This window comes from Macaca fascicularis, chromosome 19 (genome assembly GCF_037993035.2).
Source record: "Macaca fascicularis isolate 582-1 chromosome 19, T2T-MFA8v1.1".
Taxonomy (NCBI): Eukaryota; Metazoa; Chordata; class Mammalia; order Primates; family Cercopithecidae; genus Macaca; species Macaca fascicularis.
Window position 1 is genome coordinate 44369288 of NC_088393.1, and position 51613 is coordinate 44420900.

The window sequence follows — 51613 nt, forward strand, 5'->3', positions numbered from 1 at the left end:
AGGGTTTCACCATATTGACCAGGCTGCTCTCGAACTCCTGACCTCATGATCCTCCCGCCTTGGCTTCCCAAAGTGCTAGGATTACAGGCATGAGCCACTGCGCCTGGCCATTAGTGGTGTTTTAAAAAATTATGTCTAGGTATATATAATCAGGCTGTATGTATTGGATTGCTGTGAAGAGTCAATGAATTAATAAATGTAAAGTACCTCAAACTGTTATCACATAATATAGGTTTAGTAAAAGTTTTCCATTATTATCAGTGATATATTCATTATCATAAGTATCTTCATTAGGATTTATGGAAAGGATTTTAACCATGTTGTTTACCTTTGGGAAATTTATAATTCATGGTGGAAAAAGAGAAACACTTGTAATGAGTATAACGAAGACTTTCCCCATCATTATTATTTAGCATGGAATTTTAAAAGGAAGAGAAAAAGTATGTGTGCATAGTCTTTTCTCAGACTTCATCTTTACCTAAAGAATACCAGTCTGAGGCCGGGCATGGTGGCTCACACCTGTAATCCTAGCACTTTGGGAGGCCAAGGTGGGTGGATCACTTGAGGTCAGGAGTTCGAGACCAGCCTGGCCAACATGGTGAAACCCCGTCTCTACTAGAAATACAAAAAAAAAAAAATTAGCCAGGCATGGTGTTGCACACCTGTAATCCTAGCTACTCAGCAGGCTGAGGTGGGAGGATTGCTCGAACCTGGTAGTTAGAGGTTACAGTGAGCTGAGATTGCGCCACTGCACACTCCAGACTAGGTGACCGAGCGAGACTGTGTCTCAAAATACATAAATAAAAGCATACCAGTCTGAAACCCTGTAAATATGATGAGTAGTAGAAAGCACAGCTGTCAAAAAAAGCAGGAAGAGATTATAACATTTTTTCTAATATTTCCCCCCAAAACGCAGAAAACATACTGGCCACATTATTTGACCAGAAGAAGCAGTACAATAGGATAGCCATCAAATATCTGATTATTAATTCAATATTCCCTCTTAATTAACATGGATTAAGGAATAAATCCCCTAAAATATACATTATTTAAATGTACACGAAAATGAAAACAATTGAAAAACCCGCGAGTGGCAGTAAAAGTTGTATTGGAAGTTTTATAACCTAATGTTCATGCATATATTGTATTCTAGGAAGAATAAATAAAATACAGAACCCAAGAAACTAAAACAAGCTGAAATGAATTGTGGGAGGAAGGAGGTAGTATTATTTTAAAAGGCAGAAATAATTGAAAGAAAAAAACTGGATCTCAATCCAAAATTTGATATTTGATGGAAGAGAAAAAAAAGGAGACAAACTTTAATGATTCCAGAGGTGAAATAAGGATGACAAACAATATTGTATATAAGAAATTGAAATGACTATATATTTAAACTTAAAAGAGCTGTATCATTTGGGGTAATGAAAATGTGGAATGGGTAAAGATTGTACAATTTTGTTTATATACTACAGGTCACTCAACTATACACTTTAAAAGGGTGAATATTATGCTGTGTGAATTTGATCTCAATTTAAAAACTTAAGGCTGGGTGCAGTGGCTCATGCCTGTAATTCCACCACTTTGGGAGGCTGAGGTAGGAGAATGGCTGGAGGCCAGGAGTTCAAGACCAGTCTAGGTAACATAGTGAGACCCCCCCTCCCCGCATCTCTACCAAAAAAAAAAAAAAATTTAAAAACAAACTTAAAAGTTAGTATTATAGACATTTTTATAATATATCTGAAAATCTGGAAAATGTCTGTGATTTTTAGTAAGTTGATGACATCAGAATTAACTGGAGGTATAAAATCTTAATAGACTTCTCTCCAGAATAAACTTATTTAAAAAATAAGACCGGCCAGGCACGGTGGCTCACACATGTAATCCCAGCATTTTGTGAGGCCTAGGCGGGCGGATCACCTGAGGTCGGGGATTTGAGACCAGCCTGACCAACATGGAGAAACCTCATCTCCACAAAAATACAAAAAATTAGCCGGGTGTGGTGGCTCATGCCTGTAATCCCAGCTACTCGGGAGGCTGAGGCAGGAGAAAGGCTTGAACCCGGGAGGCAGAGATTGTGGTGAGCAGGCATCGCGCCACTGCACTCCAGCCTGGGCAACAAGAGTGAAACTCTGTCTCAAAAATAAATAAAATAAAAATTTTCTTAAAATATATTTTAAATGTCAAATTGCTGCACTAAAAAAGACACCAAGGTAGTGATTTTTATAAGTGAAATCTATGAAATGTCTTGGGAAACTCTTCCAGGACATAGACTGAGATAGCAAATTATCTATTTTTATAAATTTGTCATAATCCTGATGTTAAAACCTATAGAAGAACCCAAAACAATTTGTCCAGAAACAGTTATGAAAATACAACATTATAAATTAGCAAATCAAATCTAGTAACCCATTGAAAATAAGTATTTGTCACATGAATTTAGGAAAAACCAATTCTGATAAACTTTCTACTTTCTGAAACTTAAAAATCAAATTGATTTAGATAACAGTATTTCTTAGTATCTAAACTCAGGAACCAAATAGATGTGGATAGCATGGGATTTTTGGAATACAATACAATATAATTCACATGAGATTGCTAAAGTTCAAATAACTGAAGTTCTGTCAATGAAAATGTATGATCTAACCTCAACATCTTCTAGATGAACCCTTCTTTTTTTTAGCAGTATTTGACAATGGGATATATTTTATAAATAAACTTGGACTATTATCCTATCTGCTGTAGTATCACTGTTCATTCATTTATACCCTTTACTTCCTAGTTGAAGGGTCTTTAAAATATAGCCAACATGTCCAATCATTGCTGTGCATTTTGGATGAGGGTGGATTGCGGGGCTGCATTCAAAGCCATCCTGGGCCACGTGCAGCCTATGGGGCGTGGGTTGGATAAGTTTGATGTACCACGTTTTCTTTATCCAGTCTACCATTGACGGGCACCTGGGTTGATTCCATATCATTGCTATTGTGAAGAGTGCTGCGATAAACATACAAGTGCATTTGTCTTTTTGGTAGAATGATTTATTTTCTTTTGGGTAGATCACAGTAATGGGATTGCTGGGTCAAATGGTAGCTCTGTTTTAAGTTCTTTGAGAAATCTCCAGGCTGCTTTTCACACTGGCTGGACTATTTTACGCTCTCATCAACAGTGTATAAGCATTCTCTTTTCTCCACAGCCTCACCAGCATCACTTGTTTTTGACTTTTTGTTTGAGATGGAGTCTCACTGTGTCACCCAGGCTGGAATACAGTGGCATGATCTCGGCTAACTGCAAAGTCTGCCTGTTGGGCTCAAATGATTCTCCCACTTCAGCGTCCCAAGTAGCTGGGATTACAGGTGCATGCCACCACACCCAGCTAATTTTTGTGTTTTTTGTACAGATGGGGTTTCACTATGTTGCCTAGGCTGGTCTCAAACTCCTGGGTTCAAGCAATCCCCTGCCTTGGCCTCCCAAAGTGCTAGGATTATAGGAGTGACTCACTGCACCCAGCCTATATTTGTGTATATGTTAAATTGTGTATGTTATTTTATGTACATGTATATATTAAGTTGTATATTCACATATATAATTATATATACACATATATTACATTACATACACATATATTTGTTTACTCGTGCAATTTGTCCCAGCAGAAGTAAAAACTCATGTAAGTAAAATAATATTTACAGGCCAGGCGTGGTGGTTGACGTCTGTAATTCCAGCACTTTGGGATGCTGAGGTGGGTGGATCTCTTGAGGTCAGGAGTTTGAGACCAGCCTGGCCAACATGGTGAAACCCCGTCTCTACTAAAAATACAAAAATTAGCGGGGCGTGGTGGCACACACTTGTAAGCCCAGCTACTTGGGAGGCTAAGGCAAGAGAATTGCTTGAACCGGGGAGGCGGAGTTTGCAGTGAGCCAAGATCATACCATTGGACTCCAGCCTGGGGTATAAGAGTGAAACTCCATCTCAAAAAAAAAAAAAAAAAAAAAAAAAAAAAAATTAGCATTATTTTTGGTGCAAAAGTACTTTAACATCTTAAATACTCATATAATGGAAGATACTGGAAGATACTTTTAACTCTTAGAAAGAATGAGTTAACTCCTTATCTTCTATAAAGGTATCCTAATATCTTTGTACCCGAAGTGGTATCTGAGGCAAATTGTTACATTAAAAAAGGAAAATGCTTTATAATAAAAAAGGAAACGTTACATAGTAGCCCTCGCTTACCTGCAGGAGATGTGTTCTAAGACCCGCAGTGGATGTCTGAAAGTGTGGATAGTATTGACCCAATTGCTGTCAATCAGAACACACTTCTGCTTGTTTTCCAAGCACAAATTTAATTTTTTTTTTAATCTTAACTAAGCACTTACCACACATGTGGCTGTACCTTGAGCTTGGTGTTCAACGAACAAGACTAGCAGAAATTTATTTTTCCTCCTTACACTGTCACACCTAGAAGATTTGTTCTTACCATAGATCTTACCAACCTCAGCACACGACTTATTTTCCTTATTCAGTCAAGAATTTTCACATTTTGACTTAAAGAAAACACTTTAGGGCTCCTGTTCTGTATATCTAAATTGGCAGCATCACTACTCTTGCATTTTAGGGCCATCATTAGGTAAAAATCAGAGTCACTTAAACACAAGCACTGTGATACTGCGGCAGTCATTCTGATAACCAAGTTGGCTACTCACCGACTATGGGTAGCGCATACAGCATGCATCTGCTGAACAAAGGGATTGTTCATATCCCAGGCAGAACAAAGCAGGACGGTGAGATATCTCATCACGCTACTCAGAACAGCCCACAATTTAAAGCTTATGAACTGTTTCTTTCGGGAATCTTGCATTTAATATTTTCAGACCACAATTTACTGTGGGTAACTGAAACTGTGGCAAGTAGAACCATGGATAAAGGGGGACTACTGTATATGCTTCTGTGTGTGTGCAAATACATGAATCGTGGAGAATACCATGGGAAGATGCTCATCATCTTGTTAACTCGTTATTTCAAGAGTGGAACTGGAGGGGGAATAATGCCTTTCCTTTATTTTTATTTGTAATATTTCATTTTCATTATGAACATGTGTTATTTTATTATTTTTTAATAATAAAGACAGGCAAAAAACATATATGTAATTTTAATTCAAGCCGAAATCTTCAAGGCAATCATATATAATTAAATAGATAAAGCAAAGAGAACATTTTAAATTCCTGAAGGGAAAGAGGAAAAGAAAGCACAATGTACAAACCAAGTGAGTCTAAAAGCAGCAATGTATCATAATGCCTAAATTCGTGGGACCAATTCCAATCCAGTCCAAGAAAGCAGACACTGGCGACCAACATTCCCTTTCAGGCCCCTGCAGGGTCAAGAGAGTGCTCCTGGAATAGATTGAGAAACTCGAGCAGGCTAAGTGAGGTGCCAGGAATAAAGACACAGCCTGACACATTCTCCACTCTCCCTTCACCCGCTCCTCTCCCCACCGCGCTTCCATCAGTCTCCAACTCTGCCCTCTTCCCAAGAGCCTCAGATTGAAACCTTGCAAGGAAGACACCGATTCTCAGTCACAGGCTTGGTAATCTGAGCGGCAAAGGTACATGATCTCGTGCTTCCCCTACTCCCCGCTACTCCCCTTGCCACTGCTGCCTAGCACCTGCCCCCTCCTCCATAATTTGAACTGTCCTCCCAGGACTTGGAGGCGGGTCGGCCCAAGCGCTTCTTAATGCCCAATATGGAGCAAACCTCCCCTATCTTGCACGTCCATTGGCTAAAAGATCTGTCTACTTAAGTGTGACTGCCACTTTCCCTTCTTTCTGTGTTGCCTGGATACAGACTGTCTGCCTATTAACAACTGGTCGCGTTTCCCATTGGTCACCGTTTTCGGAAGCCCGCCCCCAAGTATCCAGGAGCCCAGCGCACGCTGGGTCTGCAGGCGCCATCCAGGCGCACAGCGGGAATCGTGGCTCAGCAACTTTGGGGTGTGCGGCCGAGCGTCTGCCAAACATGGGACGCTGGAGGGTCAGCGTCGGGGAGTCGTGGCCTTCAGTCGGCCATCGCCACGGCAGAAACTGGGGCCCAGGCTGCGTCCAGGCCCTTCCCTGGCCGTCCACAGGTCTCATGGGCGCCCGGACTGGGGCTGATGTAGTTTCACGACCTCTGACCCATAGGATCTAGAGATTAAAGGTATAAAAACGGGGACTTTTCAGCCCACTCAGGTAAAACATCCTTTTATTTTTCAGCAGGTGTTTTGTTGCAGAATGCCCCGAGGGGAGGGAGTGACTGCCGGGTTTAGGTTTATTAAATAAAATAAACTCCTGGTTTAGATTATGTTTATAATATGGCTCCCCGACCTTTAAAATTTCCCACTTTTTGCCAGTTGTATTATTTAGTAGGATGTGTTCGATAAGGACAGCCAGTTAAAATGGCTTTTTGTTGTTGTTGTTGTTACTAAATAAACCAATTTTTAGTTTTGATTGTCCTAACAACAGCAACTTCTCAGGCTTAATAAAACACTTATTTTGAGACGTTTCTGTTTCTGTGAAAGGCATAGCAAGTTACTTTGGAATTGTTTTAAAGGAATTAAATTCCTGGTTTTGGTACCTTAGTAGCAGTTTCTCCCCCAATTTCTTTAAAATCTTATTTTTGGGGCACGTATAATATATAGAGTAACTTTTGTGAAAGAAACAGCCAGCTAAGGAGGTATTGGGATTTCCTTTATGAAATATAATCCTAGTTTTGATTTTTTTTTTTTTTTTTTTTTTTTTTTTTTTTTTTTGAGACGGAGTCTGGCTCTGTTGCCAGTCTGGAGTGCAGTGGCATGATCTCGGCTCACTGCAACCTCTACCTCCCGGATTCACGTGATTCTCCTACCTCAGCCTCCTGAGTAGGTGGGATTATAGGCGCGTGCCACCACACCCAGCTAACTTTTGTATTTTTAGTAGAGATGGGGTTTCACCATGTTGGCCAGGATGATCTTGATCTCGTGACCTCGTGGTTCGCCCGCCTCAGCATCCCAAAGTGGGTTTTGATTTTTTTTATAACGGTAATGATTCTGTCTTCTTAACTCCTTTAAAATCTTGGTGGGTTGAGCGCGGTGGCTCACACCTGTAATCCTAGCACTTTGGGAGGCCTAGGCGGGTGGATCACTTGAGGTCAGGTGTTCAAGACTAGCCTGGCCAACTTGGTGAAACCCTGTCTCTACTGAAAATACAAAAATCAGCCGGGCGTGGTGGCGGGCGCCTGTAATCCTAGCTACTTAAGAGGCTGAGGCAGGAGAATTGCTTGAACCTGGGAGGCGGAGGTTGCAGTGAGCCGAGCTGAGATTGTGCCACTGCACTCCAGCCTGGGCATAGAGCGAGATTCAGTCTAAAAAATATATATATATACACACACACACACACACACAGACACACATATATACATATATATACATATATATATACACGTACGTATATACGTATTTTTTTACAAATCCTTGTAAACCAGATTTTTGACTCACTTTTCAGGCTTTGCCAAATGGCCTTTTTACCCTCATATATATTGCATTTTCTTTGGATATTCTGATGAATTCTCAAGGGGATTGTATTCCTGTATTTTACCATTCATGGGTTTAGAAGTGTGTTTACTTTCCTGAGTTTTCATTTTCTTTTTCTTCTGTCGTATGTAATTTACAGAGCAAATACCCACCAGAATGGATAACTTGGATGTGGAATGTGAGTTTCTTTGCGCTTATCAAATGAGGGTGATTTTTAGTCAATGAGCGTTCGGTATATGCCTGGGAAACCAACAGCCGCTGTTTAGGTTCAGAGCCAGCCTTTATCAGCTTTCTGATGCCAAACCCATCAGTGAACTTCTCTGTATATTTAATTCATCGTGAGAAAAATGGTGACACCAAGGGAGACTGATTTCCAAGTTTACATCGGTTGCCCCAGGGGAAGTGCCTGGCCCCCATCTGGTCCTTGCTGCTCTAACTGCCCTGTTAATTGAAGGAATGTGCTATAAACACTTCCGGGACTGTTGCTGTCATTTACTGTCCTCATGCTTTATAGAGAAGCCCATATTGTCAGCCTCTTCCTCTGCTTTCTGTCATTTCTAAACCACCTCACCCGATCTGGTGTAAATTTCATTGTGCGTGAGTTTGCACAGATGTAATTTGGCCTACACGTCTCCTCAAAGCCTAATGTCCGCCTCCCACCTCCACTAGGATCTGGAGTCTCAGGACGCACTACCTCTGCCACCCACTGCAAGCTTGAACATTTCATGGTGGACACCCCTCCCTGACTTTGTATTAAAGTGGGTTCTCTTGGGTCTTTTTCTCTGTGTGTCTGTACTGGGCTATAGTGTGTGGAGCCAGTGGGATTTGCCCTGTGATCCTGAAGGAGGGTCACAAGGAGTTGTTGAGCAAAGAGGGGCTGATGGTTCTTAAGGGGGTCCCACAGAAGGGAGAGGCCAAACATACTCAGGCAAATCTTGTTTTTTTATTCTTGTAGGTCCAGATTTTGGATGAATCTCTCTAGAGGTTGAACAGGTAAGACTCACCTTTCAGTAGTTACACCAAGAAAGGCCTAGCTGATGACTTAGGCTATGGTTTTGGGCTGCACGAGAGTGGTCAGGTGGACAGTGGGGAAGTCTACACATAACCCAAAGGGAAAAGAGAAAAGGCCCCTGAGAAATCAGGGCAAAGTCCCACAGTGTCTCTTTCCACTGGCACGTGGGTTACCTTCCCACTATGTCCCCCAAAGGCCATGAGGCCACAGACTGCAGTGCCCGTGAACAGAGGAGCTATGGGGATGCAACTTTGATACCTCCATTCAAACACACACCCTGGTGCATGTGCGCCTCTTCTGATGCAGCGCCCCAATGGGTAAGCTCTGGGCTTTTCCACACAGTGGATTAGGAGTGGAAACATTCTGTCTGTTTCATGCTTGATGGTTTGGTTGTGACCTGATGTCGTGGTGGTAATAGAGGCAATGATCCCAGCAGCTTAGAACCGTTCAGCTTGGCCGGGCCCGGTGGCTCACGCCTGTAATCCCAGCACTTTGGGAGGCTGAGGTGGGTGTATAACCTGAGGTCAGGAGTTTGAGACTAGGCTGGCCAATATGGCAAAACCCCATCTCTACTAAAAATACAAAAATTAGCCAGGTGTGGTGGCGCATACCTGTAATCCCAGCTACTTGGGAGGCTGAGGCAGGAGAATCGCTTGAACCCAGGAGGTAGCGATTTCAGTGAGCTGAGATCTTGCCGTTGCACTCCAGCGCGGGCAACGTAGCAAGATTCTGTCTCAAAAAAAAAAAAATCGTTCAGCTTGTGGGTAGGTATTTGGGAAACAGATATGTATTACCTAGTCTTAGTTATCTGCAGTGGTTTTGTTATCTTTTGCATAAACTGCTGAGAATGTTTAATAATTGTAGATGATAGATCACTAGTCACTCTAAAATCTTCCCATTTCTTGGTCTAGAGCTGGGGCTGGATCCCTCAGCAACAAGGAGACCTGAAAACCAGAAGAAAAAAAGCAGGTACTCCCTGTAAACCACTCATCTGTGCTCTCTTCCAATTTATTCTCCTTTTGTTTATATCATTTGAAGGGGCCATAATCATCTTGTTTAGACTTCAGGATATAAAATGACCCACCTGTAGACCTCCAGCCGTATCCCAAGGTTATCTGTTTTTTTTTTTTTGTTTTGTTTTGTTTTTTTAATTACTGCCAGGTTTCAATTGTAGATAACCCCTGAGGAAATATTCCAGATTCCCTGAGTAGTTTCCAGGCTAAAGTCCTATAGGCTTCTTCTGTTTTTAGGAGGCGTTCCCATCAGAGACAGACCTGAATTTGGATTTTTAGCTTTAATGCTTGCGAAAAGCTATAAAAATAATTTTCTACCCCTAGCTTTAAAGTACTGTTAGTGATAAATTAAAATTCCTTCAGGAGGATTAAACTGCCATTTCAGTTACCCTAATTCCAAACATTTTGGTTGTTAGAATTTTCTTTAATGTTTGTAAAGAAGTATTTTATATTTTCCATCAAGATTCATTCTCTTTAGCAGGCCATTTTGAACTTTACTTTCTTAAATACCCAAATTTGGTTTTTCCTCAGTCTTCTCTCTGCTACGGATTTCTAACTTAACAAGAAAGGCAACTTTTCATCAAAAAGGGCAAAGAATAGAGGGGACAGTAGAGGGCACCTTCAAACCCAGCATGACAATGAGGTTCCTGCTTCAAAATGAAGCATCACAGCAATCTTGGGTTTTTGATTTGGGCCCTCATTTCTCTTATAATTTGAACTTGTATTGGAGAGAAAAGGCTTGTTTCTTAAGCCAGCCAGTTTTCATACTGGATATTTATATATCATTTCATTTGTTCCTAAGTGTATTTCTCATTTCTGTTACGATTTGTTCTGTGGGTTGTCAGTGACTTAGCGGTATGTTTTTCACATGTTTATAAAGCTGAATAGTTCTGTATGTCAGCTCAGCACCCCTAGTGTCAGCCATGCTCCTCTCCTGCTGTGCATAGATGGGGCCTGTCCACACCCGAATCTCCTGGGTTCCCGCTGTCAGCACCTGAAGGTACCCACCAGATGTGTCTGTCACTTCCCTCCATCCACCTCTCTTGTGGTTCTCGTATTTCTGCCTCCCCAGAGACCATTTCTATCTAGAGCAGTGGTTTCCAGTAGAAATACAATGCCAGACACATACGTCATTTTAGATTTTCTAGTAGTCACTGTAGAAAAGTTAAAAAGAGGCTGGGTGTGGTGGCTCACGCCTGTAATCCCAGCACTTTGGGAGGCCGAGCTGATCCACCTGCCTTGGCCTCCCAAAGTGCTGGGATTACAGGTGTGAGCCACCGTGCCCAGACCTTTTTTTTTTTTTTTTAAGATAGGGTGATAGGGTCTCACTCTGTTGCCCCGGCTGGAGTGCAGTGAGTGGTATGATCTCGTCTCACTGCAACCTCCGCCTCCCAGGTTCCAGTGATTCTCCCACCTCAGCTTCCCTAGTAGCTGGGACTACAGGTGCTCACCACCATACTCGGCTAATTTTTGTATTTTTTGTATAGATAGGGTTTCACCATGTTGTCCAGGCTGGTCTCGAACTCCTGACGTCAAGTGATCCATCTGGCTTGGCCTCCCAAAGTGCTGGGATGATAGGTATGAGGCACCGCTCCTGGCCTTAGCAGTCTTTCAAGTGCTCAGCAGCCGCATGTGTCAAGTGGCTGCCTTATTGGACAGCACAGCTCTGGAGGGTGATTTTACGTACATCCCCACTGCTCTCTCTTCCTCCTTTATTCCCATCTACTTTCACATCCCCAGTGTCTATTGGAGGGAGTCTGTTGGGAGTGTGGAGCCTTTCCTGTCCCTAGCATGGATGTCATCAGCAGGTGATGATGAAAGTGATAAATAGCATTTTCATCACAAAAAAAAGGTCAAGTATTTGAGGTAATGGGTAGGTTAATTTGATTTCATCATTCCACACTGTAATGAAAAATCATACCATCATTTTGTACCCCATAAATACATACAATTTAGAAGATAGATAAAAATCAGCCAAAAAAAATTCTTTGAAATATTTTTGAACAAACATATACAATTTATGGGGTACAATATAATTTGTCAGTATATATATATTTTCTTAATGGGGAGTCAGTTAATACAGGAAACAGCCCTTTGAAAGGGAGATACCCCCACACCCCTGGAGGGAGACTATTGCCTCCCTCTCTCCTCTTTCTGTCTCATATTCCTTTAATTTGGAGAATCATTTCCAATTCCTTAACATCCTGCCCTGACTTTTTTCTGTCTTACATTCAAGGCTCACAGTTTTCCTCTCACCCTCATTTCCATCTTTTCCCATAAGATGTGACGTGCCTTTTTGTCTTGGTTGGGCATTTATTTGCAATACAAGAATGATTGTTTTCTTTGATACATTAATGACTTACTTTTCCTATTAAAATATATCTTTCTTAACAGAATTCCAAATTAATTCTAGAATTAAACTAGACAGCATTTTTTTTTTTTTTTTTTTTTTTTTTTTTTTTTTTTTTTTTTGAGACGGAGTCTCGCTCTGTCGCCCAGGCTGGAGTGCAGTGGCGCGATCTCGGCTCACTGCAAGCTCCGCCTCCCGGGTTCACGCCATTCTCCTGCCTCAGCCTCCTCAGTAGCTGGGACTACAGGCGCCCACAACCGCGCCCGGCTAATTTTTTGTATTTTTAGTAGAGACGGGGTTTCACCGTGGTCTCGATCTCCTGACCTTGTGATCCGCCCGCCTCGGCCTCCCAAAGTGCTGGGATTATAGGCGTGAGCCACCGCGCCCGGCTAGACAGCATATTTTTAAAGGTGTGTATAGAGTTCCTTGTGTTTCTTCCTCGATTTTTAAAATAACATATTTAGGTCTATATATTTTAGGATATAAGATCTCACTATATGTGTTGCTTTGATTCATGGAACATTTTTGGTGATTATTTTTATTTTCTGTGTATTTTAGGGTTTCCATTAAACTATATTCTCATGTCAAAAATGAAAATTTATTTTTGCAAATTTCTATCTGAGTGATGGAATTATTTTAGTGTAGGAAAGGTTCATAAGAAATGGGTGTAGTGTTCTTTGTGTAATGTGTAATGCAGGAATGTAAAGTGTAATGTAGGAAAGTGTTCTTTCCTATGCTCAGATGGAAAATAATGAAGGGACACGATGTTAGAGCTGCAGGGAGAAGGGGTGGAAAAGAGGAATTCCGGAGTGCCAGGCACACAGATTTTCTGGAAGGTTTCCATGAGGACTGCTGTGGTTTGAGTGTGTTCCCCGAAGTTCATGCGTGGGAAACTCAACCCCTAATGCAGCAGCGATGACCAGTGCAGCCTTTAAGAGGTGATTAGGGCCGGGCGTGGTGGCTCAAGCCTGTAATCCCAGCACTTTGGGAGTTCGAGACGGGCGGATCACGAGGTCAGGAGATCGAGACCATCCTGGCTAACCCGGTGAAACCCCGTTTCTACTAAAAAAATACAAAAAAAACCCTAGCTGGGTGTGGTGGCCGGCGCCTCTCTAGCTTCGAAACTACAATCCCCAGAGGCCTCTGCGGTCACTTCCGCCCCCTCCCTATCCTCCTTCAGTGTGTAGCGTTGACGTCAGAAGCCCGTCCGGTCGGTGGGCCCGGCGCGTTAGGCTTTTTGGGATCCGGGAAGGCCTCCCGCTTCAGGTCTCTCCCACCCATCTGCACCTTGTTACCTGACTTTCGGCTTCAGGATCTGCAGAGTGCACCCGCGTTCCGTGAGTGCCCTATAGGCAGGCAGCATGCCCCTCTGCGTGTCCCTGTGTTACTCATGGGGACGCAGGCTGGGAGCCACAGAGCTGGCTCAGAACTCGGACGCTCTCCTGTGGGCACCTCCAGGCCATTTTCTTTTCATTGGAGTCCACAGGGTTAGAGACAAACCCTCACTCTGTTGTTTGGGGACAAGGGCTTCACTCCCTGGCCCGAGCTTGCGGCTGAGCTTGAGGGTGTTGGGTCATCCTGGGCCCCCTCTGGATGGGAATTGGCTGCCCCGGTGATTTCTGTGACATCCCCGACCCCAACTATGGGGCTCTGGAGCGGTCTGCGCTTCATCTCATGGGGAGGCAGTTTCCACCTAGGCCACTCTTTTATTTCTCTTCACATCCCCAGATCTGTCTTCTGAGACTTTGCCCTTCTCCAGGAAGAGCACGCAGGAGACCAGGAAAATGGCCACAGGGCTCCTGAGAGCCAAAAAAGAGGTGAGAATTACCTGTAATTCCATCTTGGCTGTCAACAGAATGGGTTCCATTACCTTTTGTCCTGGAGGCTGCTTTGTTGGTATTGGGCAAAGTCATTCCTAGTCCTAGTCATTACTAGTCTGTAGAACAAGGAGGAGTTTGATATAGTCTTGTAGAGCATCCGATTCTGTCGCTGTCCGGGGCGCCACTTTTAACCTACACGGACCTGGTGGACAGAACAAAGGGAATAAAAAACAAGAGACAAAAGAGTATATTTGGAAGAAGCGGTCAGGGGGCACTTTGTCTCTAGTGGTCAAGGGCCCTGAGCTTTACACAACTCTCCCGTATTTATTGGTAAAAGAGATAATGAGAAAAGGGGTCAGGTAATTGTCAGTTGGCCATTTGGTTCTCAATTGGGAGACTGCATCCTTCCAACAATGGGCGCTAGATTTCCTGGTAGATAACTTCAAGGAGCCCAGCGCCAGGCAGTGATGGCCCACAGCAAACCTTTTGGTGTCAGGCGCAGTGTGAGTTTGCTCACATCCTGCATTCATGGTAAACAGTTTGCTGTTTGATTATATAACCTCCAGTGAAATGCTGAGTTGGGCATGATCCCTTTGGTCTTTTCGACTCCTAACATAGTCTGACCTGAATTTTACCTTTGAGATCATTCCTAGTCCTGGAAGAGTGGCTCATTCTGACAGGAGTCTTCCCTCAGCATTCCTTTCTGTTCCATCCATACCACAGTCACTCATGAAATAGTTAATTGTGAACAACACATATGGAACAGTTTAAATAAAAGTAAAGAGACATACATGCATAATTGTTTGGTGATGTGGATGAAGGGCAGGGACAGCACAGATGCCTGTGATTTCAAATGCTTGGGGAGGACTCCTAGAAGTAGGGCTGTCTCAGTTGCCCCTGACTGGTTTGGTAAGTTGGAGACTGGGGGAAGGCATTCCAGTGGGAGGTGGCAAGGAAGCATAGTTAGTTTCAGAGGCTGGACTGTCGCTACAGTGTATAAGGATTATGGTGGCCAGCGGACTTGCTGAAGGTTTTTTGTTTTTGTTTCTGTTTTTGTTTTGAGAGGGAGTCTCACTCTGTCACTCAGGCTGGAGTGCAGTGGCACCATCTTGGCTCACTGCAAGCACCACCTCCCAGGTGCACGCCATTCTCCTGCCTCAGTCTCCCTAGTAGCTGGGACTACAGGCGCTCGGCAGCACGCCCGGCTAATTTTTTGTATTTTTAGTAGAGACGAGATTTCACCATGTCAGCCAGGATGGTATCAATCTCCTGACCTCATGATCCGCCCACCTCGGCCTCCCAAAGTGCTGGGATTACCATACCCGGCCCCATATGCATATTTAAAAATCAACCTTGGCCAGGTATGGTGGCTCAAGCACCAACACAGTTGCCAGGCTGGTTAACAGTCATTTTTGATATGGGTTAACTTGGTTATTTCAGATTTGCCTTCGCTATTCTTATCAAGAAATCTGAGTGGAATTTAGACAGGAAAAGAGATTTCTTAATTGTGGACTCCTGTGGTGGGGATTATGCATTCCTGGATGTTATCAGAGCAACACTGAGACTTCTGTTTCTCATTTCTAAAATATTTAATTCATTTGAAAGTATTAATACTAGGAATACATAAGAAATCCAATTCAGGACATTTCCCAAGGTAACACTGAATATTTTTTGTGTGTACTTTCTTTTTTTCTGAGATGGAGTCTTGCTCTGTCGCCCAGGCTGGAGTGCAGTGGCACGATCTTGGCTTACTGCAACCTCCGCCTCTTGGGTTCAAGCGATTCTCCTGCCTCAGCCTCCCGGAGTACCTGGGATTACAGGCGCGTGCCACCACGCCCGGCTAATTTTTGTATTTTTAGTAGAGATGGGGTTTCACCATGTTGGCCAGGCTGGTTTCAAACTCCTGACCTCAGGTGATCTGCCCACCTCAGCTTCCCAAAGTGCTAGGATTACAGGCGTGAGCCACCGCACCCAGCCTTTTTGTGTGTACTTTCTTCACCTCTCCCAGTGTTATCAGGGAAACATTCTTTCTGATTGGCTGGGAAAAGTCAGAAGTTTGTGGTAGCTGACTTTTCCTTTGCCACCTTCTTCGTTCTCAGTAGGTCCACCCGGAACTGCATCCTGTACAGAAACAGAAACGACATGTTCTTCAATGTAGCTTTTTAACAGAATATTTACTTAGGAAAAATTAAAGGGCATGAGCATTTAAATAGTTGTTTAAGATGAAACCTCTGTGCCTCTCATGTCTGGCACACATGAAATGTTTGGTGCGTGAAGGAATCACAACCTTAAATAAATGATTTGAAGGAACTAAGTAACAAAGGAGTTTCCATTGTTTGCTTTGGTGTGTTATTATAGGCATGTGATTAATCACATATTTCAGGGGCGTTGGGTCGAATATCCAGGTACTCTTGATATGCATGACATCTGAATTATACAAAATAATCAAAGCAAGACTATCTTAGGACATTAGGTGTTACTGCCAAGGACCTTTGCCTAAGAAGATAAATTAAAATTTGTGTTAAATTTGTAACAATGAGATGAACTAGCAGGCACATTATGTTATTTTTTTCCTTAGCATTTTTCCTTTTCCTTGATGCCATACAACAAACTTGAGTGTCTGCTATGTGCAGAACACTCAGTAGATAACAGTTAATGATGGGTAAAACACAGCCTGCACACTCAGGAGTCTTCCATTTTTGTTTTAGGATTCCTTTCTCACTGGGATTTAATTTAATTTTATATGCACACACACCCCTACAAACACATATTTTGACAGGCCCTAATGGTAAAATCATAATGTAGTAAAGTTACTGGCAGTGTATGTACCCAGCCCTATTTTTAAAGGTGTAGGAACAGCCAGTACTTATCCCACTGAAAATAATTTCCATAGTAATCCATTGAATGGATGAACTCATCCATTGTTTCCCAATTTGTGGACTCCTGTTTCCAATATTTAACTGTTGCAAATAATACTTCTATAATCAGCATTGTACAGGAAATTCTTATATAGGTTTTTATTCTCAAAACAAAATATGACAAGGTGAATAGAAATGACTGTTTTGAAGCACTGGGCAACCACACCAGTTGGAGATTTGAACCCTGCCAGTTCTTTTTTGTTGTTTTTTGTTTTTTGTTTTTTGTTTTTTTCAGACGGAGTCTCGCTCTGCCGCCCAGGCTGGAGTGCAGTGGCCGGATCTCAGCTCACTGCAAGCTCCGCCTCCCGGGTTCACGCCATTCTCCTGCCTCAGCCTCCCGAGTAGCTGGGACTACAGGCGCCCGCCACCGCGCCCGGCTAGTTTTTTGTATTTTTTAGTAGAGACGGGGTTTCACCGTGTTAGCCAGGATGGTCTCGATCTCCTGACCTCGTGATCCGCCCATCTTGGCCTCCCAAAGTGCTGGGATTACAGGCTTGAGCCACCGCGCCCGGCCATGTTTTTTGTTTTTGAGACAGTCTCACTCTGTCGCCCAGGCTGGAGTGCAGTGGGGTGCGATCTCGGCTCACTGCAAGCTCCGCCTCCTGGGTTCATGCCATTCTCCTGCCTCAGTCTCCCGAATACCTGGGACTACAGGCGCCCGCCACCTCACCCGGCTAATTTTTTGTATTTTTAGTAGAGACAGGGTTTCACCGTGTTATCCAGGATCTCGATCTCCTGACCTCGTGATCTGCCCGCCTGGGCCTCCCAAAGTGCTGGGATTACAGGTGTGAGCCACTGTGCCCAGCTGTTTTATTTTTTATTTATTTACTTATTTTTTTGAGACAGAGTCTCGCTGTCTCACTCTGTCCCACTGCATCAGGCTGGGATCAATCTAAGCTCACTGCAACCTCTGCCTCACAGGTTTGAGCGATTCTCTTGCCTCAGCCCCTTGAGTAGCTGGGATTACAGGCGCCCACTACCACACCTGGCCAATTATTGTATTTTTAGTAGAGACAGGGTTTCACCATATTGGCCAGGCTGGTCTCAAACTCCTGACCTCAAGTGATCCACCCACCTTGGCCTCCCAAGGTGCTGGAATTACAGGCATGAGCACTGCGGCCAGCCGTGAACCCTGCCAGTTCTAAAGAATTTGAACTTCCAATTATTTCTTTCTTTTCTGAGACTCCCTTCTTCACCATGTGTTGCTTTATACTGTGCAATTTTTATTTTTATTTATTTATTTATTTATTTTTTTTTTTTGAGACGGAGTCTCACGCTGTTGCCCAGGCTGGAGTGCAGTGGCGCGATCTCGGCTCACTGCAAGCTCCGCCTCCCGGGTTCCCGCCATTCTCCTGCCTCAGCCTCCTGAGTAGCTGGGACTACAGGCGCCCGCCACCGCGCCCAGCTAATTTTTTGTATTTTTAGTAGAGACGGGGTTTCACTGTGGTCTTGATCTCCTGACCTTGTGATCCGCCCGCCTCGGCCTCCCAAAGTGCTGGGATTACAGGCTTGAGCCACCGCGCCCGGCCGCAATTTTTATTTTATTTTATTCTATTCATTTATTATTATTTTTTTTGAGATGGAGTTTCTTTTCTTTTTTTTTTTTTTTTTTTTTGAGACAGAGTCCCCAGTCTGGAGTGCAGTGGCCGGTTCTCGGCTCTCTGCAAGCTCCGTCTCCCGGGTTCACACCATTCTCCTGCCTCAGTCTCCTGAGTAGCTGGGACTACAGGTGCCCGCCACCACGCCCGGCTAGTTTTTTGTATTTTTTTTTTTTTTGAGACGGAGTCTCGCTCTGTCGCCCGGGCTGGAGTGCAGTGGCCGGATCTCAGCTCACTGCAAGCTCTGCCTCCCGGGTTTACGCCATTCTCCTGCCTCAGCCTCCCGAATAGCTGGGACTACAGGCGCCCGCCACCTCGCCTGGCTAGTTTTTTGTATTTTTTTTAGTAGAGACGGGGTTTCACCGTGTTAGCCAGGATGGTCTCGATCTCCTGACCTCGTGATCCGCCCGCCTCGGCCTCCCAGAGTGCTGGGATTACAGGCTTGAGCCACCGCGCCCGGCCAGTTTTTTGTATTTTTTAGTAGAGACAGGGTTTCACCGTGTTAACCAGGATGGTCTTGATCTCCTGACCTCGTGATCTGCCCGTCTCGGCCTCCCAAAGTGCTGGGATTACAGGTTTGAGCCACCGTGCCTGGCCTGAGTTTCATTCTTGTTGCCCAGGCTGGAGTGCAATGGCATGATCTCAGCTCTCTGCAACCTCTGCCTCCCAGGTTCGAGTGATTCTCCTGCCTTAGCCTCCCAAGTAGCTGGAATTAAAGGCATGCACCACCATGCCTGGTTCATTTGTATTTTTAGTAGAGATGGGGTTTCACCATGTTGGTCAGATTGGTCTTGAACTCCTAACCTCAGGTGATCCACTCACCTTGGCCTCCCAAAGTGCTGGGATTACAGGTGTGAGCAACCACGCCCAGCCCTACTATGCAACTTTTATTTGTCTTTATTTTAATTATTACACTGTACAGATTTTGATTACCAGGGTAGACCTGTCAACTCAGATTTCTTTCTTCTCTCATGTGAAAGCTCACATAGTGTCCTGATTTGTTTCCAAATGTTGACTTGGTTCTTTGCCACCCACTACATGTTTCTGTAATCCTCATTTTCCCCAACATTGCAGTAACATCACTTTTCAGAAACCTTTAGTGCCTCATTTCAGTATCCTAGATATTTAGAACAGTCCTCATTTCAAATGTTTTATCCGGTTGTCTGACGTCATGTTCTGATTGTTCATTCTGAAAATGTGTTTATTGTTATCACAGGGGAGTCATCTTATGTATACTTTTAACTTAGATACATTTACTTTTTATCCACTCAGCTGAAAAAAGAGGAGAAAAATAAAAGTAGGTCAGGTCAATCTGTTGTTCGCTTTCCCATTTAATGAATTCATGCCCAGGAGTCTTCCCAGGAAGAAGACTGAATCTGCTGCTCTCCAAGACTAGCTTAGGAGTTTCTGACATCATGGGCATCCCAGCAAGCCAACGGTCATGTTAGTCACCAAGTATTTTTCATATAACGTGATCGCTCTATCAGTGTATCAGCCTTTGCTGTATAATAAACAATCCTAAGACCGGGCGCGGTGGCTCAAGCCTGTAATCCCAGCACTTTGGGAGGCCGAGGTGAGTGGATCACCTGAGGTTAGGAGTTCAAGACCAATCTGACCAACATGGTGAAACCCCATCTCTACTAAAAATACAAATGAACCAGGCATGGTGGTGCATGCCTGTAATTCCAGCTACTTGGGAGGCTAAGGCAGGAGAATCACTCGAACCTGGGAGGCAGAGGTTGCAGAGAGCTGAGATCATGCCATTGCACTCCAGCCTGGGCAACAAGAATGAAACTCAGGCCAGGCACGGTGGCTCAAACCTGTAATCCCAGCACTTTGGGAGGCCGAGACGGGCAGATCACGAGGTCAGGAGATCAAGACCATCCTGGTTAACACGGTGAAACCCAGTCTCTACTAAAAAATACAAAAAACTGGCCGGGCGCGGTGGCTCAAGCCTGTAATCCCAGCACTCTGGGAGGCCGAGGCGGGCGGATCACAAGGTCAGGAGATCGAGACCATCCTGGCTAACACGGTGAAACCCCGTCTCTACTAAAAAAAATACAAAAAACTAGCCAGGCGAGGTGGCGGGCGCCTGTAGTCCCAGCTACTCAGGAGGCTGAGGCAGGAGAATGGCGTAAACCCGGGAGGCAGAGCTTGCAGTGAGCTGAGATCCGGCCACTGCACTCCAGCCTGGGCGACAGAGCGAGACTCCGTCTCAAAAAAAAAAAAAACAATCCTAAACATCAATGGCGTAAAACAAAATCACTTATTAGCACATAATTGGGTAGGTTCATATTTTGGGCTGGGCGCAGGTAGGTTTTGCAGGTTTCACCTGGTCTTGTCATTTTGCTGCAGTCAGCTGACATTTTGACCAGGGCTGGAGGACTATCCATGCGTGACAGGAGGCTGGTTGGCTGGGGTGCCTAGTTTCTTCTTGGTTCTCTTCCATGTGGGCTTGGGCTTGGTCAAACGGTCTTGGGTTTCTCTACACAGGAAGAGAGGACAGCCTGTGTCCTCTCTTCCTGTACTTGTTAAGTGTACTTGTTAAAAGTACTTGTTAAAACAAGTACTTTTAACGTTTTGGCTTTTGTCATGTTCACTGATGTCCTTTTGGCCAAAGGAAGTCACATGGCCAAGTCCAGAGTCATCATAGGAGGGGATAACATAAGGGAGTAGATACAGGGAGACATGATTTATTGGTCCCAATGATTCATACCCTTACCGTGTGCAAGATAAACTCACCCCCCTCCCAAGATCCCCAAAAGTTTCATCTTCAAATTCTAAAGTCCAGTAGCTTTTGTGTGACAGTCTGGATGTGGCTAAAGCTTCTTCAGTGGATCCTTTTTAAGTCAGATACCTGTATACTAAAAAGGCAAGTCATTTGTTTCCCTCCATCCCAAACACTCCCTACCTAACATACAGCGGTGAGAGACACTACAGTAGATGCTCGCATTCAGAAAGGACAGGAATTAGGCATGGAGGAGGCCTTTTCATTTTTAACTGTTTCAGATCCTTCGGACTTCCTTGAAAGCTCTATGGGTTTCCCATGTACCAGATTTGGGACTGCTCTATTAAGCAAAAGCTGAAATCACAGTCAAATAGGCCTCTCATCTTTGGCAAGATGTCGGTGCTATGGGACAATGCCCATACGAATCTCAGAAGTCTTTTTGTCTAGCTTGGAGACTCCACTAGGCATCCCCTTAACACTTCAGAGGTCCTAAAGTTTGGGTCTTTTAGGCAAACTCTTGATTCGATCTTTAATCTGAGTTTATCTTTTTATTTTGAGACATGTGCCAGCTGGAGAGACTGAAGATGTAAAACAATTTTATTTCCAAGCTAGCAAGTCCTGACTTGTCTATATTTCCTCTAAATTATGCTTGCAAGCTGTATAATTACTTCTTCAGCTCTTCTGTTTCTGGATATTATTGTATGTTGCTAGAAACATCCAACTGAATTTTTTTTTTTTTTTTTGAGACAGAGTTTCCCTCTTGTTGCCCAGGCTGGAGTGCAATGGTATAGTATCGGCTCACTGCAACCTCCGCCTCCCAGGTTCAAGCAATTCTCCTGCCTCAGCCTCCCAAGTAGCTGGGATTACAGGCATGCACCACTACACCTGGGTAATTTTGTATTTTTAGTAGAGACGGGGTTTGTCCATGTTGGTCAGGCTGGTCTCAAACTCCTGACCTCAGGTGATCCGCCCGCCTTGATCTCCCAAAGTATTGGGATTAAAAATGTAAGCCACCACGCCCAGCCCAACTGAAGCTTTTAACAGGCTTTCTGGAGATCTCTTTAGCTAGATCCAAAAGTTCATCAGGTATATTTTCTGTTTTCCAAGTTCATGCAGGCAATAGCTTTGGTAATATATAATACGAGTTGCCTTGTTCAAGCTGCCATATCAGTTTCCTCACTCCTTTTCCAGTTCCCACTAGCAGTTTGTTTACTGCTTTTCCAGCCTGTGTTAATAGTTTTCCTGGATGCTTTCCAAGCCTCTGCCCGTGTCCTGCTCCCAGAGCTAATACCACATGTTTTAGGCATTTTGTTATGGCAGCACTTCACTTCTGTGTACCTACTTAGTGGCCTAAAGAACATAGTGGCTTAGGCCAGATGCAGTGGCCTTTGCCTGTAATCCCAGCACTTTGGAAGGCCGAGGCGGGCAGATCACAAGGTCAGGAGTTCGAGACCAGTCTGACCAACATAGTGAAACCCCATCTCTACTAAAAATATAAAAATTAGCCGGATGTGGTGGCACACGCCTGTAGTCCCAGCTACTTGGGAGGCTGAGGTGGGAGCAGGAGAATAACTTGAACCCAGGAGACGGAGGTTGCAGTGAGCTGAGACCACGCCACTGCATTCCAGCCTGGGTGACAGAGTGAGACTCCGTCTCAAAAAAAAAAAAAAAGAACTTAGCGGCTTAAAATGTAATCATTTTTTCAAAATCCTGTGGGTCAGCAAGTAGGCCCGGCATGGCTGGGCTGATCCTCTTGGCATCCACATGTGGCTGTAGGCTGCTCAGCTAGAGCCGGATGGTCTCAACCTGTCTGGTGGTTGACAGCCTGGTTGGCTGGGATGCTTCGATTCCTGGTTCTTCTCCATGTGGCCTCTTCAGCAGGTAAGCTCAGATTATTCATATGGTGGTCTCAAGGTTTCTTGCACAGAGAGAAGGCCAGCCCTGAACTCAAATGCCTCTCAAACATCTGCTTGCATCATGTTTGCTGATGTCCCACTGGATAAAGCAAGTCCCATAGCCAAGCCCAGGGTTAGTTTAGGAGGAGATTGCATGAAGGGTAGAAACAGGGAGGCATGATTCACTGGGGCCATCACTGTACCCACCCACTGGTTAGATACAATGCTTTTGGCCACAGGCAACAGTAAACCTAATTTAGGTTGTTCTAAACAATAAGTAACTTAGCCCATATAAAAGGAAGTTCAGAGAGAGGGTGCACTTTGGGGTTGGTCCTTCAGCTCCATAAGCTTACCAAGGACTGGGGTTCTTTCGTCTCCGCAGTCTAACCTGTTCTCTACAGTGTCAGCCTCATCCAGGCTGGTTCCCCTCAAAGCCATAGGATGTTTCCCAATAGTAACTTTGTTTAGTTCTCACAATGGCCCTATAAGGGCCATTATAATATCGATTTTATAGGAAATTGAGACACAGATACTAAGATATCTAAGTAGATAAGATAACTAAGAGAGGGGACTGTAATTTGAATAGTTTGTCTCCAAAGTTTGTGCTTTTAGCCATTGAATAGTTGTTAAACTTTACTGTGCATCAGAATTACTTGGAAGCCTTGTTCAAACAGGTTGCTGGGCTCCCCCCCGCAGTTTCTGATTCAGTAGCCCTAGGATGGGGACTGAGAATTTTTATTTCTAACAAGTTCCCAGGGGATGCTAGTGCTGCAGGTTCAGGGACCACACATTCAGCCAGTGCACTAAGCCCTGCTGCCTCTTGGGTAATCTGCGCCCATGTTTCTGAGCATCAGGAAAAGTGCTGACTTCCTGTGACTCCATCTTACAAATCAGAAGTCTTTTGCTAGAATCCTGCAGTAAGACTTCTTGTGGCCTGTTGGTTACCATTCATTTTTCATATATTTACTTTTCGGCTGGCAAGTGGATGAATTAACTCCCCCAAGCTTCTAACTGTGTTTCTACTCCGTGGGAGAGATTTGGAGTGGATCATGAGGGTCAGCCATACAGTGTTTACAATGCCCCCTACATACATGGTTCACAGACAAACCATGAGTTGTTCCAGGGCTGGAGGAATAACCGGTTGTATTAAATGTGAGTAAAGTAACATTAGTTGCTCTGTAATGTAGCTCCTTCACTGGAGATTTTCAAGGGGTGTATGTGTGTATGTTCTGAGAAGGGATTGTAAAAGCAAATCACAACAGCGACTAGGCAGGTACCTGAATAGTCTTTTTCTCTCCAGTGTTTAATAATAAACAGTTTCAGACATATGGAAAAAACCAGGAAGCCTTATACATTGAACACTCACTTACGACCACCTAGATTCAACAGTGAGTACCTCCTTCTCATGAACTTTTCCTGATCCTCAATCCTACATGACCTCTCCCTCTTGAAATTTCTCTGACCTAGTGATTCACAACTATCACTCTACTTTTAGGAGCCTTTAGAAGTACAAAAGCCCCATCCCCTGTTTTTTTATTTTATTATTATTATTATCTTTTGAGACAGAGTCTAACTCTGTCGCCCAGGCTGGAGTGCAGTGGCGCCATCTTGGCTCACTGCAGCTCCGCCTCCTGGGTTCACGCCATTCTCCTGCCTCAGCCTCCCAAGTAGCTGGGACTATAAGCACCCGCCACCACGCCCGGCTAGTTTTTTGTATTTTTAGTAGAGATGGGGTTTCACCGTGTTAGCCAGGATGGTCTTGATCTCATGGCCTCCTGATCTGCCCGCCTCAGCTTCCCAAAGAGCCACCGCCCCCAGGCCTCCTGGTTTTATTGATTTGTGGTGGGACTCAAGAATCCATAATTTAAAATACCACCCAGGTAGCTCTGAAGTATAGCCAGAGAGAGATGAGGTGTGAGAACCAAAGCTGTCACTCATCTGTGCCCTCCTCTTGTGATTCAGTGCATTGGGAGTGGCTGGGTTTGGAGACAGCTATCAGTATAACTGGGTATGGGTAGAGTCTTAAGGCCATTTCATAGGCCAGCCAGTGTAGAATAATGGAGCTGGTAGGGGACAGGAAATGTAGGGAGGATTCCCTGGGAAGGGTACAGTGTGGAATTAGTTTTAGAGACACAATGTCGTACCCTCAAGGAGTGATGGAGGCATTCTGAGAAGGGGATGCAAAATCAAATCAAAGAGACAAGGCATATGCCTAAATGAATGACACTGGTGAGGCAGTCTCCAATAGTGTGTTGCGGCTGATAGACCCCCAGCATGAGTCACCGTCAGCCAACTGTGGTCCTATAGCAGTGCAGTGCCCAGGGTGGTCAGATTTATGGACTTTTAACAGAACCCACAGATTGAGATTTTCATATGAAATCTTCCAACATTTAATTGATATAAACACAAGTTTTAAAGCAGTATATGGTCAAATTAAACCCCTCTATTGACTATAGATTGTACCCAAAGAGAGTAAGTGTTGGGCAGGGAAGAATCCCAGTGCTAGATTTCCAGACTCATTTGGAAATCTCACCGAACTTCCATGCCAAGGACGGTTATATATTCCCATCCTCCAAAGTACAGCTTTCTAGGTAGCGGAGGTTCGTTTGAAACTTTGTTGCTTGTCTAATAATAATAAATCATTTTCGGCTATTTAAAAATATCTGACGGCTAAGTATTTGCAGATTCTGTTGTAGACACCAGGGCAATCACAGTGATCCAGCCATGCACATGGAACTGATGTCTAGTGGGAAGCCAGAAAGTAGAAATGAATATCATGTATTATCTTAGAGTTAAGGGAACACAGTAAAGCAGGCGAGGGGAATGAAACCCGCGTGAGGGTGTGGAATTTTACATAGAACAACCAGGGACCGCACCAGGCATTTTGTCTGAGCCCTTCACAGTAATCCTAATCCTAACCACAACCCTTTGAGATAAGCACTGTTATTTTTAGTTCACAGGAGAAACTGACGTGCTGAGCAGCTAATTCAGTGCCTGAGGTTACACTAGTTGGGGACAGAGATGGGTTCCAAATCCAGATAGTGTGGTTTGAGTCCACACTCTTCATCACCACCCAGTTTCCCTCCTTAGGCCTGAGCAGGCATGTGGCAGCATTTGGTAGAGGAAGGAGTGAGTCCTGCTGTAGGAACTATATATATTGGTGAGTTATTTGCCCCCAAACCCCAGAGGCGCCACTGCTTCAAGTAGAACAAATACTGAGACCAAGTAGTCTCAGAAAATTTTCAAACTCAGCAAGATGATTCTTTACTATTTAGTTGTGCTTGTGTGGTGTCTTCTTCTCCCTGCCTAATTTTAAAACTCTCTCTAGCTTGTAAGGGCTTTGGTTTTGTTTGCTTTTATCCTCCATAGCAGCTAGCCTGGGATATTGACAGTAAGTAATAGGTGCATAAATGATGCTGGCTCGGCAGAGATAGAAGAACAATGGTCTTTCACCCCTTGGTGCCAAGGTCACAATCCAAAGTAGGGTGTAGAAATCTTTTCTGCTTCCCTTAGGGAAGCCTTTCGACCTCTCATTCTTCTTTCTTTTCTTTCCTTTCTTTCCTCTTTCTTTCCTTTCTTTCCTCTTTCTTTCTCTCTCTCTCTCCTTCCTTCCTTCCTCTCTTCCTTCCTTCCTTTCTTTCCTTTCCTTCCTTTCTTTCCTTTCTTTTCTTTCTTCCTTTCTTTCCTTTCTTTTCTTTTTGTCTTTCTGTCTTTCTTTTAGATGGAGTTTTGCTCTTGTTGCCCAGGCTGGAGTGCAGTGGCACAATCTCAGCTCACCACGACCTCCGCCTCCCAGGTTCAAGCGATTCTCCTGCCTCAGCCTCCCAAGTAACTGGGATTACAGTCATGTGCCACCACGCCTGGCTAATTTTGTATTTTTAGTAGAGATGGGGTTTCTCCATGTTGGTAGGGCTGGTCTCGAACTCTCGACCTCAGGTGATCCACCCACCTCAGCCTCCCAAAGTACTGGGATTACAGGCATGAGCCATGGGGCCTGGCCTTGACCTCTCATTCTAAACTGGAAGGGAAAGACAGGCTCCTGGATGAGCAGAGGTGTGTTTTGTGTTAAAGGCATCCGTGGCATTCAGGGATGTGGCTGTGGACTTCACCCAGGAGGAGTGGAGATTGTTGAGTCCTGCTCAGAGGACCCTGCACAGGGAGGTGATGCTGGAGACTTATAACCACCTGGTCTCACTGGGTAAGAACGGCCTCCTTTGGCACTTAAACTCTGCCTTACAGAGTATTTTCCACTCATCGTGAGGAAGGGCTACCTGCAGAGCACCTTTCCCTTAGAGTTGAGCTTAAAAACAATTTACCTTTTTCCTCTGGGTAAATCTGGATTTAGTAGAATTGCAAGCAGATAGATTGATTTATTCATGTTATGGATGACACTCCATTTCCAGACCTGTTTCCCAAGGCTTGCGCTCTGTCTTTATTTTGCTCCAAACCCAGGAAATTTTTCATCCACCAAGTGTTCATAATATGCTGTCTTTCTGATTGGAGTCACCTTTCCTTAGTCAACCCTTCTACTTCAGAGACAGAACTATTCATAGGTCTTTTGTATCCTCTGGGTTGCCTCACCCATTTCAGCTCTGAGTTCTAGAATGCCCTCTTGAGCCCATAACCAACAATGTCCTCATTTTCTTCCCTATGAATAGAAATTCCGTCTTCCAAACCAAAGCTCATTGCTCAGCTGGAGCGAGGGGAAGAGCCCTGGAGAGAGGAGAGAAAATGTTCGCTGGACCTCTGTCCAGGTGAGTGTGAGTGTGGGGTAGATGGGATAATCTACAGCTTGGCAGATAGAGGAGGAGGCATCTCTCAGATACTGGGAAGAAGCTCTTCTCCAGGCCTCCGAAGCCAAGAGGAAGGTTGCCTGACATGGTCTTCCTTCCAGAACATAATCTTCAGTTGAGGGAGGGACTTCCCTGGTTCCCTTGTCTCTTTCCTACACCAGGAAGCCTCCATTCCTCACTTGTTTTCTCTGTAATGCTTAGTCTTTCCTCATTCACAGTCTTTTTTCTCACTTGATCTTAAAAACTGCATCTACCCCATGAATGTTAAGTCTACGACCCTTCTAGATACTTTCTAGCTACTCTTATGCCAAGATTAATTGATTATCTCCACCTCTCCAATTCCCATAATTTATTACACAATACTTAAGCTATGACTAATAATAAAATACATACTCACGTGCCAGTGGCCCAGCTTAAGAAATAAAAAATTACCTAAACAGTTGAAACCCCCATTTCCCCTTCCCTGATGGTATCCTATACCCATCCCTCCAATGGAATTGTTTTTCAATATTAGGGATTTATAATTCTCATGCATGGCCTTATTCTTTCCTTCATATGTATGAATCGCTAAATCATGTATATTGTTGTTTGGCATATTTTAAAACTTTATATCAATGTCGTCATATTATGTATACCTTTCTGTGCTTTGTTTTCTTCACTGAGACTAATTTTGTACTATGTTGGTATATGTAGCTCTGCTTCATTCATTTTTATGGCTATATAATATTGTATTATATGCATAATTACAATACAATTCATTTATCCATTCCATTTTTAACAGTGTATTCTTTTGACCAATTAAAGAATGCTGCTGTGAACCTTCTCATAGATATGTCCTTGGGCACATAAGCACCCGTTTATCTAGGATGTGTACCTAGGAATAGGACAGCTGAGTGAAAGAATATGCACCTGGTCAATCTGACAAAGTAATGCCAAACTATTCTCCAAAGCTGTTGTAGTAGTGTTCTAGGGCTGCCACAACAAAGTGCCACAGATTGAGTGGCTTAAACAACAGAAGTTTATTTTCTCACAGTTCTGGAGGCTAGAAGTAGAGGTCAAGGTGTTGGTAGGGTTGGTTCCTTTTGAGGACTGTGAGGAAGAATCTGTCCCATGCCTCTCCTCTAGCTTCTGGTGGTTTGCTGGCAATCCCTGGTGTGGAGGAGCAGCGCCTCAGTGTCTGCCTTCATCTTCGTATAGCATTCTCCCTGTGTGCTTGTTTCTGTGTCCAACTTTTCATTGTTTGTAAGGACATTATTCATATTGGATTAGGGCCCACTCTAATGACCTCACCTTAACTAATTACATCTGCAACAACCCTGTTTCCAAATAAGTTCATCTTTTTTTTTTTTTTTTTTTTGAGACGGAGTCTGGCTCTGTCACCCAGGCTGGAGTGCAGTGGCCCAATCTCAGCTCACTGCAAGCTCCGCCTCCCGGGTTCACGCCATTCTCCTGCCTCAGCCTCCCGAGTAGCTGGGACTACAGGCACCCGCCACCGCGCCCGGCTAATTTTTTGTATTTTTTTAGTAGAGACGGGGTTTCACCGTGTTAGCCAGGATGATCTCGATCTCCTCACCTCGTGATCCGCCCGTCTCGGCCTCCCAAAGTGCTGAGATTACAGGCTTGAGCCACCGCGCCCGGCCAAGTTTATCTTTTGAGATATTAGGGATTTGGACTCCAATATGTCATTTTTGGGGAAACAGAATTCAATCTATAGCAATTGCTCACACTCACATAGCATTTTATTGTGTGAGGATTCTAGTTGCCCTGCATCCTCCCTAATACTTTGTGTGGTCAGACTTCAGGTTTTGATCATCTTTTGGGTATGAAATAGCCTCTCATAGTAGCTGTAATTTAATTAGTTTTGAGTTTGAGCATCTTTTTATATGTTCATTCCTTGACTGGCCTTGATGTTTGCTCTTCTGTGAAGCCTTTTCTATTCTTTTTGCCTTTTTCTTGTTGATTTGAATTTGAATTTTTAAAAATAAATCATTGAGATGAACTCTTTATCAGATGTTCCAATCTGTGGCCTACCTACTTGCTTTTTAAATTTTTTTATTGAGATGGAGTCTTACTCTGTCACCTACCCAGGAGTGCAGTGGCATGATCTCGGCTCACTACAACCTCCGCCTTCCAGGTTCAAGCAATTCTCCTGCCTCAGCCTCCTGAATAGCTGGGACTACAGGCGTGTGCCACCACACCTGTCTAATTTTTGTATTTTTAGTAGAGATGGGGTTTCACCATGTTGGCCAGGCTGGTCTTGAACTGCTGACCTCAAGTGATCCACCTGCCTTGGCCTCCCAAAATGCTGGCATTACAGACGTGAGTCACCACACCCGGCCCCTACTTGCTTTTTTTTTTGATACGGAGTCTTGCTCTGTCGCCAGGCTGGAGTGCAGTGGCACGATCTCGGCTCACTGCAACTTCCACCTCCTGGGCTCAAGCAATTTTCCTGTCTCAGCCTCCCGAATAGCTGGGACTACGTGCGTGCCATCAGGCCTGGCTAATCCTAAACCGAATACTACAGTGTTACAATTTTTAAGCCATCGTATAGTAATATGTATTTTTAAAGAAATTAAGTGAAATATATGTAGAAATATGTGTGTGTGCTTTATGTCTGTCACATTTCTTATACGCTTCACTCCTTAATGTAGATACAAGTTGCCACCTGATACCATTTTCCTTCATCCTGAAGGACTTCCTTTAACGTTTAGTACAGTTACCCGGCATCGGATTTTCCATTTTAATCTGAAAAGATTATTTCCTCTTCAGTTTGTGAAAATTAACTGGAGATAGAATCGCTGGTTAACATATTTTTCTCTAGCATTGCAGTGTCGTCTGGCTTTCATAGTTTTATACTTTTTGTTGAGTAATTTTTATATTGTTCTTTTCTATTTTGATCTTCTCTGGCTATCTTCAAGATTTTCTCATTATCTTTGGCCTTTAACAGTTTGACGGTGATGTTTCTAAGAGTTGTTTTCTTTGTGTTTCTACTACTTGAGCATTATGAAGCTTCTTGGCTCTCTAAGTTATATTTTCTACTCACTGTGAGAAATACTTGGCTATTATTTCAATATTTTTCCTGTCCCTTTTACTCTTTCCTTTCATTCTAGGACTCCAGTTTACCTGTATATTGGACCACTGGAAATGTGTTTCTGAAGATTCATAGTATCTCATAAGCTTCTGTTCATTTTTCTTCAATCTTTTTCCTCTCTTTTTTGAGGGGTAGTTGGATATAGGTAATTTCTAATTAATTTATTTTCAAATTCACTAATCTGTTTTCTTTTTCTGTTTGCTTATCCCGGCCCGCGGGATAGTCAGTGTAGGCCCTGGAGGAGGGGGTGGGAATTTGGGGAACAAGAGACACGAGAAATGGAGACAAGACAGTGCTCTGATCAAGTCTCGTTTAATGGCGGTAATGCAATGCCTTATATACATTTGGAGGGGAAGGGGTTGGGCTAAGGCGGAAATGACCTCATTGCGGAAGGTGTGGCCAGATAGGTTTCGGTTTCTCCGGTCGGACGTCATGTTGCGCCTGTGCTGTCAGGTAGTCTTTTCGCGGGCGTGGGAAAAATGAATGAAGAAGCAGGAAGAGCGCCATCTTTTAATGGCGGTATTAATACAGGGAAGAAGGTAAATCTAGGGAGAAGGTGTGGGGTGGAAATGAATATAGCTCAGGCGTTTAATCCTTAATTATTATTCGCTATGGCCGGGGCGTGCAGCTCCGGACAGGTCCCCCTTTTTTATATTTTTATGACAAGAAAACCCCTCGGGAACTGCGCCTGTCTTAGGTTGGGTCAACTCACCCCCACCTTCTAGGCCCGTCATGGGATAAGGCAGCAGCAAGGGTGGCCCTCCTGTCTTAGGCTCCGATGGAGATAGTGTCCTCTTACCCGTCATTGACTGTCCAGTTCAGCACACAGGGGAGGTGGTCTTATTAAGGTAAATAAGACTCACCATTTTCAGTCATCTCAAGGCGATGATAATGAACCTGTATAGGTTTGGCCTGGAAGGCCTCGATTTGTTGTCTGACAAATGCCATAAGCTTATTAAGGATTATAGGCCCGAGAGTGAGGAAGAGTAGAAGAGTGAGTAAAGGACCAAGAAATGGCAGGAGATAGGGGAGAAGTCCATCGAGTCCAGTCCATAGTGGATTGGCGGCCAGGCCTTTTCTGCGCTTTTCTAGTTCTTCTTGCAAAGTTTTTATCTTATCTCTGACGATTCCGGATTTGTTGGCGTAAAAACAGCACTTTTCCTGTAAAGCCAAACATATCCCTCCCTGTTCTGCCGCCAACAAATCTAGACCTCTTCTATTTTGGAGAACTACTTCAGCTAACGAGTCTACTTGGTCTTGTAAATCTTGTATAGTACTGGATAAGGTCCGTACATCTGAGATTAATTGATTGGATAATTTAGTATATTGGGTTAGTGAGACTCCTAGGCCTGTGGCTCCTGTAGTAAAAGCAGTGGTGATTCCTAGTCCAGCCAACAAGGGAATAAATTGTATGGCTCGTTTCGGTCTATAAATAAAATGTTCAATAGCGGGGATGGGGATAGGTTCATCTCCAGGGATGATATCAATGTCGGGGAGAAGAGTGGCCAGAACACAAAGCCCTGTCCAATTTGTAGGTAGATACGTATATGCCATGTTGTTTCCACAAACGAAAACCGAGCCATTTATAGCACACAAAGGGTTGGTGGCATTGATTATGGAAGTACAGTTGCCAAACACAACATAGCCTAAATCAATTTCTTTAGTGTTATTATATGATGGTGAAAAGAGGCAAGAGGAATTAGAAAACGTCATCGGTTGAACTAAGGGGGGGGGGTAATAGGACAGGAATTATTTACTAAGGATTCATTTGAGTAATTAACATAGGGCAATGAAAGGTTAGGTATGGCTAGAGGAATAGGGGGGCCCATTTTAAGACAAAGCCAACAATCGTGGGCCAGGCTTGTATTGGACACTTGAAGTAAATTGTAAGTAGCATTGAGGATATCAAAGGTTTGGGCATCGAGCCTAAAATTATCTCTAAGCTCAGGCAGGGCTAAAGGGTGATATTGAAGTTCAGGATATGAAGCTTTATGAATTTCTTCTAATTTTTTCTGGACGGTTTTAATTCTTGCAATATCTAATGGGCCTCCTCCATCAGAAATGTGAATGGGGGCGGTAGTGCTCCAACAAACAGGCTTTCCTTTTTGGCCGTTACAAGGAGATTGTACAAGTTTATTAGTGGATCCTAATACTTGTACGTCATTGATGCCTCCAGTTTGTGTTTTTAGTAACGTGGCCGTATAATATGTTCTATTGCCTGATTTGCATTGTTGATAGGAGGTATAACAGGAACTATGTACAGAAGATTGGAAAGAGCTACAAGGGCATTCTAGGAGCGGCCCGCTAGGTGAGGTATCTCTTGGGGTAGACTTACATTTCCATAACTGGTTTGGCATTAGGTAAGCTGTCTTGCCCGTGCAGGTCACCTGGGTGATTCTATCTGACGGAGGTTCACATATTTGTCCCCCTCTGCAGTCGCAAGGCTGGCCGTATTGTTTTCGTAATAATTCTTTTGCCTTACGAGAGTCACCAAAACCTGCATAGACTGTCACTATGTTATATAGAGCGATTATTCTCCAAAGGAATTTCATGTTAGGCTTCATTTTCTGAAAAACAAGAAGGAAAGAACTTCTCAGGGAGATTTATCTTCCCTGGACTGACAATGGTTATGATTTATTTGTCTTACCAATCTTTCAGGCAGCCATCTGGCTGCATCATTTTTTTGTGAGAAGATGCATACTGAACCTCTTCCCCAAATTAAAACTGGATCGGGGCCATGCCATGAACTATCAAGTGGATCTTTCCATTTTACCATTGCAAACTGTTTTTGAGATTCAGGATGCCAGAAACGGTCGGCAGCCGATTTTCCATGACTGTCCAAATTTAAAAAATTAAGGATAAACAGGGCATGATTGAGTATGTTTCTGGGGGTACCCTTCACGGGGTACCAGCTCCCCCCTTTTAATTTTGTGATAATAGTTTTTAATGACAGATGAGCTCTTTCTACTATACCTTGTCCTTGGGGATTATAGGGAATGCCTGTGGTATGTTTAATTTGTAGGGTATTACAAAATTGTAAGAAGGTTTTGGCTATATAACCGGGGCCATTATCTGTTTTGATTTGTTTGGGTATTCTTAAAATAGAAAAGCAGTGTAATAAATGAGCTATGACATGTTTGGTGGCCTCTCCTGTTTGGAGAGTTGCACTGATGAATCCACTATAGGTGTCTATGCATACATGGATATATTTTAGTTGACCGAATTCTAAGTGGTGAGTAACGTCCATTTGCCAAATTTCGTTGGGGATGAGTCCTCGGGGGTTAACTCCTAGATGGGGAACAGGTAAATATGTTATGCAGTTGGCGCATTGTTTAACTATTTGTCGAGCTTGTTCTCTGGTATGTTTAAACATAAGTCTTAAGGTTTGGGCGTTTAAATGATGTAAGGCATGTGCCTTTTGCGCTTGTTGCAAATTGTCTGTAGTGACTGTGGCTATGGTTTTTGTTGCCGTGTCAGCTGTTGCGTTACCTTGTGTTTAGAGGTCCCGGTAATCCTGAATGTGCTCTAATATGCCCAAGAAAAAAGGGAGTAGTCCTTTTTCGGATAAGTTGTTGACATTGTAAAAATAGGTTAGCTGTGTCTGAAATATGTTTAATTTGAGACACGGTCTCTAAGAGGGGTATTGAATGAGCCAGGTAGGTGCTGTCTGTATAAATGTTAAGTGGCTGACAAGGAAAAGCTGATAGTGCTGCAATTATAGCTTGCAATTCGACCAGCTGAGCTGATGTATAAGTGGTCTGGAATTTAACGACTACATTATTGTAAGTGTAAGCAGCAAGTCCTGTGGAAGATCCATCAGTGAAAATTAGTAATGCGTCATTGAGAGGTTCTTTACTGGTAATATGGGGAAATACAAACGCATGAAGTTTACAAAATTGAATAAGTTTGTTAGGTGGGTAGTGGTTGTCAATCGCGCCAGTATAAGAAGCGCAAGCAATTGGCCAGGCTTCCGTATTTTGTAACAGCCAATGGATGCGTGATTGAGTGTAGGGCTGTATAATGGTAGAGGGGTTCTATTCCAAAGTATTTCCTACTGTTTTCTCTTCCCAAGATAATTAGATCAGCTACGGCATCATAATAAGGCAACAAAACCTTTTTAGGGGAGGAGGGCAGGTGTACCCACATAATGGGATTGTTCTGCCAAAATAGGCCAGTAGGGGTTATTGTTGTGTTAAAAATAAGGAATATTAATGGCTGAGAATAATCAATACCGGTAACAAATTGTGTTGCAATGGCATGTTCTACCTGTTGGAGTGTCATTAATGCTTCTTTAGTAATGGACCTGGGGGATTTTGGATTAGAGTCTCCTTTTAATATATCGAAAAGAGGTTTTAACTCTCCTGTGGTGAGCTTTAAGTACGGTCGAAGCCAATTTATGTCTCCCAGTAATTTTTGGAAATCATTTAAAGTTTTTAAATGATCACGACGTATAACGGCCTTTTGATTAATGATTTTGGGTCCATTAATCTGGAAACCAAGATAAGTGTATGGATCTTGTAATTGTACCTTTTCTGGGGCTATCTGTAGTCCGGCTGCTGTTAACTCTTGTTTGAGTTGGGCGAAGCACTGTAAGACTTGTTCGCCAACTTCTCCTGCTATTAAAATATCATCCATATAATGTATAATATACATTTGTGCCCATGTTTTTCTGACTGGCTCTATAGCGGCAGCGACATATTTTTGACACAAGGTAGGACTATTGGCCATACCCTGAGGTAAGACTTTCCATTGATAGCGCTTCATTGGTTGTTTAAAATTTGTAGATGGAAGACTAAAGGCAAATCTTTTCGGTCAGCAGGGTGAAGGGGAATTGTAAAAAAGCAATCTTTAAGGTCAATAACGATTTTAAAATATTTTTGGGGAATCGCAACCGGTGAAGGCAATCCTGGTTGTAAGGCACCCATAAGGATCATAGTGATATTTACTGCTCTTAAATCTTGTAAGAGTCTCCATTTACCAGACTTCTTTTTAATAACAAAAATAGGTGTATTCCAAGGGGAATTACTTTCCTCAATATGTCCTGCTGCTAGTTGTTCCTGCACTAACTGTTGGGCAGCACTTAGTTTATCATTGAGTAAAGGCCACTGATCAACCCAAACGGGCTCATCTGACTTCCAAGTAATGGGGTCAGCGCACCTTTGGGGTGCAGGTATGTCAGTGGCCTGAGCTAAAAATTTCCAAACCCCTTTTTATCAAGTTGTCCTGAAACCAGTATAGGCTGTGGGATACCGTTCTCTCCTTTTCCAAGACCTTTACCAGGGGTGTATCCTTGAGTTAACATTTGTGCAGTAACTATATCATTTGGACTACACATTATAATTTTCATTTGAGAGAGTAGGTCTCGCCCCCAAAGGTTAACAGGTAGGTGAGGGATGACAAATGGCTTAATGAGGCCTGAATTGTTTTCTTTATCTGTCCATGTTAGGTATTTAGAACTTTGTTTAGGATTACTGCTTTGTCCAATTCCTCTCAAGTGAGTTAAAGTTTCTGTGGTAGACCAATGAGAGGGCCAATCTTCCTGTTTAATGATAGTTACATCAGCCCCTGTGTCTATTAGTCCAGTGAATGCCTTCCCGTCTACCCATAAGGTTAGAGAGGGTTTTTGATTTGTAATTGGTTGCACCCAATATATATCTGATGATCCGAAACCTTTTATATTTCTATTAGAGTATTGGATATTATTATCTGTTTTAACCAAAGGTAGCAGGAGTAACTGAGCTATTCTAACTCCTTGAGGGACAGTAATAATACTATCAATAGCTCTGGCCATAATTTTAATTTCTCCTTCATAATCATTATCGATAACTCCAGGGAGGACTTGTAGGCCTCTCATGGTGACACTACTTCTTCCTAAAAGTAGCCCAAAAGTGTTAGGTGGTAAGGGTCCATATATTCCGGTATTTAAGGTTTGCGTTCCCATTTCAGGTGTTAGTATTGTGTGGGAGGTGGAACTGAGGTCCAATCCTGCACTTCCTGGGGTTGCTCTACTAAGTTTTGAAATGGATTGCTGTTGCTGGCTGGAACATAGCTGACTGCCCCATATGCTTGTTTCGGGGCCTGAGGCTGGCCCCTCATCCCGTTTCCCTGCCTGGGGGGTAAAGGATTTCCTTGACTGTCAGTTTTAGATTTACATTCGTTTGCCCAGTGCCTTCCTCTTTTACACCTTGGGCAAAGGCCTGGGATTTTTGCTTCTGGACTCTTATTTTGGTTTTCACAGCAATCTTTTGCAAAGTGTCCCCTTTTACCGCATCTAAAACATCCCCCTTTATCTTTACCTTTGTTAATGAGGAAATCTCTTACTGTTTGGCCGCTAAAAGCGGCGGCCATTGCTAGGCCTTGTTGATATGAGGGCCCAATATCTGAACAAAGGCCAATGTATCCTGTTAAATCTGTTTTCTTTCGATAAGGTCTGATTGCCGCTTGGCAGGCGGGGTTAGCATTTTCATAAGCTAACTGTTTAACATAATCTACACCCGTTTCTGCATTTCCAAAGATTCTACCTGCCGTGGTCATAAGTCTATGCACAGAGTCTGAAAATGGGTCATCGGGTCCTTGTTTAACCGCTGTGAGCGAGGCCCCTGGATCTCCTTTAACGGGAAGTTTTCTCCAGGCCTTTGTAGCAGCAGCCTGGATTTGTGAGAACAGTCCAGGGTCATATTGCATTTGGGCCTGAGTGTCTGCATAATTACCTGAACCAGTTAACATATCAAAATCCCAACCATTTCCTGCCTGTTGATTTCTTTTAGCTGTATCTCTACAATTTTCAAAGAACTCTGACTTCCAAATTAAGTGGTCTCCTCCAGAAAGAACTGCCCTGACTAAGGTATTCCAGTCTGTAGGAGTGAGCCAATTCTCAGCTACAGATTCCACTATAGCAAGAGTATATGGAGCAGTAGCCCCATACTGAGAGGCAGCAGTCTTTAACTCTTTTATAATAGTAAAATCAAATCCAGTATGATGCCTCCAAGCCTGTCCCTGTTCATCTATGGTTTCAGTGACCGGAAAAACGTCTTTGGGGGAGGAGTCTTCTCTATGTCGGCTAGCAACTAACCCCCCTCTTGGAACATGTTGTCCAGGCCGCTGAAGTGGGCGTAAGGAACCCTCCATAGCGTCTGAATTCGGTATTTTTTCATTTCCTGTTTTTAGCTTTTGGAGCCTAATTATCAATGATTGATGTAACTCTTCAAGTTTAATCTGTTTTTCTAGTTGAGCAATTTTTTGCTTTAATTCTTCTTTGGGATCTATTGCTGCCATAACAATGGGCGCAGAAGCCTCATTATGTGTCTTATTATATAGGGGTGGGTATGAAGAGCAGGGAGGCAAATCAGGGTTGTGATATTTAGCCGCTTCTTCCTCTAAATCATCCCAATTTATATCCGATTGATTAGGCTTATTAATTTCCTCCTCCTTTTGAAGCATCTGTAAAATTGGGTATTTTTTTTGTTTGTTTTTGTGTGATATTTCTTTATCTGTTACAGAAGGAGACTTGATTTCCTCATGATCACTTTCGAGGGAAATGAGATCTTCCTCCGTATCTTGCGGAGGCTTTGTGAGGTTAGAGCGGGAGCTAACCTTTAAAATATGCTCTGTCTGAGCAACCGCAGCCATGACTTGCGGATTGGCCTCCTTCTTATCTATTAAATCTCTAATGAGGTTCCAATAAGAGAAGGCGGTTACAGGAATTTTTTCTGGCCCAAAAGTATTATAATAGTCCTGAAAACAATCCCCTACTCTACGCCATCTTTTAATATCAATAGTTCCTTCCTGTGGGAACCAAGGGCAAGTGTCTTTTACAAAATCAAAAAATTTAAACAAATCATTACCTTTAACCTTTACTCCTCGTATCTTTAAAGCCTCTTTTAATTGTCCTACATATATTTGATGTTGGCTTAATTCTTGTCCCATTTCGGACGCGTCACTTACCTTCGATTCTGACGCGGCAGGTTCCCGCGGTGATCGGAAGAGTTTGACTCCTTTTGTCTTCGTTAGCGGTCGACCGTCCTTTGGCGTCCTCTTCCTCACGGAGTCCCTCGTTTCCAGGCCCCACGTTGGGCGCCACGTATCCCGGCCTGCGGGATAGTCAGTGTAGGCCCTGGAGGAGGGGGTGGGAATTTGGGGAACAAGAGACACGAGAAATGGAGACAAGACAGTGCTCTGATCAAGTCTCGTTTAATGGCGGTAATGCAATGCCTTATATACATTTGGAGGGGAAGGGGTTGGGCTAAGGCGGAAATGACCTCATTGCGGAAGGTGTGGCCAGATAGGTTTCGGTTTCTCCGGTCGGACGTCATGTTGCGCCTGCGCTGTCAGGTAGTCTTTTCGCGGGCGCGGGAAAAATGAATGAAGAAGAAGCAGAAAGAGCGCCATCTTTTAATGGCGGTATTAATACAGGGAAGAAGGTAAATCTAGGGAGAAGGTGTGGGGTGGAAATGAATATAGCTCAGGCATTTAATCCTTAATTATTATTCGCTATGGCCGGGGCGTGCAGCTCCGGACATTTGCTACTAAACCTGTCTAATGAATTTTAAAATTTCAGTTATTGTTTTTTTCTTTCCCCCACCCCTTCCTTTCTCTCCCCTCTTCTCCCCTTACCTCCCCTGTTCTCCCCTCCCCTCCCCTCCTCTTGTTTCTGTAGGTATTAGGAGTGCTCTCAGGCAAGAAAGCCACAAACAAAATTATTACCCCTTTCTGTTGCGATTTTTTTTAAGCATAATCTCTTCCCCATCTTCTGGCTAGTTGTGTATATTTTCCAGTGCCTTTGAATAGTTATTTGTTATATTTTATCCAGTCTTATTGTTTTCTTCTGGAAGGTTCTTGTGACCACTTCAGTCTGCTGGCATTTTCGTTAGTGGGCTTCCTCATACTTATTTTTGAATTGATTTTTGGAAATTGCTTCAAAATTACAGAATATTTGCAAAAATAAAAATAGTAGAATAAATATATATGGTGCAGTGAGTTGGATGTGGTTTGTCCCCACCAAAACTCATGGTGAAATTTAATTGCCAATTTAACAGTATTGAAAGGTGGTGGGGCCTTTAAGAGGTATTTGGTTGTGGCATCTCCGCCTTCTCGAATGGCTTATGCAGACTGGGTTAGTTCTTTTGGACTCGGTTGGCTCTCGTGAGATCAAGTTGTTATAAAACAAGGCTTCTTCTGATGTTTGGCCTCTTTGCATGTGCTTGCTTTCCCTTCCTCTTTCTGCTGTGATTTGAAGCAGCACGAGACCGTCACCAAATGGGCTACCATCCAGCCTCCAGAATTGTGAGCCAAATAAACTTTTTTGTAAATTACCCAGTCTCAGGTATTCTGTTATAGCAATACAAAACAGATTAAGACATGTGGCATATATGTTATTATGTAAACGGCATCATAAAATGACCTACTATTTTACTTAGTTTGCTTTATCATTTATTCATGTGCTCTTTTGCATGCATGCCCTTTCTCCATCCTTCCCCTTTCTCAGTACATATGTATGTATGTGTATATGTATATGTATGTTCATATGTATTTGTTTTGTTTTTGTCTTTGTTTTTGTTTTTGTTTGAGACAGAGTCTCACTTTGTCACCCACGCTGGAGTGCAGTAGCACGATCTCGGCTCACTGCAACCTCCACCTCCTCGGTTCAAGCAATTCTCCTGCCTCAGCCTCCCAAGTAGCTGAGATTACAGGTGCACGCCACCATGCCCGGCTAATTTTTGTGTTTTTAGTAGAGATGGGGTTTCACCATGTTAGTCAGGCTGGTCTTGAACACCTGACCTCGTGATCTGCCCGCCTCGGTCTCCCGAAGTGCTGGGATTACAGGTGTGAGCCACTGCACCTGGCCTGTAAGTGTTTGTTAAAACTTTTTCTGTGAGTTTTCTAAGAATATTGATATTCTCTCATATAACCAGTGTGGTTATCAACCTCAGTAAACTTAACTTTGATACAGTAATTTTGCCTATTACCTACCATTTGTATTATAATTTTGTCAACACTATAGAATAATATGTTTTTTTATTTTCCAGAACATAATGCAGTCTAAGGTTAGTTAGTTCATTTTCATGTCATGTCTGTTTACCTTCCCTTAGTTATTATTAAGGGAAGGAAATTATTATTTCAATAATCTTTCTCTGTCTTTTATGACATTGACATTTTATTTATTTATTTATTTAATTTCAGATTCAGAGGGTACATGTGCAGGTTTGTTACATGGGTATATTATGTAATGCTGAGTTTTGGGCTTCTATTGAATCTATCACCCAAATAGTTTACATAGTACCTGATAGGTAGTTTTTCAGCCCTTACCTCCATCCTTTTTGCCCTGTTTTGGAGTCCCCAGTGTCTACTATTTCCATCTTTATGTCCATGTGTACCCATTGTTTAGCTCCCACCTGTAAGTGAGAACATAGGTTATTTGATTGTCTGTTTCTGCATTGATTGACTTAGGATGATGGCCTCTAGCTGCATCCATGTTGCTGCAGAGGACATTATTTCATTCTTTTTTTATGGCTGCATAGTATTTCATGGTGTGTGTGTATACCACATTTTATTTATCCAACCCACTATTGATAGACACATAGGTTGATTCCATGACTCTACTATTGTGAATAGTGCTGCGATAAACATACGAGTGTGGGTGTCTTTTGGTAGAACAATTTATTTTCCCATTCTTGGGATTGCTGGGTTGAATGGTAGTTCTATTTGTATTTCTTTGAGAAATTTCCATACTGTTTGCCATAGAGGTTTAACTAATTTACATGACCACCAACAATATATAAGAATTCCATGTTCTTTGCATCCTCTCCAATATCTTTTTTTTTTTTTTTTTACTTTTTAATAGTAGCCATTCTGACTGGTGTGAGATGGCCTTTCTCATTGTGGGTTTTCTTTTCCCATCATTCACTGGTAGCAAGATCTCTTTGTGATTTTAATTTGTATTTCTCTGATGATTAGTGATTTTGAGCATTTTTTAATGTTTGCTGGCTGTTTGTATACCTTCTTTTGAAAAGTTACCTGTTCATGTCCTTTGCTCACTTTTTTTTTTTTTTTTTGAGACGGAGTCTCACGCTGTTGCCCAGGCTGGAGTGCAGTGGTGTGATCTCGGCTCACTGCAAGCTCCGCCTCCCGGGTTCCCGCCATTCTCCTGCCTCAGCCTCCTGAGTAGCTGGGACTACAGGCGCCCGCCACCGCGCCCGGCTAATTTTTTGTATTTTTAGTAGAGACGGGGTTTCACTGTGGTCTCGATCTCCTGACCTTGTGATCCGCCCGCCTCGGCCTCCCAAAGTGCTGGGATTACAGGCTTGAGCCACCGCGCCCGGCCTTTTGCTCACTTTTTAATGGGGTTATTTGGGTTTTTGTTGTTGATTTGCTTAAGTTCCTTACGATTCTGGATATTAGTCCTTTATAAGGTGCGTAGTTCGCAAATGTTTTCTCCCATTCTGTAGGTTGTCTTTTTACTCTGTTGATTGTTTCTTTTGCAGTGCAGAAAGAAGCTCTTTTGCTTAATTAAATCATATTTGTCAATTTTTGGTTTTTGCTGCAATCACTTCTGAGGACTTAGTCATAAGTTCTTTGCCTCGGTCAATGTCCAGAGAAGTTTTTCCTAGGTTTTCCTTTAGGAATTTTATAGTTTGAGGTCTTACATTTAAGTCTTTCATCCATCTTGAGTTGATTTGTGTATATGAGAGGGAAGGGTCCAGTTTCATTCTCTTGCATGTGGTTGGCCTGTTTTTCCAGCACCATTTATTGAATAGGGTGCCCTTTCCCCATTGTTTATTTCTGTCAACTTTCTTATAGATCAGTTGGTAGTAGGTGTGTGGTTTTACTTCTGGGTTCTGTATTCTGTTCCATAGATCTATATATCTGTTTTTGTACTTACGCCATGCTGTTTCAGTTAATATAGCCTTTTAGTATAGTTTGAAGTCAGGTAATATGATATTTCCAGCTTTGTTCTTTTTGCTTAGGATTGCTTTGGCTAGTTAGGTTTGTTGGTCCCATATTAATTTTAGAATTGTTTTTTTCTAATTCTATTAGAATTAGAATGTTAGAATGACAAATGATGTTGGCAATTTGATAGGAATTGCATTGAATCTTAGATTGCTTTGGGCAGTATGATCATTTTAACTATATTGATTCTTACAATCTGTGAGCGTGGAATGTTTTTCCCTTTGTGTCATCTGTGATTTCTTTCATCAGTGTTTTGTAGTTCTCCTTGCAGAGACCTTTCACCTCCTTGGTTTGATGTATTCTTAGGTATTTTGTGTGTGTTTGCATTCATGTGGTTATTGTAAATGGGATCTTGTTCTTTATTTGGCTCTAAGCTTGATTGTTACTGGTGTATAGAAATGCTGTTGATCTTTATACGTTGATTTGGTATCCTGGAACTTTACTGAATTTTTTTAAAATCCGGTTTAGGAGTCTTTTGGAGGGATCTTTAGAGTTTTCTAGGTGTAGAATTATTTTCTAGGTATAGGATTTTCTAGGTATCGGATTCTTGGAGAACAGAGATAATCTGACTCCCTCTTTTCCTATTTGGATGCCTTTTCTCTCTCTTGCATGATTGCTCTCTCTAGGACTTCCAGTACTAAGTTGAATACGAGTGGTGACAGCAGACATCCTTGTCTTGTTCCAATTCTTAAGGGGAATGGTTTCAGCTTTTGCCCATTTGGTACGAAGTTGGCTGTAGGTTTGTCACAGATAACTCCTTTTACTTTGAGGTATGTTCCTTTGATACCTAGTTTGTTGAAGATTTTTATCATGAAGGGATATTGGATTTTATCAGATGCTTTTCTTATATCTGTTAAGATGATCATATGGTTTTTAATTCTGTTTATGTGATGAATCACATTTATTGAACACTGACATTTTAGAATACAATTCCTCAGTTGTCACTTTTTTTTTTTTTGGAGATGGAGTCTCACTCTGTTGCCTAGGCTGGAGTGCAGTGGTGCTATCTCGGCTCACAGCAACCTCTACCTCCTGGGTTCAAGCAGTTCTCTACCTCAGCCTCCCGAGAAGCTGGGACTACAGGTGTGTGCCACCACACCCAGCTAAGTTTTGTATTTTTAGTAGAGACAGGGTTTCACCATCTTGACCAGACTTGTCTTGAACTCCTGACCTCAGGTGATCCACCTGCCTTGGCCTCCCAAAGCGCTGGGATTACAGGCATGAGCCACTGCACCCAGCCAGTTCTCACTTTTTATTATTATTATTATTGTTTTTTGAGACAGAGTCTCACACTATCTCCCAGGCTAGAGTGCAGTGGTGCGATCTCTGCTCGCTGCAAGCTCCATCTCCCAGGTTCATGCCATTCTCCTGCCTCAGCGTCTCCAGCAGCTGGGACTACAGGTGTACACCACCCATGCCAGGCTGGAGTACAGTGGCGCAACCTCCACCTCCCGGGTTCAAGTGATTCCCCTGGCCCAGCCTCCTGAGTAGCTGGGACTACAGGTGCACACCACCACACCTGGCTAATTTTTTGTGTTTTAGTAGAGGCAGGGTTTCACCATGTTGGCCAGGATGGTCTCAATCTCCTGACCTTGTGATCCACCCGCCTCGGCCTCCCAGCGTGCTGGGATTACAGGTGTGAGCCACTGTGCCAGGCCGAAATATATAGTCTTTTATACTTGGATTCTTTTGTTTAGCATAATGTTTTTGATGTTCATTCAAGTTGCAGCATGTATCAGTAATGCATTTTTTATTGCTATATAGTATTCCTTTGTATGGATATACCACATTTTGTTTTTCTGTTTACCCATTGATGGACATGTGAATGTGTCCACTTTTTGGCTATTGTGAATAGTGTTGCTATGAACACTCATATACCAGTCTTAGTGTGCACATATGTTTTCATTTCTCTTGGGTAGATAATTGGGAGTATAATTGCTGGGTTGTATGGTATGTTTATGTTTAACCTTTTTAAAAATTGGGGCTGGGTGCGGTGGCTCATGCCTGTAATCCCAGCACTTTGGGAGGCTGAGGCAGGTAGATCACCTGAGGTCAGGGGTTTGAGACCAGCCTGACCAACATGGTGAAACCCCATCTCTACTAAAAATACAAAAATTACCTGAGCGTGTTGGCAGGTGCCTGTAATCCTAGCTACTTGGGAGGCTGAGGCAGGAGAATCGCCTGAACCTGAGAGGCGGAGGTTGCAGTGAGCTAAGATCGTGCCACTGCATTCCAGCCTGGGTGACAGAGTGAGACTCCATCTCAGAAAAAAAAAAAATTGGAAAAATGTTTTCCAAAGTGCCTGTACCATTTTACATTTCTATTACCAATATATAAGGGTTTTAGTTTCTCCACATTCTTGTCAGCACTTGGTATTGTCACTGATTTTGATTATAGACGTGCTAGCGGTGTGTCGTGGTATTTCATTGTGCATTTAATGCATTTCCCAAATAGCTGATGATGTTGATCTTTTCATTTTTGTTTTTTTTTTTTAGGCCTAATTTTTGTCTTTTGTATTTTTAGTAGAGACAAGGTTTCACCATGCTGGCCAGGCTGGTCGAGAACTCCTGACCTCAGGTGATCTACCCATCTTGGCCTTCCAAAGTGCTGGGATTATAGGTGTGAGCCACCATGCCTGGCCCTTTTCATTGTTTATTAACCATTTACTTATTTTTTTTAGTAAAATGCCTATTCAATTCTTTTCTTCATTTTAAAATTAGATTGTGTTCTTATTGAATTGTAAGAATTTTTAGTATATTCTAGACACAAGTCCTATACCAATGTAGGATTTTCAGGTATTTCTCCCTGTCTGTGGCTTATCTTTTCATTTTCTCATTTTCATTTCAGGTACAAAAGTTTTAAATGCTGATGAAGCTTAACTTACCAATTTTTAAAATAGGTTGTGCTTTTGGTATTGTAACTAAGAACTTTATTCTTAACTCAGGGTTATGAAGATTTTCTTCATTGGTTTCTTCTAGAAGTTTTATAGTTTTAGCTCTTACATTTAGGGCTACAATCCATTTTAGTTAATTTTTGTGTATCAATTGAGGTGAAAGTCTAAATTCATTTTCTTGCATGTGAATATTCAGTTGTCCTCACAATCTCATATAAAGAGTATCCTTGGCCAGGCGCGGTGGCTCAAGCCTGTAATCCCAGCACTTTGGGAGGCCGAGATGGGCGGATCACGAGGTCAGGAGATCGAGACCATCCTGGCTAACATGGTGAAACCCCATCTCTACTAAAAAAAATACAAAAAACTAGCCGGGCGAGGTGGCGGGCGCCTGTAGTCCCAGCTGCTCCGGAGGCTGAGGCAGGAGAATGGCGTAAACCCAGGAGGCGGAGCTTGCAGTGAGCTGAGATTGGGCCACTGCACTCCAGCCTGGGCGACAGAGCGAGACTCCGTCTCAAAAAAACAAAACAAAACAAAACAAAACAAAAAAAGAGTATCCTTTCCTCCATTGAATTACCTTGGCACCTTTATCAAAAATCAGCTGACTGTGAATCTAAGTGTTCATTTCTAGTCTCCCAATTTTGTTCCATGATCTCCATCTTCCTCCTATGACAGTAGCACACTATCTTCATTACTATAGCTTTATATTAAGTCTTGAAGTTAGAAGTGTACACTCCCCAATTTTATTTTCTTTTTCAAAAGTTGTTTTGTCTATTTTATGTCCTTTGAATTTCAATGTAAGTTTTAGGATCAGATTGTCAATTTCCAAAAGGGAAAAAAACCAAAAGCCTGCTGTGGTTCTGATATGATGATTATGTTGAATCTGCAGATAAATTTTGGGGAGAATCACCATCTTAATAATAGTGAACCTTCCAGTCTATGACTGTCTCCCTATTTATTTGGAGCTTTAATTTCACTCAACAATGTTAATTTTCTTTTTTAAAATCTTTCTTCTTTTCCTCCTTTCCTTTCCTTTCCTTTTTTCTTTCTCGTTCTCTTCTCTTTCTTTCATCCCACTGTGTTGCCCAAGCCAGCCTCAAACTTCTGGTCTCAAGAATCCTCCTGCCTCAGCCTCCCTAAGTGTTGGGATTACAGGCACGAGCCACTGTACCCAGCCTTAATTTTCAGTTTACAAACTTTGTGCTGCTTTATCAAATTTATTCCTTAGCATTTTATTTTTATGGTATTGTGAATAGTATTGTTTTCTCAGTTTCATTTTTAGAATAGTCATTGCTAGTATATAGAAATATAATTGTTTTTTATATATTTATCTTATATGACCTAAGTACAATTATGACTTCTAGTTGCTTTTTTGAAATTTTATACATTCAAAATTATATAATCTGTGAACAAAAGATTTTTTTTTTTACGTCTTCCTTTCCAATTAAGATGGCTTTCATTTGTTTTCTCCTCCTCATTTTGTTTGTCCCGTCCTTTTTTTTTTTTTTTTTTTTTTTTGAGACAGAGTCTTGCTCTGTTGCCAGGCTGGAGTGCAGTGGTGCAATTTCGGCTCACTGCAATGTCCGCCTCCTGGGTTCAAGCTATTCTTCTGCCTCAGCCTCCCAAGTAGCTGAGACTACAGGTGCATGCCACCATGGCCAGCTAATTTTTGTATTTTTAGTAGAGACAGGGTTTTACCATATTGGTCAGGATGGTCTTGATCTCTTGACCTCATGATCTGCCTGCCTCGGCTTCCCAAAGTGCTGGGACTACAGGCGTCATATTTTAAGTTTTTGAGAACACGTGCAATATTTGTCACTTCTTTCTTATTCTCCTCCTTTTCCTTCTCCTCCTTCTTCTTCCTTCCTTCCTCTCTCTCTTTTCTCTGTCTCTGTCTTTTGAATTCAACCCCTTAAAAAGGTAAAAACCATTTTTAGCTGGCAGGCCATACAGAAACAGGATTCAGGTTGGATTTGCCCTGTCAGGTGAGTTTACCAATTCCTGCAATAGAAAATGTAATGTAAGCTGGGCATGATGGCTCACGCCTGTAATCCCAGCACTCTGGGAGGCCAAGGCGGGTGGATCATGAGGTCAGGAGATTGAGACCATCCTGGCTAACATGGTGAAACCCCGTCTCTACTAAAAATAAAAAAAATTAAAAAATTAGCCGGGTGTCGTGGTGGGCACCTATAGTCCAAGCTCCTTGGGAGGCTGAGGCAGGAGAATGGCATGAACCCGGGAGGCGGAGCTTGCCGTGAGCCGAGATCGCGCCACTGCACTCCAGCCTGGGCGACAGAGTGAGACTCTATCTTAAAAAAAAAAGAAAGAAAGAAAAAAGAAAATGTAATGCATAGGGCTGGGCACAGTAGCTTACGCTTATAATCCCAGCACTTTGGGAGCCTCAGGCTGACCTGAGGTTAGGAGTTCAAGACCAGCCTGGCAAACATGGGGAAACTCTGTCTCTACTAAAAATACAAAAATTAGCTGGGCATGGTCTCGGGCACCTGTAATCCCAGCTACTCAGGAGGCTAAGGCAGGAGAATCGCTTGAACTCAGGAGGCGGAGGTTGCAATGAGCTGAGATCACACCACTGCACTCTGGCTTGGGTAAAGGAACGACTCTGTTTAAAAAATAAAAAAAAGAAAGTGTAATGCATGATGTGAAATGAAAAATAGATCCTGGGAAGTTTGTCTAGCTGGGAGATAGCTTGTGATGTAAATATATTATGAATGACCAATGGGCAAGGCAAAATTGCCTACACAGCCCTGCCTATGACCCTTCTGAAAATGTTCTTTCTTCAGCAGAATCAAAGCCAGAAATTCGACTTTGCCCCTCCTGCCCTCTGATACTCTCCAATCAGCAAGCTCTCAGCCAACATGTGTGGCTGAGTCATCTCTCTCAGCTGTTTTCAAGTTTATGGGCAGGAAATCCTCTCCAGCTGGGTAAACATTATCCGGAAGATCAGAAACAACAGCAAGATCCATTCTGCTTGAGTGGCAAAACGGAATGGATTCAAGAGGGAGAAGACTCCAGACTCCTGTTTGGGAGAGTAAGCGAAAGTGGCACTTCAAAGGCACTCTCCAGCCCACGTGAAGAACAGCCAGCACGGTCCGAGAAAGACAACACAGTGTTGGATATAGGACCCAGCCCTGAAAGGAAGGCAGACCTTGAGGAAACAGACAAAGTATTGCATGGTTTAGAAATCTCAGGATTTGAAGAAATCAAATATGAAGAGTTTGGGCCAGGCTTTATCAAGGAGTCAAACCTCCTTAGCCTCCAGAAGACACAAACTGGGGAGACAGCTTACATGTACACTGAGTGGGGAGACAGCTTTGGCAGTATGTCAATCCTCATCAAAAACCCAAGGACGCACTCTAGGGGAAAGCCTTATGTGTGCAGGGAATGTGGGCGAGGCTTTACCTGGAAGTCAAACCTGATCACACATCAGAGGACACACTCAGGGGAGAAACCTTATGTGTGCAAGGATTGTGGACGAGGCTTTACTTGGAAGTCGAACCTCTTTACACATCAGCGGACACACTCAGGGCTCAAGCCTTATGTGTGCAAAGAATGTGGGCAGAGCTTTAGCCTGAAGTCAAACCTCATCACCCACCAGAGGGCGCACACTGGGGAAAAGCCTTATGTTTGCAGGGAATGTGGGCGTGGCTTTCGCCAGCATTCACACCTGGTCAGACACAAGAGGACGCATTCAGGAGAGAAGCCTTACATTTGCAGGGAGTGTGAGCAAGGCTTTAGCCAGAAGTCACACCTCATCAGACACTTAAGGACACACACAGGAGAGAAGCCTTATGTATGCACAGAATGTGGGCGTCACTTTAGCTGGAAATCAAACCTCAAAACACACCAGAGGACACACTCAGGGGTTAAACCTTATGCCTGCCTGGAGTGTGGGCAATGCTTTAGCCTGAAGTCAAACCTTAACAAACACCAGAGGTCACACACAGGGGAGAAGCCGTTTGTATGTACAGAGTGTGGGCGAGGCTTTACCCGGAAATCAACCCTCATCACACACCAGAGGACACACTCAGGGGAGAAGCCATTTGTATGCAGGGAGTGTGGACGAGGCTTTAATGATAAGTCCACCCTCGTCTCACACCAGAGGTGCCATTCAGGGGAAAAGCCTTTTATGTGCAGAGAGTGTGGCAGAAGGTTTCGGCAGAAGCCTAACCTATTTAGGCACAAGAGGGCACACTCAGGTGCCTTTGTGTGTAGGGAGTGTGGGCAAGGCTTTTGTGCTAAGTTAACTCTCATTAAACACCAGAGGGCACACTCAGGGGGGAAGCCTCATGTGTGCAGGGAGTGTGGGCAAGGCTTTAACCAGCAGTCACACCTCATTAGACACCAGAGGACACATTCAGGAGAGAAGCCTTATATTTGCAGAAAGTGTGGGCAGGGCTTTAGTCGGAAGTCCAACCTTATCAGACATCAGAGGACACACTCAGGATAGAAACTTCATGTGTACAGGGAATGTGGTACAGCCTTACCCAGGAGTCATACTTCATCAGACACCAGAGGATGCACACAGCGCTGTGGCTTTGTCAGCCATTGCTAGATACCAAAGTGAAGACATTGTATGTGTGATTGTGCATGAGACTGTACTGGTAAGACTTGTATCTCCATCCACCTGAAGGAGAATTGCTGGCTCATTTTCAGGAGCCCTGCCCTTCCTCACTGGGGATGGTGGATTGTGAAAGCCTGGTCAGGTAATGATAGTGGCCAGAGGCAGTCAAATGCCCAGACAGATAGGGGTGGGTACCCGGTGAAACACAACCTTAAAGCTGAAGACAGTCTCGGCTAAATCCTCATACTGAATTGAGAACCCGTCTTCCCATTTGGTGTGCTTTCATCCGATTGATCCCAACCCTTCACCTATTTTGCATATTCCTGTCCTTTTCTAATTGGTTTTTACACTGCTGTGCCCACCTTTGAGTGATGCCTTTGCATACTTGCAAACCAATCAACATGTACTCCCCTATTCTGAGCCCATAAAAGACCCAGTCTCAGCCACAGTGGGAGAGAAATCACCCTGCTGTGGGAGTTGGGGACCACTCCCTGCATCTCCTCTCCACTGAGAGCTGTTCTTTCGCTCAATAAAATTCTTTTCTACCCATCCTCACCCTTCAATTGTCAGTGTATCCTCATTCTTCTTGGACTCGGGACAAGTGCTCAGAACCGCTGAACGTGGGTATAAGCTATAATAATACAGGCAGCCAAGAGGGCGGGGTACCTCCAGTGGCAGGCCCAGGGCTAAGTGAGGTCAAGGCGGGGGGTTGTCGCCTGCTGTGGAGGTCCTCGGTTGGCAATATGGCTAAGAAAAATCCTGTGTCAGTAACTTTGATGGAGAGAGTACTTTTAAATAGGTTGAAATGAGGAAATGAATACTATTCCAGTATCATTTTGCAGGTACACTTGAACATTCCTTCCACTGTATACTGGATGTTACAGAAGCTATTGCCGGTATGAAGGAGGACCAGAGAGACCACAGGGTGAGACAAGATGATTTATTGAGTGCACTCAGACCCAGGGGATTAACATCCAAAAATTGGGCCCAGAACAAAGACAGCATTTGACTTTTATACACACTTCTAAAAGTGGGTGGGCTAACATGAAACAAGCTTACAGTGGTGCAAAATGTAGTGGTGCAAAAGCCAGGATACAGAGGCAGAACAAAGGCAGTTAATCAAATTGTGACAGGTGCATAACTCAGGATCACATATGACCCTTGCTTATGCAGCCCAGATGGCTGTTATCTAGGTTTGCTCAAAAGAGCCTTGCATGGGCTTATCTCATAACCTTTGCTGTGGCGCCCAGATGGCTGCAGCCCAGGCCTGCTCAGGCATGTCTTAAAACTTGCACTGTGCTGCTTAGATAAAACAGAATACTTGAAGTTACTAGTTACAGAAAACAGGAATCTATAACCTCATAAACTTGCAGAGCAAGGTACAATCACACGGAGGGAGGTGGGATTCTAAGGGGAACTTTTCTTATCCTTGTGTTGAGG

At 43.3% G+C, this 51613-nt stretch overlaps 2 protein-coding genes across 33 annotated transcripts; one reads left to right on the forward strand and one right to left on the reverse strand.

Annotated features, from left to right (window-relative positions):
• The first annotated feature begins 5933 nt into the window (after window positions 1-5933).
• ZNF875 (zinc finger protein 875) lies at window positions 5934-50728 on the forward strand. Of its 32 annotated transcripts, none has more exons than XM_074023304.1 (9): window positions 5934-6218; window positions 7677-7715; window positions 8493-8530; window positions 9461-9518; window positions 11050-11140; window positions 13641-13729; window positions 26943-27069; window positions 27530-27625; window positions 48393-50728. In XM_074023304.1, the coding sequence occupies exons 5-9, from the start codon at window positions 11134-11136 to the stop codon at window positions 50057-50059; spliced, it is 1986 nt and encodes a 661-aa protein (XP_073879405.1). In that variant the 5' UTR covers window positions 5934-6218; window positions 7677-7715; window positions 8493-8530; window positions 9461-9518; window positions 11050-11133; the 3' UTR covers window positions 50060-50728. The 32 variants fall into 32 exon arrangements, with proteins under 32 accessions (XP_073879405.1, XP_073879406.1, XP_073879421.1 ...); XM_074023305.1 differs by having other exon boundaries at window positions 48396-50728; XM_074023320.1 differs by lacking the exon at window positions 11050-11140 and adding an exon at window positions 30775-30900 and having other exon boundaries at window positions 48396-50728.
• LOC141409234 (uncharacterized) lies at window positions 31052-41066 on the reverse strand. Its single transcript, XM_074026616.1, has 3 exons — window positions 41035-41066; window positions 38700-38868; window positions 31052-33322 (listed from the first exon to the last, which is right to left on the reverse strand). The coding sequence occupies exons 1-3, from the start codon at window positions 41064-41066 to the stop codon at window positions 32477-32479; spliced, it is 1047 nt and encodes a 348-aa protein (XP_073882717.1). The 3' UTR covers window positions 31052-32476.
• Window positions 50729-51613: the final 885 nt, after the last annotated feature.

Bases quoted from the DNA above. Each gene is read 5' to 3' on its own strand.
- ZNF875 (XM_045381162.3), top strand. From the start codon at position 13,303: ATGGGGACGCAGGCTGGGAGCCACAGAGCTGGCTCAGAACTCGGACGC. The intron at 13,730-26,942 runs GTGAGAATTACC...TTTGTGTTAAAG, and splicing joins TCCTGAGAGCCAAAAAAGAG to GCATCCGTGGCATTCAGGGA. The intron at 27,626-48,392 runs GTGAGTGTGAGT...TTCTTTCTTCAG, and splicing joins TTCGCTGGACCTCTGTCCAG to CAGAATCAAAGCCAGAAATT.
- LOC141409234 (XM_074026616.1), bottom strand. From the start codon at position 41,066: ATGGAGGTAAGGGCTGAAAAACTACCTATCAG. The intron at 38,869-41,034 runs GTACTATGTAAA...CCCCTCCTCCAG, and splicing joins GCTGAAAAACTACCTATCAG to GGCCTACACTGACTATCCCG. The intron at 33,323-38,699 runs GTAAGTGACGCG...CTTGTTTTTCAG, and splicing joins CTGCCGCGTCAGAATCGAAG to AAAATGAAGCCTAACATGAA.